The following is a 66,617-nucleotide window of genomic DNA, read 5'->3' on the forward strand; positions in this document are numbered from 1 at the left end:
TTATTTTCAACAAACTTTATAATTTTATTATACATTATCTTATTATTTAACCGCGAACATATTCCGCATAAAGAATATTTATTATTTCATTACGCAAGTTCGAAGCGAAGAAAAATTCCGCTACTATATAAAAAGCGATGATAAATTCCGCGACCATATAAAAAGCGATGATAAATTCCGCGACCATATTAAAAAAGCGATGACAAATTCCGCGACAAATAAATAATTCCGTGCACGATGACAAAATATATACAAAGCGAAGAAAAATTCCGCGAAATATAAATGAAAATATAAATGCGATGAAAATTCCGCAAATGAAACACATACGATGAATAACATTTTATTTTTCAGCAGACCTGAGTAAGGAGTAAAATCCAACCACATCCAACTGAAAATCTGACCGCCACTTCAACGCAGCCGTGCTAGAGATCCCTTAGTAGCCAAGGGCCCAGGGCAAAACGGAAAAAGACGCTAGCACTGGGACGACCAGTTCGGAACGATCAGCAATCTTCGAAATAGAGAAGGCCTCTTCCCCAAAAATGAAAGCCACTCTACCAGCATTATTGTTGTGAGTATGATAAAAAATCTCAGGAAATCTATATAGAAAAATAATAAAATATAACAAGTGAATAAATACAGAAAAATTAAAGTGAGTTTAAAATATCCAAAACAAAAATAAAACACAAGTGAGAAAAAAATAAATCAATTATTAACAAACATAAAAAGTGAGACAACTCAAACGTAATTTATTGCTGAGGCAAACAATTAAGATACCCCAGTAATATAATTAAATATAAAAAAAATAAAGAGTATATTGTGAACAAAAGTCGACCTTTACTACTCTTTAATCATTGAGGACTTAATATCAAATTTTCGTAACCTAAATTTAAGTCACGAAATGGCTGAACAACTTGCTCAGTATCAAAACCAAATTCAAGAGTTATTCAATCGGCTTCGCCGTATTGAAACTCAAAATATTACAGAAATAGAAGATCATACCGATCCACAATTAATAACAACAGATCAAAATGGACACCCAGTAGATTTTTCTGATGCAGAAAGTGTATCTGACCTTGTTAAAGGCTTACCAACATTTAATGGAGACCCGCAACAACTTTGCAACTGGATCGATGATGCAGATAAAATAGTACTTATGAACAAACCCAGACAAGGGAACAATTCAATCGAAGTTCAAAATAAATTTTATGTAATTTGCCGGCTTATTAGAAGAAAAATTCAAGGCGAAGCTAACGATGCATTGGTAGCATCTAATGTAAACCTAAATTGGACATTGATAAAAACAACTTTACTAACATATTATGGTGAAAAAAGAGATTTATCCACTCTTGATTATCAGCTTATGAATTGTCTTCAGAAAGGTAGATCATTAGAATCATTTTACGATAATATAAATAGACTACTATCACATATTGCAAATTTCATAAAAACCGACGTAAAATATTCTCATTACGAAGCACAAAAAGCTATGATTGATATTTATAATGAAAAAGCTTTAGATGCTTTCACCAGAGGTTTAGATGGAGATCTAGGTAAATTTTTGAGAAATTATAAAGCAAATTCTTTGGCTGATGCTTATGCTTATTGCATCAAAACCCAAAATATGGAATTCAGAGATAGACTAACTAGAGGAAGAATTCCAAACAGTATCAATACTCAACCAAGGAATAACATACCTACATTTTCTAGAAATCCTCCTCCATTACCACCGAAATACCCACCCAGACCCAACCCGAATTTCAATTATCGACCACAATTTCAACCAAACAATTTCAGACCACAATTTCAACAACAAAATCCTAACTACATTCCTAATCAATTCCAAAATAAAAATCAACAACAAATAAGACCACCTATTCCTCCTAGAAATAATTATAACGTTTTCAATCAACGACCGCAAAACTTTTCAAGACGTTTTGAACCAATGGACGTTGATAAATCTATTAGGTCAAAACAAGTAAACTATGCAAACAGACCTCAAAATAACAATCCTCAAAACAAACAAAGATTCTTCAATATAATGAGTAAACCTCAAACTAGAGATTCTAACGAATGGCAACCAACAGGAGAAATTGGCGAAATTAATTTTTTAGCATAGACCCAGCGTTACCTTACTTCGAATATTATGGAAGCGCTGGAAAAATTTTAAAAATTCTTATTGACACAGGATCAACAAAAAATTATAACAAATGGCATGAAACTAAACCATTTACAATACCTCCTACAGATAGGTGATATAAGCATAAACAGATTTTCAGAAGATAGAATGTTTATGCCTTTTTCAACAATTTTAGTAAGACTTTATCATTTGGAAGAACTTTCGACATTCGATGCTATAATAGGTAGTGACACTTTAAGAGAACTTAAAGCTATTATACATCTACCTCATGAAAAAATATTACTACCCGAAAATAACGAAATTCCAATACGATTTCTTACATTTGAAACTTTAAATTATTTTAATGTGCGAGATGAACATCTAGATTCAGAACAGAAAAATTATCTGAGAAATTGTTTAGATAAATTCCAACATCTATTCCAACCTCCAAATGAAAAATTACCCTTTACTACAAGAGTACAAGCCAATATTCGTACAACTGATAATGATCCAGTATACAGTAAAACTTATCCGTATCCCCAAGCCTTAAAAGACGAAATTGATAAACAAATAAATAAACTTCTAGACGATGGTATCATAAGACCATCCAGATCACCTTATAACTCTCCAGTATGGATAGTTCCAAAGAAGAAGACGCATCTGGCGAGAAAAAACATAGAATGGTGATTGATTATCGAAAATTAAATTTAAAAACAATTGATGACAAATACCCTATTCCTGACACCTCAGCTGTACTAGCAAATTTAGGAAAGAGTTCATTCTTCACAACTCTTGATCTTGCTTCAGGATTTCACCAAATACCAATGTCTCATAAAGATATTGAAAAAACTGCATTTTCAGTTAACAATGGAAAATATGAATTTCTAAGATTACCCTTTGGTTTAAAAAACGCTCCAGCCATTTTCCAAAGAGTTATGGATGATGTTCTGCGCGAACATATTGGAAAAATTTGTCATGTTTATATCGACGATATTATCATATTTAGTAAAACTTTTGAAGATCATATACAACACATTCAAGAAATATTCCATACATTAAATGAAGCAAATTTCAAAATTCAACCTGACAAATCAGAATTCTTTAAGACAGAAGTTGAATTCCTTGGATTTATTGTCTCGAAAAACGGACTTAAACCAAATCCTAAAAAAATTGAAGCTATTGCAAACTATCCGAAACCATGTAACATTAAAGATCTTAGAGCATTTTTAGGACTCTCTGGTTATTATAGACGATTCGTTCGTGATTATGCCAAACTCGCAAAACCCCTCACGAATCTTTTAAGAGGAGAGGATGGCCATAGCCGAATCACAAAATTTAATTCAAAAAATCACAAAATCGAACTTAACTCAGAAGCAAATGAATCATTTGAAATGTTAAAAAGTATTTTGACATCAGAAGATGTTCTAATATTCCCTGATTTTTCTAAACCTTTTATTATAACCACTGACGCATCAAACAAAGCGTTAGGAGCTGTACTGTCACAAAATACAGACAAAGGTGAACAACCTATTTCATTCATTTCAAAATCTCTTTCAAGCACTGAAGAAAACTATGCGACTAATGAAAAAGAAATGCTAGCCATTATTTGGGCTCTAAACACTTTTAGAAATTTTATATATGGTGCTAAGATTATTATATACACTGACCACCAACCTTTAACATATACCTTATCCCCTAGGAACACTAATGCTAAACTCAAAAGATGGAAAAACTACATCAATGAGCACGATTGCGAAATAAAATATAAAACTGGAAAAGCAAATATTGTCGCAGACGCATTGTCTCGAATACCCAATGAAGACAATGAAGAATTAACGAATATATCTCAATTATCAGTTAAAGCAAATCCCTCGATTTCACAGGAATTACTTATGTCTATGACACCTACAATACATTCATCTGACGAAGACGACTCTTCATACATTCTTAGTACGGAAGTACCAATCAACGTCTTCAGAAATCAGCTCATTTTCATTGAAGGAAAATCAAGCTATGAACTTAATATACCTTTCGAAAAATTTAAGAGACACATTTTCTCTGAACCACAATTCTCAAAACAATTTTTATCAAACACTCTGAAAAAATATTTGTCTAACGAAGTTATAAATGGAATCTTAACTACCGAACCAATTATGGGACAGATACAAGAAATTTATAAAACTATTTTCAACCCAAAGCAAACGAGAGTTAGATTCTCACAAAAAAGAGTACTAGATCTTGAAAATGAAGAAGATCAGTTAAAAGAAATTAAAAAGGTTCACGAATTTGCACATCGTTGTGCCCAAGAAAATGTTCAACAATTAATAAGACAATTTTACTTTCCAAAAATGAATTCTATTACACAGAATTATGTTAAAACATGCGATCTATGCAAAGAACAAAAATATCAGCGTAGACCACCAAAATATATACCTTTTCCAACTCCAATTCCAGAAAAACCAAAACAAATAGTGCACATCGATATTTTTGTCTACAATGCACATTTTCTTTTTATCTCATCAATAGATAAATTTTCAAAATATCTCAAATTTAAATATATCAAATCAAGAGCGGTTACCCATGTTAAACCCGCCTTAATTGAATTATTATATGAATGGAATTTACCGGAACAAATAGTTATCGATAACGAATGTGCTTTTGTCTCACACACAATCGAACAAAAATTAAAAGAATTAAATATAAAAGTTTTCAAAACACCCGTTCACAGATCAGAGACAAACGGACAGATTGAACGAGCTCATTCCACAATACGAGAAATAGCTCGTTGCCTCAATACATTACATCCAAATATCACCATACAAGAATTAATACAAATGTCTGCCCAACGGTATAACAATTGTATTCATTCGTTCACAAAACATACCCCTCATGAAATTTTAATTGGTAGTAACACAACCGAAAATTCGGAAAGACAAAGACAACAACTATTGGACAAAATTAAAAATTTATTTACAAATAAAAATAATAAAATATCATGTAAACAATATAAAGAATATGCTCCAAATACAAAAGCTTATGAAAAGAATAATGTAATTTCAAAGCGAGCAAATAGATACAAAGAAATAAATGTTAAAGAAAATCATAATACCTATGTCATTGATAAAAAAGGGAGAAAGATACATAAAACTAATATTCGAGGATAAAAATATTCTACTTTTTGCATTTTACAGATGCATCGCTACAATAGCAAGATGCTCTGAACTACACATACATGATTTAACAAACACCCCATTAGCGATTGTGCCTCTAGGCAAAGCGAAAATAAAAACTGGACATGTAAGGATTCTTCATCCAATAGATTTACATATTATGGGAAAAATGATAAAATATATGCATAATGAGATACAACAAATAAAAATAAACGGACCTTTGTACGAGTTAATTGAAATTAAAGCTAAAAAGTTAAATGAAACATTTTTGAAACTAAAGCCTAGAAAGGAAAATAGAGTAAAAAGATGGGATACCCTAGGACACGCATGGAAATGGATTGCAGGAAGCCCCGACGCAGACGATCTACGGACCATCAACAGCAGCATAAATTCGCTTATTGACAACAACAATCAGCAGGTTATGATTAACAACGCAGTCAACAAACGCCTTCGTGAAGTAACCGACCTTGCTAACCAAATATTATCATCAGAGAACCAACAGAGATACAACCGATCGATAGAATGGAGTCTTTTGATATTGATGTCTAATATCGACGCAATACAACAACAAGTTGAGAATTTAGAGGAAGCGATACTCATGGCTAAACACGGAATACCTAGTAGCAAAATATTGTCTCTACATGATTTCAAGAAAATTGCAAAATTTTTGGAAGATCAAAATATCATCGTAAATTCATTCGAGGAATTATTATCTCATTCAACAGCACAAGTATTGTTGAATAAAACCCATATAGCGTACATGATAAAAGTACCTAAATTATCCGACACAATTTACGAATACGATTTTATAGATTCACTTATAAAAAATCGTAAAAGAATTTTGATGAACCGTAACTTCATTTTGAGAAATGGAAGTAACATATTTGAAATCAACCAACCTTGTATAGAAGACAAACCCTTCTTCATTTGTGACGACCGACAGTTATCTACACCCAATATTTGCATACAGCATCTGGTTCAAGGAAAACATACAAATTGCACGTATGAAAAAGTTTATCTCCAAGGAACCGTCAAGAGAATAAACGACGTTTCAGTCTTGATTAACGATGCCATCGTAGATATTTCATCCAACTGCTCCGATACCAATAGAGTATTAAATGGATCTTATCTGATACAATTTGAAGATTGCGACTTAAAAATAGATGGAGAAGTCTATACCAATTCCCAGATTTCAATTCCAGGAAGACCAGAATTCCCAGCCATAGGACTCACTGTCAACCCGACGGAGTTAATCGACCAACCGCCCATGGAATACCTAAATAATCTAACACTCAAACATCGCGAACAATTGAAGTACTTGAATCTACAAACAGATTCACTAACATTCAAGTTACATCTGTTTGGCGCATTTGGATCTCTATCCATCATAATATCCATCGCATTAATATTATATATTCTAAAACCATTCGTATGTCTCCATAGAAGAAATACAGTCGAAGTTCTCTACACAGCGAAGAAATCTACAAGCGAACCAACCGTCGAAATAAAATCAACAATCAACAAATCTTCAAGCGAATTATCACTCGAGAGGAAACGCAGTATAGACGCCTACCTCAACTTGCCAACGCAGTACCGACCAAGGAACAAAGTCTAAGAAGGTCATCAACTAACATCAACGAGAGAAGCTGAAGACGATATCCATTTTCCATGAGCCCATCAGTGTCATCTTGGGACAAGATGAATTTAAGAGGAGAGGAGTTAGGAAACCAAAAGCTAAGAAACTAAAACACTATAAAAGTTAGTCGCTAGGTCATTAATTAAAAGAACATAAACTATCCCATCGTTCCTCCTAGTTAAACAGTGCCGATCCGTCGCACTATATTAGATAAGGAAAGTAGGAATGATTCATTGCCAAGTACACACGGTCCCATCCAGTGCCGTCGTGTCTTATCAGTTAGGAAAAACAATCCTTCATCCATCGGAGAGATGCTCCTTCGATAGCATCGAATCTTATAAACAATTTACTTTCACGGTAGGATGGCAATAACATGCCCCGATGAATTTACGACTTTCTCGCGTGACGATGTCACCCTGGCGCGTTTACGACTTTGTCGCGTGGCGATGTCCACCCTGGCGCGTGCCATCAAATCTTAATCAGGAATCAGATGACTTCGTCATCTTGATTTCCTGTATAAATACTCGTCCAAGAGATTAAGGATTGTCCAGTCTAATGTAAACAGTTCAGTCCGGTTCAGGTCCTCCTGATAGTTCAGTTCCATAGCTCAGTCCAATGTAGTCAGCTCAGTTCTATAACTCAGTTCAGTCCAGTTCCATAGTGCAGTACAGATGACATAGTTCAGTTCCGCAGTTCTACTCGATGTAAAACATAAATAAAAGAGCACACTAGGTGTTCAAATAAAGTGAAGTGTAAATGAAAAACTAGTGTTGTGATAAATAGAAGAAAAAGAAATCCCCATGGAAAATATTAACTCATGTTTTGGCCATGTTGATGTAAGAAGAAGAAGAAGAAGGAGGGTTTTATAGAGAATTTCAATAATGAAAAAAGTCGTAAAAATACAAAAATAATGCAAAAATACTTATTGTTGAGTCATCATAATGCTTCAGCAATTTCTAAGCGAACCTCAAATGGAACTGAAACAAACTTGTCCGATCGTAGCATTCCAAGACCCAAACACTATGAAACGCCCATTTAAAGGGTGTTTCACATCAAATCAAATTAAGGGAAGAATGCCACGGTGTGGTATATTCCTGGAAAAAAATCTAATTGCATCACAGTAAAACACTGCAAAAAATTACCTAGTTGACCAATTCTTTCTAAACTTTCACACTATCAACTTCAATACCGAAGGCAGCTTCTTTTATTCAGAAACCTACTTTTTGCTATTTCTTCCTCAAAATTAACCTCTTCGAGACGCTCACTGAATGCTTACTTCTAAACAGCACAGTATTTTTCAATTGGTCTTAATTCCGGTGCGTTGGAAGAATTTATGCTTTTAGATTCAAAAGTGGCTTTTTTGGCTTCATATCTCTTCAGGACATCCTTTGAATAGTGGAACGAATAAAAATAAATTGAAATGATGCTGAAGACCACCTTACAACTTATTTTTATGTTTCAACTGCCCAAAGAATTCAGCTGCAAAGATTTTTAGGAGTAAATTTTACCGGAAAATAAAGTTTTTGTTAAAAACAAACATAATTATCGATCCATTTCGAATTTTTCTTTAATAATAATAATTAATAATAAACGAAGCCTTCAAACATGATAACAACAAAGTAGCTATCAAGACGATTCCAATATGGTACTTCTAATGAAAGTCGGTTCTGTAATTTTGCAAATGGAACTAAATTTGAAAATCGTATTTTGGCTGAACGTGTTTGTTATCTAGAAGTTCGTAAAATCACTCTCTTATGCTAGTTGCAAGGCCGGATTAAAGGGGGGGCAAAAGGGGCTATTGCCCCGGGCCCCCCGAATTAGGGGGGCCCCCCGAGGGAAAAAATACATTAATCATACAACTCCAATTTATTCAAATCAAAACTAGAAAATTGGAATGAAAACTTGAAATATAACAACTAAAGAGGCCCCCGTGAAATAATATCTTGAAAAGTTTTTCCCTTCCTATGTTAAGGGGGCCCCCTAGAGTAAGCAGTGAAGGAGTTCTCCTGGGCAGAGAATATCAAAATCTTGGTATTAAATTTTCAAATTTTCAACCCAAAATCTGGACAAAAATAATATATAAACTGAATTCTAAAAAAATCGAGATATGAAAAAAACATCACAATTTTTTTTCTTTTTTCATCGAAACATGTCAGTCAGAATATTCTGTACAGACTTTTACCTGGACCTAGAAAAACACTTCCACATTTTCATTACATACAAACGTCTTGCACGATAAAACTATTTATTATTACGTTAACTTTTCAAGTAATGGTCACTGCACCTCAATAACTGACTAATTTTGCCAAAAACTGGCTCACAGTGCTTATTTGAGAATTTTATCACATCTTAAAAACGATCTCATGGTTTAGTTGCTAAAGTCATTGAGTTATTCTCTTAACTTGATTATTTCTATTTCTTTAATCTTATCTTTTTTCAGATTCAAGCCATTGAAATTTTCAAGTATTGTGTTTATTAAATATTCAGTTACTGAAGATCAGTTTCATGGTTTTTCTGAATATTGAGATTCCTTATCTGCCTTTTCAAATAAAAATGGATTAAGTGTTTGAAACATTTAATCCCTTTTCTGATTTTTTTTTTCAATTAATCATTTTCCTTTGGCTTTGAGGGCATCGAATAATACTTTTGTCTCATTGAGAATAACAATTTGATAACAATTTTTTTTCTGATGAAAATCATATTCTTAAACATCTCATGAAAATGTTTTTTTTTGTGTTCGAAAGATATAAATTGAAATACACATTTGGTGCAATTTCTGCTTTGGCTCTGGTTGTAGCTTTGAATCTCTCTTTTTTTAAATTAATTGATAGTTTTTTCTTAGAAGTTTATTTGAAATTATGATTGAAATTTAATAATTTTGTTTTTTTTTTAATTTTTATTCTATGTTTCTAATCTTCATGATATCATTCCATGATCTTCATGATGATTTCCAATTGTAATTTGGTAAATATTTCTCGATGAAGCACAAACCAGACGATCAATGATGAAATGAAAAACATTTAAAATATCTATCCGGTCATTTTTCTGAATCGCAAAATTTTAGCAGATTAGAAGGGTTTTCAAAAAATTGAGAAATTAATTTTAATTTCGCAGCTCAAATCAAGCTTTTATTTAAGGGTAATTTCTAAATTTTTCCGCAATGTTTGCACGTGATTTATTACCAATTTTTATTTGAAAATACCAGAAACTATTCTATACGCAGACAACATGGCTATTTTAAGACAGTAAACTGAACTCATCTCCAGTTCGTTTACACGTTTAAAATATTTTGTATTCTCTGGGATAGCATTTGAAAAAAAAGTGAATCAAAGGGGCCCCCCGAGAAAAGTTGCCCCGGGCCCCCCAATGGATTAATCCGGCCCTGGCTAGTTGTACATATTGAATACAGTAAAAATTATATTTATGTAAAATTATATCAATAATCTAAAGAAATATCACCGAAAATGCAAAAAAAAAAAAATGAAAAACAGCTTTGGTCAAAACTTTGTATGGAGCCGCTCTATAGTATCCTGAGCGAAGTATAGAGATTCTGCCTAAAACTATACACATTCGCTTATACGTTTTATCAGGTTGCCAGAAATTTTTCAGCATGTATCCAGACCGGACAAACTGGAAAATGTTATATAAAACCTGGCAAAATCCGGGCATTTGATTTCAAAAGTGATGATCATAAACTCGGGCAAATTTTCTAAAAATTAAGAAATTACTCAACAAAAATAAAAAAAAAATCTTTATCATTTAAATTTATCGATAGATTTTAAATTGCTTAAAAGGCTTTTTTAAGGCTTTCTTAAAACTTTTTCATGATAATTTTTGTAAAAGCTAGAAAAATTGCGTTTTGGAGGCGTTCGTTGATTTTTTTGTTTTGATTTGCCAAATAAAATGAATAAATCCGGGCCAAATCCGAGCATTTTTCAAAGAAATCCGGGCAAATCCCCAATTTTGTATCGCATATACGGGCAAACCCGGATAAAACCGAGCATCCTGGCAACCTTATTCTATCTACTGATAAAAAAAATCATTCGGACCCCTAATCTTTTCATGTTGATTCTCAGAACTGTGTAGTAACGTTTAATCACATAATTCACAGTTGCAGCACGACTAACTACAAGTTGTTTTCGAACGTAGCTTTTAAAGAATTGAGTATTCATCTGAAGATTTGTACAAACTAAATTGGCCAAATTGCTCTTCGATTGGCTTTTTTTTTATTAATTTTTAAAATACAGCACAAATTAAATATACTTTGTAAACACCACACTTTCAGCTTTCTTTGAGCACATTTTCAAGCAAAAAATACCCATTGAGTGATTTTGTACAGGGTATGCAAAGTTATGCAATTTGATGTGGATGTGGGACACCTTTTATTTTCCAAAAACTACAATCCAAACACCAATTTTAACCCTATGTTTCTTAATGAGTTAAATTCCTATAAAAAAGGATAAAAAATTTCGAGAAAGACTTGTTCTTTTTTGTACCATTCTCTTTTTAAAGATCAATAAATGCACTCTTCAATGAAAAAAACAACCATATGCAAACAAACAAGTTGAGGTGTTAGTGTTGTGATCGTTTAGGTTCTTCTGTGACAAGAATTAACGCTAGATTTGACCATTATGACAGCTATTCACATTATATCTATTTCTTGTTCTGATAGAGGAGATGAATTTTCAGTTTCTTCTAACAAATTGTAGAGCAGAGAGTTACCAAAATTGTTTTCAATTTTCCTAATTATTAAATATGGGAATTGAAAAAAAAAAACAGTTGAAAATACAAAACCCGACATCTTTTCTTGATAACCACTGTATTTTATATTTAAATCATCGCCACATCTATCACTCTCCTTCCGTTCAGGATGTTGTTAATTGACTGTATTTGATAGAGGAGAGTGGGGTAACGTGGGCCACTTTGAATATCTCAGATGTGTGATAAAAATCTCAATCCAACTGCTTCGTCGCTTTGCGTAAGCATATTTTTCTAAATGTTGTTGACGTAAATACACATCAATTTTTTTTTATTTATCAAGCTTTAAAAAATTAAAAAATTACTTGCATAATTAAACAAGCACCCGCTAATTGCATCGATGGGGAACCTAAAGTTTATAACAAAAATGAATGCTCATTTTCCCATCTGTAAAGTTTTCTTATGTCAAATAAAGAGTTGCGAAACATATTTTGTCTTTCTATACAAAGAATTTTGCCGAAATGTTCGCAAGCCAGGTTTTATAAATTATTCGATCTCTCTTTTTAATTTCCTCATCTGAAATTGCTATAAAATGACCAAATGTATTATAAAATTTCAGTTTTGGGTCAACTCCTAAACTTTGCACGTTATCTAGTCCATTTGGATCTAGTGGTCCACGATTCCCCACCGTTTTTCAGAATTAAAAAAAACTTATTTTTAAAACAGATGGAACTCGGTTACTCTACAAAATTTGACACGACCATTTCATCAGCTCAAAGATACAAAATTTGTAGAAATTGGTCCAGTGGTTTCTCGGATATTGAATGTCGAATTTTAACGTTCCCAACTTAGATTTCTTCGCCGTCCTTAATGTGTAAAGTATGATCCATTAAAAATAGGTTAACATTTAGATTTTATGATTACACAATCCGGTCAAAAAAGAAAATAAAGCCGGGGTTAACAAAATCGGGGGCAGACAAAATCGGTACGTGACAAAATTAGGGCTTCATTGCATATAATTTTGGCAAGAAATTGATGTTTTTACAAATTCATCATTATTAGCGAAAATTCAGAAATAAAAGGCAATGTTCTATTTCCCTACTAAAAGAAGTTTTGAAGAACTTCTTGGCTGCATTAAATTATGATTTAAAAAGGTAGTCAATTCAAATGAATTCACCCACAATATTTGAAAAACCCATAGCGTATCACTAGCTACTTGCTAGCACCCTCAGTGAGTTATCGATAACTCACTGGAAAGCTTTGACTACCTTTTGAAATCCTAATTCTCTTATTTAAAAGTTACTAGTCATTAGTTATACTTCCACTGCAAGAACTTATGTCTGATCCCGTAGAATAATAAAAGATAATAATTATTCTTCTAGTTTTTGCTCATGTTTTCCATTATGTTGACATCAAAACTTTAAAATTACAGAGAGCGTAAACCGGCCGGGCCCACTGTGGAGTAGAGAACGCAGACACGTTAGGAAAAGAAGAAGAAGCGTGAACCTCCAATACCATACGCTTCGAGGGACAATTCGAAACGTATGGTATCATAAACTAAAAAAGTGCTCAATCAGCGGTTGGAAATGAGTTATTTTGTATACAGAAATTCTGATGTAATGGTATTATTGATTTAACTGTAAATATGATAGATTGAACTACAATTGTATGATTGATTTTAGGCATTCAACTATAAATATATTTGATACAACTAAAAACTGCTGACTGACCTAGCAAAATCAACTCTGAATGTAAAAGAATCAACTGTAATGGTATAATTGATTCAATTGATAGTATGATAGATTCAACTACATTTGTATGATTTATTTTAGGCATTAAATTATTAATATAATTGTTTCTACTATACATTTTCTGATTGACCTCTCACATTTAACTATAAATATGGTAGATTCAATTGTAATGGTATAATTGATTCAACTGTAAATATGATAAATTCAACTACAATTGTATAATTGATTTTAGGCAAACAACTATAAATATAATAGATTCAACTTTACATTTCTGGTTAACCTCTAACAATTAATCATAAATATGATATATTCAACTGTAGTGACAAATTCAACTACAAATGTATGATTGATATTAGGTATATAACTATAAATGTGTTCGTCGGTGTTTATCAGTAAAAAAAATCGTAAATGTGAGACTAGTACGTGTTCGCTGCAGAGATTGTTGTGCTGTTTTATGGGCTCAGCCAGCAGTTTCTGACATCGGTGGCAAAGCGCAAGCGCGCTCCGACAATAGGGAAACATTTTCCTTCACCGGTTCCTGTAGTAGGCCGACAGTTCCTGGAATTGGGAAAGGAACACCTACTCTGGCTGCCCGCAAAATCGACGTGGGTCTCGTTCCTTTACGTGATCATGGCAGCATCCCACAGGAAACTAGTATTTGTAAGTCATTAAGGTCGATAAAGAAAATGATAGATTGATGTCATGACATATTGCTGAGCTACCATGCATGAAAATTAAAAATGAATCAAAACAGCAGAGGAACCAGGACGTGTCTATTGAGATTTCCGGTCAACTTTTATAGCAAACGAACTAGATGCAATATGCAGAAATAATGAATTAAAAGAAAATAAAACGTAGTCATTATATTATTCTGAAGAAAAAAAATTATTTAATATGATAACTTCCAATATAAAGGGAATATAAATTTACAATATTTATGGTTGACCTCATCGAATCAATCATAGAAATATAATTGAATCTATCATATTTATAATAAAATCAATCATATTTTTATAGTTGGATCTACTATATTTACAATTAAATCAATCATATTATTATAATTGAATCTATCCTATTGACAATCAAATCATTCATATTATTATAGTTGAATCTTCTGTAATTATTGTTGAATGTACACGATTAATCATACAATATATTAGAATCTTTTATATTTATAGTTGAATGCGCAAAAGCAATCATACAATTATAGTTGAGTTTATCATATGTATAGTTAAACGTGGACATGAATCAGATAATCTATTTTTTATATAGTTGAAAGTTTAATATTTATAGTTGGTCGAGAATTAATGAGAAATGTGAATGACAACAAGTGTACTATTATGGAAAATACCATACTTTTTTCTTCGTGATGTAAAGAATTTTTCAAAATACTTATTTTTATTGGATTGATAAGCAATAAAATTTAGAAAAAAAATGATATGATGCCTTTGAATACCATTAACTTTGTTTGGCTCTTCGAATTAGTCAAAATTTGGGTCGCGACATTGCACATTAGGGACTAGTAGTTAGGTTAAGCGTAACTTTACTCACTTCAGTGGAGGAAGCAATTCAGTAACTCTAGATTAAAAAAAAATCACTAAATTTGATTTTTTTCTCGTAGTCAATTTGTTGATCTGCAGCTGCCACTCAAACGTGCTGAACGAAATCGAAACTTCAAACGTTTTGCTGTATTACATGAACGCCGGCCGTTGTTAGCAGGAAAAAATTAGCACCGATAGAGGAAAATAAATCACATAGATCACAACAATTTGCTAATAAACACTCTGGTTATTAGGTACGTTGAATTCACTGAAACTATATTGTAAGAGAACTAGAAAGAGAGAGAGCGAAAAACACGATTGTGAGCCTTCTTTTCAATGTGGATCGGTTTGATGGTTGCATTAGGTCGTCAAGTTTCACTGCGCGAAGCCTAACATGTTATACTAATATGACATCACCGATGGAGTCGGATGCTGCACAGTAGAGCAGAGATCACTTCACTTCATTCATACAAATTTACGCGAGGATTTTGTTTGAGTTAACCTCCGCATGGAGTCACATCCCAATGAGCGCAGGGTACCCGCTGAGGGTCTAATCAGCTGTGTTAACGACCGACAGGTGACAGCAGTGACGTCAGGCGTTGATCGCAATGCGATTGCTATGATCACTAGTTACTGGTTTAAAGCATGTATGTTTTTATTCGCAGAGCGACGCACTGATGCAATTAATTAGGCGGACCCTGCTTGTTCTTCACAGTCGATTCGATGGAAGCAGTTTTTGAGTGTATAATTTTCCAAGATGAACCAGATGTTCGTTGAATCACTTGAGTAGGTCTCGGCTAGGGGGGACTCTAAAGGGGATCAGCTAAACCCGGGCCCGGAACCGATAGAGATCTTCTCGGCGCGCTTAATTGATGAAGATGGATGACCTCGTCGTCGGCCGTCGTTGCTTGTGTTTAGTTAACATTCCGACACAAACTGTCAAAACAGGGACCAGCTTAACTGTTTGGTTGGCAGTTTCTCCAGATGCTTAGCGCTTCTTCAAACCTTTTGCGCACCCATAATGATATTGAGATTTATTCAACCCGCGTTTCCAATCGTTTACCCTATTGAATAAGTATTATTTGATGAGAGCGATTTGGGGTTTGTGTGTTTCCACAAACATTCCAACCGGTTTGGGTTTAGTTTTCAGTCACAATCGTTGACACTCGAACACCAAGTTTTGCCTAATACCACACCGGCTCGTCAATAAAAAGTGTATCCGCGTGGAAGTTCCTAGTGGACTGCTCGGCTGATAAGAACACTCCGGCCGGAGAATGTTCTCCCCGCACAGGTCACAAAATTGATAAGACGTCGCCTTCTTCTCACGCACACACTTTACCTCACCAAAGACACGACGAAAGTCGTCACCCGTCTTAGCAGGCGGAGGGAGCAAATTTGGAAGTAAACAAAAGCCGAGAGCGATCGCGAGCGCGCACGTGTGAGCGACTTTCACGAATTTCCCTACTCACTTGGTTCGCGTCCGATAACTTACTTTGTGATAAGAGCTTTAAAAACGGTATAAAGGGACGCGGAGCATTCCGAAAAAAACCGGTCACGGACATCCAATCGTCACCGTCGCGTCGTTAGATAGTTCCGTTCCGAATTGTGATTGGGTCGAGAAGCTTAAAGCCTCAGTGTTTATCGTTCGAGCAGTAATGCGATACTACTGGTGCGCGACTGGTTTTGCCAGGCGGATTGCGCGCACAGTTTTTCCGTGACACTACTCACTGACTCGATTCCACCCTCGCTCTCTTCTTGTTCGATCTGGCTTGGAGCGCTGCTGCATATTCCATTGTAGGTACGTATGCAGCCCTTTTTTCCCAATACATAGTTCCGTTTGTGCGAGCAAACCGATTCTAGCTAATTCCGATGCCAGCAACAGCGGCAACTAACAAAAACGACGCCTCCCATAACCATGCTTATGGTACCAAACAAACAGTCAATTCGTTTAGCGAACCCAACGCGTGTTCCCCTTGCGATTGACTGTTTTTCCCCCGAATGTTACATTGAAAATGGTCCCGGGTCCAGTGTGGACGCGCATAATTTCAGGCAGACTCGAGAGAGAAGTTAGCTTAGCTTAAGCGAGTGAACAACAATAATAAGCCGGTTGTCGCGGAACACTATGCGCGCAGCGATGATGTTTGTTTTTGTTGTCTCGTCGCGTTTTTCAGCCTCTCTTAGATCTTTGCGCGCTGCAAACGATCATCGGTTGGTTGTTGAAAACACTTTGGTGTCGAATTGTTTAGGAAAACAGAAACAAATTTAGACTTAGGCTTATTTTTTCGATTTACCTTGTTTGATAAATCATCGTTTTATTCATCGATTTGCTTAATAGGTAAGATTTTTTTTGGTTTTTTGTGATGCAACTTAAATTTTTTGAATTTCTGAGTTTTCTTGATTTGCATGATAAACTAGATTTTATTTTAATATGTATATTTTTTTTAAATCCTTGATTTTCTAAGTAATTTTTATTTTCTAAATTTTCTTGATTTTTGTTTTCATTTCTTTTTTGATTTTCTTAACTTTTTTAATTTTTCAAATTTTATTCATTGACTTGATTTTCTGGATTTTTTTTTTAATTTCTTGATATCCTTGATATTCTTGATTTTCTTGATTTTCATGATTTGCTTGATTTCCTTAATACGCCTGAAAAAAAATTTATTTTTTTCGTTTACTTGATTTTGGATTTTCTTAATTTTCATGATTCTCTCGAATTTCTTGTTTTTTTATTTTCTTGATTTTCTCAATTTGCTTGATTTTCTTGATTCTCTTGATTCTCTTGATTTTCTTGACTTTTTTATTTTCTTGATTTTCTTAGTTTTCTTGTTTTGCTTGATTTTATTGATTTTCTTAATTTGGTTTATTTCTTAATTTTTTATTTTATTAATTTTCTTGATTATCTTGATTTACTTGTTTTTCTTGATTATCTTGATAATCTTGATAATCTTGATAATCTTGATTATCTCGATAATCTTGATTATCTTGATAGTCTTGATTATCTTGATTGTCTTGATTATCTTGATAATCTTGATAATCTTGATTATCTTGATAATCTTGATAATCTTGATTATCTTGATTATCTTAATTATCTTGATTATCTTGATTATCTTGATTATCTTGATTATCTTGATTATCTTGATTATCTTGATTATCTTGATTATCTTGATTTTCTTAGTTTTCTTGATTTTTTTTATTTTTTTTATCTTGATTTTCTGGATTTTCTTGATTTTCTTGATTGTCTTGATTTCTTTGATTTTCTTGATTTCTTTAATTTTCTTGATCCTCTTAATTCTATTGATTTTTTTGATTTGCTTGATTTTATTTGGATGTTCTTGATTTTCTTGATTTATTTTATTTTCTTGGTTTTCTTGATATTCTTGATTTTCTTGATTTTCTTGATTTTATTGGTTTTCTTGAATTTCTTGGTTTTCTAGATGATCTTCTATTTTTGATTCTCTTTTTTTTCTCGATTTTTTTAATTTTCTTGTTTTTTTTTATTTTTCTTATATTCTTGATTTTCTAACTTCTCTGAATTTTCTCGATTTTCTAAATTTCTTGATTCTCTTAATATTTTTAATTGTCTTGATATTTAATTTTTGATTTTTGATAGATTTTCTTTATTTATTTGATTCTCTTGATTTTTAAATATTCTTGATTTTCTTGGTTTCTTGATTTTCTTGATAATCTTAACTTTCTTGATTTTTTTGATTTTCGCGTGTTTTTATTGTCTTAATATTTTTAATTTTCTTGACTATCTTAATTTTCTTGATTTTCTTGATTTTTTTGGATTTCCTTCATTATCTTGATTTTCTTGACTATCTTAATTTTCATGATTTTCTTGATTTTCTTAATTTTTTGTTTTTCCTTATTTCTTTATTTTTTAAATTGTCTTGATTTTTATTTTTCTTGATTTTCTCAATTTCATTGATTTTCATGATTTTGTATGATTTTCTTGATTGTTTTGATTTTCTTAATTTTTTTAGTCTCCTTATTTTTTTAATGTTCCTGATTTTTTAGATTTTATTGATTTTCTTAATTTTTTTGATTTTTTTGATTTTCTTGATTTTCTTAATTTTCTTGATTTTCTTGATTTTTTGTTTGTTTTCTTGATTTTCTTGTTTTTTTTGTTTTCTTGATTTTCTTGATTTTGTTGATTTTCTTGTTTTTTTTTATTTTCTTGATTTTCTTGATTTTCTTGATTTTCTTGATTTTCTTGATTTTCTTAATTTTCTTGATTTTCTTGATTTTCTTGATTTTCTTGATTTTCTTGATTTTCTTGATTTTCTTGATTTTCTTGATTTTCTTGATTTTCTTGATTTTCTTGATTTTCTTGATTTTCTTGATTTTTTTGATTTTCTTGATTTTCTTGATTTTGTTGATTTTGTTGATCTTCTTGATTTTTTTGATTTTCTTGATTTTCTTGATTTTCTTGATTTTCTTGATTTTCTTGATTTTCTTGATTTTCTTGATTTTCTTGATTTTCTCGATTTTCTTGATTTTCTTGATTTTCTTGATTTTCTTGAATTTCTTGATTTTCTTGTTTTTTTTTGTTTTCTTGATTTTCTTGATTTTCTTGATTTTCTTGATTTTTTTGATTTTCTTGATTTTCTTGATTTTGTTGATTTTCTTGATTTTGTTGATTTTCTTGATTTTTTTTATTTTCTTGATTTTCTTGTTTTTTTCGATTTTCTTGATTTTCTTGATTTTCTTGATTTTCTTGATTTTCTGGATTTTCTTGATTTTCGTGACTTTCTTGATTTTCTTTATTTGTCTGATTACTATAATTTACTTGATTATCAGGATTTTTTTTTATTTATTGATTTTGGTGATTTCTGGTTTCTTTTTTAATTTAAAAAATATCTTGATTTTGTTTACTTTGTGTTAAATTTTTTCCTTTGGAATATTTTTCATTTTCTTGTGTCTCTGTAAATGTATCAAATTTTTCAACTATATGGAATTTATCACCGTGGTTGAATTAAAAGGAATCTTTCGATTGCTTTGATTCAGTTGATTCAGAATTTATCACATTTATTCAAATCAAATTTATTTTCGAGTTCGAATTAGCCTAAAAAAATCCTTCGTTTCTTGTGCTAATAATTTGTTCTTTTCTCTAATTAAATTTAGGTTTTCTTGAATATTGTATTGATTTTAAATCGAAACAATCAAGTGTTATTTTAAAAATTAGATAACGTTGCACCATACTTATGAAGACACACTGTAAATTCTGTCAATAAAAACTCGTCTCTTCCCGGTATTTATCTCGTGTGTTTGCGATGCTGACTTGTGACTTTCCGAAGCCGGAGATCATCGTTTGAATTGAAGACACTTTCATTAATAATAATTCAACAACAATGATGCTGAAGATGAGTTTCGACGCAAATTATGTTGCATGCGCTGAATTGATATAAATTTGTTTATTTGGGGATGTGTATTGTTGCAGGTCTAAACTGTGTAAATCTAGGTAGGTACAGCTCAATTGATTTACAACCATCTATAAAGTAGGGCTTAACTAAGTTGTGTTCGAAGGTCAAAAGCACATGGCTAGTCTAAGTCTGGACTTTATAGAGAAGGACTACTGATAATCTAATTTTATTGGGAAAGAGAGAAAAAGACAGTGAAAGAGCGAGATAAAAGAGTTAGTTGAAGATAAGCGGTGGTGTCTCTTGCTGGCAAATAACGAGAAAAAAAACTAACAAATTCGTCTCGCTAATGGAAGTATGATTTTTATGGTTTGTCGAGTGTACTAGTGAGATTTTTTTTGCCTTTAATGATGTACCAACTGGGTGTGTGATGTGGGTGGGCAGAAACAACAAACGTTTTAAAAGGGCGTGCACAAACGGGTGAAGTGAAACGCAATGACGATGGTCAATTGTTGTACATGATTGGACCTCTTCGAGTACGATCCCATACTTTAGGGAGGTTCATGAAATGACTATTATTATAGTTTAGAAAATTTTATAAGAACATAATGTTTTTTTTTAAATTGAACGAAATTTAATTTTTGAAGTGTTTTCAATATTTATATTGCTGTATTTAACTTATTGGTATGGTAATAAAAAAAAATATTACAGTGCTTTTAAAAGAACACTGACAAAAACTTAAAAGACTATTTTTCGGCTTTCGTTTCTAACATTAACGATATTTTATCAAGACTTATTTTTTCTGTCTTTCATTCCAAAGAAGGTTTTTTTTTAGTTTAGCGGCCTAAACTATGAAAGTGATGTCCTTTTCAGTCTACTGCTAAATAAAATTCTATTCGTTTATTTTCACCATCTTTCAATTCTTCTTTCTTTCGATCTGTCTTTTAATTAAAATGTCATAGTCTTAAAATGTTCTTGCTAAAAAGGACATCACTTTCACCGATCAAGCCGATAAATCAATCAACAGATAAATTTACGATGAATAAATTTTTCATTTATTAATAGGATGCCCATTAGGGTAGCTCAAAATTGCACTATGTTTGGGATTCTGGGGGCTCAATTTTCAAGCGGTATTTAACTGAAGGTGTAAGCAACAAACTTTTATATTGCGGAGGCTTCAAAAACGATATTTAGAATTGAGGGTATACAGTTATCCAAAACAGAAAAGAAATTATTGAAAATAAAAATTTGATCTTTTCACGCTGTATCTTCAAATGTTCTATCACATTTGGATAAAATTTTGTGAATTCTTTAAAAAAAATAACTCATCTTCAGCCACTTTGAAGAATGAATGGAACAACTCCCACTATCGACAAGGAGCATCAAGTGTTTTTAGTCATTTTAAGGGTTTTTATGTAATCATAATTAATTTTATAACCCACCTTTATTATTCAGACTAAAATTTTGGCTGTGGAAGAACGATGGTCCTTGTCGTGATTTGAGCCTTTGTGCTGATTCGCTTTCCATTGCACTCAAGTTTAGCGCTCATTATTCAGAGAACCGGGGGAATACCTTCTTCGGAGAAACTTCTTCGGGAAAACCTTCTTCAGCAAAACCTTCTTCAGGAAAACCTTCGGGAGAACCTTCGGGAAAATCTTTTTCGAGAAACTTTCCTCGGGGAACCTTCTTCGGGAAAACCTTCTCCGGGATCCTTCTCCGGCAAAAACACTCTTCGGGGAAAACCTTCTTCGTTAAAACCTTCTTCGGGGAAACCTTCTTCAGAGAAACCTTCTTAAAAAAAACCTTCTTCGGAGAAAAGTTCCGTTCGGGAAAACCTTCTTCGGGGAATTCTTTTTCGGGAAAACCTTCTCCGGGGAACCTTCTTCGGGGAAACCTTTTTCGAAGAAACCTCCGGGAAAACCTTCTTCAAAAAACCTTGTTCGAGAAACCTTCTTCGAGGAAACCTTCTTCAGGGATCCTTCTACGGGGAAAACATTCTTCGGGGAAAACCTTCGGGGAAACCTTCTTCGAGAAAATTTTCTAGGAGAACCTTCTTCGAGGAAACCTTCTTCGGGAAAACCTTCTTCAGGGAAACCTTCTTTTGGGGAAACCATCTTCGGGAAAACCTTCTTCGGGAAAACTTCTTTTGGGGAAACCATCTTCGGGGAAACCTTCTTCGGGAAAACTTTCTTCGGGGAATCATCTCCGGGATCGTTCGTCGGCGAAAACCCTCTTTGGGGAAAACCTTCTTAGGGGAAACCCTCTTCGAGGAAATTTTCTTCGGGAAAACCATTTTCGGGGAAACTTTTTTCGGGAAAACCTTCTTCGAAGAACCTTTTTCGGGGAAACCTTCTTCGGGGAAACCTTCGGTAAAACCTTCTTCGGGGAGTCTTCATCGGGAAAACCTTCTTCGGGGAACCTTCTTCGGAGAAAACCTTCGGAGAAATCTTCTCCGGGGAAATATTTTTCGAGGAACCTTCTTCGGGAAAACCTTCTTCGGGGAATCTTCTCCGGGAACTTTCATCAGCTAAAACCCTCTTCGGGGAAAACTTTCTTAGGGAAAACCTTCTTCGAGGAAATCTTCTTCGGGAAAACGTTTTTCGGGGAAACTGTTTTCGGGTAAAACCTTCTTCGGGGAACCATCTTCGGGGAACCATCTTCGGGGAAAACCTTCGGGGAAATCTGCTCCGGCGAAACCTTTTTTCAGGGAGCCTTCTTCGGGAAAACCTTCTCCGGAAACCTTCTTCGGTGAAAACCTTCTTCGGGGAAACTTTCTTTGGGAAAACTTTTTCGGGGAAACCTTCTCCTTTTCCTTTTCCTTTTCCTTCTTCGGGGAACCTTTTTTGGGGAAACCTTCGGGAAAACCTTCTTCGGGGAATCTTCTCTTGGAACTTTTATCAGTGAAAACCCTCTTCGGGGAAAACTTTCTTAGGGAAAACCTTCTTCGAAGAAATCTTCTTCGGGAAAAAGTTTTTCGGGGAAACTTTTTTCGGGTAAAACCGTCTTCGGGGAACCATCTTCGGGGAAACCTTCTTCGGGGAACCTGCTTCGGGGAAAACCTTCTTCGAGGAAACCTTTTTCGGGAAAACCTTTTTCGGGAAAACCTTTTTCGGGAAACCTTCTTTGGGGAAACCTTTCTTCAAAAGTGATACGAGCTCATACGAGCTCCTTCTAATGACTAAAAACCAGTTTAGCTCTTATTTTGGTTTAAAATAAATAATCAGAAGCAGGTAGTGATCTATTTACTTTTTTTTATTTGGTAGATTGTCAAAAACCTTTTTGTGTCATAATAGTGAATGAAAAATTTTAAAACATTAAAAAAACTATCATAAATCAAATGAACTATGGACTACTCAAATGTTGAAAAAGTAGAACATGTTGAATCCAAATTAGGAGGGTTGGACAAAGGGTAGAAAAGTAGGACCAGTGCTATCTGAAACTAACATTTGGCTTCGAAGTAGAATTTCAAGTTTCAAACAATTAGAATATTCCACTTTCTTCAAGGAGATCAAAGCAATCCGTGCCTCAGAGTTGACGTCAAAATTTTTGTGCTCCTCGTTTTCGCAAGTTTTTAAGAATTTTTTCCAAAAGTGCTTCAAATAGGCGAAAATTTTAGTTAAGTTCACATACATTAGTATAACAAGTTGTGTAATTTAAGTGAAAATCAAATGTGCCTAATGAGTTTCATGTTGAAAGTTTTGTTGTAATTGTCGCTCGCGTTTGGCGTGTTAAACAGATCGAATAAGAGTTAAGTTCCTCGTCAGTCTGATTTTGATTCTGATAAAGTTTTGAAAACGTGCATAAATCAATGATATACTTGAAGCTCAAAGTTTTTCAAGAAAGTCGGAATTGACAGGTACAAACGAGTGAAGAAGAAAGCAATTTATGCGTATTTTAAGCGCCCGAGAGCGATTAGAATGAGTTTTGTTCTTTGATGGCTGCCGGAACGTATTTTATTCTGGTGTTCTGGTTGAGCTCATAATAATTGCTCTCCAGTAATCGGAGTACGATTGGCGTTTTGTATGCGTTGTGGTGTAATTTGAATAAGAGAATGACTTCGGAAAATTATTTTTTTCGATTGCAACATGTGATTCCTTATGCATGTTTTGTGGCCTGCTGTGACTATTTGAAGTTTTCCATATTTTAATTGCGATCTCTAGAAGCCTAATGTCTTTGAAATGGAGCTACGCAAAGATAAATATTGTCGGTGACTTATTATTTACAGTGCACGATCCAATTTGACCTAAGAAATTTATTCGAATCTTAGTTGATTTAATTAATGGTTTCTACAAAATCCTAATTTGATCAGATTTATAGAATTCTTAAAAAAAAAAAATTAAAATATCATCAATTTTCTTGAAGTACTGCAATGTCTTTTTTCTTCAGAATCGATTTTCTTATGTCAAAAATAATAGTAAGTCTATTTAAAAAGTTATATAAGCTGGGGATTTCTTTGTTAATTTATTAATGTTTGTTTTTTTTTCCTGTAAACATACAAGGAATTGATTGAGTCAGATGGGTTTGCATCTGAAGCAAAAATAACCTTTGGAGCTCTCGACAGACCTCGAAATGTTATGTGTGTCACCAATTGTTTTTGTTGATCTGTTTAAATGAGTTTCAGTGGTGAAATAGAGTTATATTTATTGAGGTTAGTTCGTTAAGTCCTTAAACAACTACCCATTGCATTAGCGATAGCTTTTTGTCACTTCTTTTTTTCTTATATTCCCTACTTTGATACTCTTACCAAGAATAAAAGGCAACACTGTTGTGTCACCACGGACCCAATTTTAGAATTCTCGCTTAACCGTGTATGTGAACATTTGTACCACGTTTATCATCTTCACATGTCATCTGCAATCATTGATCCATTGTTCTCGATTGCGAATTGGACATAGCAAGAGGAACAAAAACAAACAATGTTTCGGTTCTGCTCGTGGCAGCAGAAGTCTGATTCTGTTACCATATGCCAGAGGAACCGAAAGGAAATTGTAAATTTCAACATGTTCTTATTTTTTTCAAGAGTAATGTCGATGACCAGGACCAGTACCAGTCTACTTTTTTTTCTTTGATTCTGACGTTTCTGCGTTCTCTGTTTCACAGTGGGCCTGGCTGGTTTATGTTTTCTATTATTTAGATGTTTTCACCTAATGGAAACTTGGACAAAAACAAAATGAATAATAACAATCTTTTATTATTCTCCGGAATCAGACTAAAGTTCAGGCTGTGGAAGTATGATTAGTGATTAGTGATTAGAATCTTCCACTTTTTCCAAGTCATAATTGATTTGTTTGAATCGATTCTTTTCATTTTGTACTAAAAAATAAATTCAGGCTTTAAAAGAGGGAGAAGTAGGCGTTGGTTGAACATGACAGACGTGATTTTTCGGAGTCGGGAATACAAATAGTAATAAAGTGCTAGACAGTTTTATCTGTTGAACGCCATTTTGTCGAACTGTCTGTTGTTGTGAAAAATTTCATCATTAATCGGAGTTGAAAATTCAAATTAATTTTAGAAATTGTGGCTGCTGGAAGAATAATTTGGGGGAAATCTGAATTATTAGCTAAGCTGGGACTGGGAATTGTTAACCAAGTTGTCGACTAAATAAATTGAAGCTTTTAAAGACTTTTATTTTTTTTTAATATTCTTTTCAACTGAAAATTCAAGTCTACCAGAATAATATGAACCCACCTAAATGCAGTACCCAATCGATAGGATAAGTTCCTATACAATGGATCCCGTGTTTTATATTGACTTTAGGCAGATGAAGCTGGTGATCACAAAGTCAACTGGGGGAGGAGGGCTGCTGATTGAGTGACAAGTGAATATCTCTTCAGCCTCTAGCCAAACAGTTCAAAAATATGTCCGCTGCTGAGGGGTTTCGATGATAACCCTCTCAGTTTTTGGTAATCGTTTTATGGCGTTGGTTGATGAATAATTTGCATATGAATACCTAAGTCTCGTATGTTTATTGCTGACTTTGGCGGATAGGTTGATGATGTTTTACTACTTGAAGCAATCTAAGTATTTTATTGATCATTTTTATTTGGTGGATGGAAGGTGGAATTTCATTGGTGGAAATGCGTTTTACCTTATAATTATTTAGTGATTTTTGAAAAAGCTTATTCCGCAGTTTGTTTGTAAATTTTCACCCGATCCTACCTGGAATGTAAAACAACACAGTAAAAAATATAGCTTTGAGTATATTTATCCGAGATCTAATTGAAAAATAAACCGATCCACTCGAATGCACTCAATGAAACGCAACACAAAAAAAAACATAAACAGAACAAAAAGGTCACAACTATAGCCTCAAATCTCATTTAGTACTTCAGAGTGTAACAAGAGTTGACTACACTTCAGAACTGAGTAGGAATCCCCCTCGCATTTCTCTTCCATGGCATCGCATTCACCTCAATCGATTTGTTTCAATTGGGGAGCTCGTCGTCGTCATATCACTAAACGCCCAATTCTACTCTGGGCCAGCATTTCACTTTTGTTCGAAGGGTCATTCTATCCGTGGGCCTACCTACCTAGTTGAGTCTGTTCGCTTCTCCCCTTTCATTTTTATTGAGCTTTTACATTTCGATTTGTATTGATGCGTTTTTTATTCAACGCTGCTCTTCTCTTTTTTTTTTTTTGAACACCATTCAGGCAGCTCCCCATTTGTTTGTTTTATCGATTGGTTTCAACTTGTCTGGTTTTTTGTCAGTTTTTTTTTCAACGAACCGTAATTCAATTCTCGTTTAGTTACAGAAGAATTCATTGGAATTGGATTGGGGGGTTTAGTTCTTACGTTCACAGAATTTATGGAAATCGGATTATTTTTCTAGTGATTCGTTAAAAAAGAAAAAAAAAAAGAGTACAAAATCTCCTAGAAATAAGCAGGTTCATTGCTTTCAGATTCAATACGATCTGCAACTCATATATGAAACAGGAATTCTATTCAGCATTTTGTGAATGCATATAGGTAACAGGCAATAAAACTCGACTAAACGTGATCAATCGAAGATCACCGACTTCTATCTAAAGAACAGTAAAATTTCGTTAATTTGAATGTTTCAAATTGAACTTCCAGGCAGCTTCAAACCCGTCTTTCTCCGTTATCCTTTCAACCCTTTTTTCACAGAAGTAGAATATTATTATCCTTCAATATTCAATTTATACACCGGTAATCATAAATAATAGAAACTTGTGAATGATCTAATCGTCTTACTCCAAATCAAGAGCTTTGGGGCAGTGAGTCTGAATAACAACCCCTTCTAATGAGGTAGTGGGTGTTAAAACTGACCTGTTTTCTTTGATCGTCGTACGCATCGGGACAGATAGGAAAGCAGAAAAATGAACTCACTTGAATAATATACGATTATCCGTAAACAGATCGTTAAGCCTTGAATGGATCAGTAACTGGGCTGTACTTAATGGCAGTTTGTAATTATAGGTCTTTAATCGAGAAGCGCTCATTTCATGTATCAAACCAAATCCTTGCAATTAAGAAACGGAACAATGGCAGGGAAGTGTTGATAGAAAAAATATTTTTTATTAAATTAATTTCCCGTTTATGTTATCCTCTTTTCGAATGAAAAAGCTATTTGATGATATTCAACGGACCTCCTGTCCCGAGTTCAGACCAAAAAACTCACCGAAAAGTTTCTTCTCCAAGCTGAAAAAGCTTAATAGGAACAGTAATCATCAGCATAGATAAACCATCTATAATCTCTAGTCCAACAGGAAAAAAAAACAGAGTGAAAAGAGAAATGGCAAAAAGATGCTGCAAACCCCAGAAGTAGAACAGAAATGTTCCGCAAACCTTCAGATGGCATCTTCAGATGGTTGACCACTATCAGTCCGTCGCAGCATCCAAGTCGATACAGAGCAAACTTTAAAGAATTTGAGTTTTAGTTAAAAAAAAGTGATAATTAACTTTTAATAACAGTGTAAAATTAGTTCCTTTTTAAAACAGTGATTAACAATAAGCAATGGTTTGTTTCCGAAGAGTTCGGTACTTCAGGCACTTAGCTTACCTAAAGGTAAGTTAAATGAAAAATTATCTTGAAATGCTGATCAATAACGATAAGACACACAAACAGAAGAAATAACAGCAACATTTGAGTTTTGAATAACCTCCAGAAATCCACCTAAATAAATTTTTAGAAGCTTGAAAATCTTATTTCCTGGGAAGAAAAATGACAACATCAAAAGTCACCCCAATAAACATCACGGATACCGGCTCCAAAGTTCACAACAGAAAAAGTAAGATATCTTCTTCCGAGATGTTGCCCCGCTGCTGACTAAATCCAATCCTAATTTGCATACCGTGACCGTTAGTCGGACAAATTTTTTTTCGGTTGCCGATTTTTTTGACCGTTTTCTAAACTAGTGGATCGTACCTTCCTCCTTCTGAACTACAAACCAATGACGAAAAATGCAAGATGGTTAAATTGTAGCATCAAATTTAAGCTGAATTATTATGATCCTTTGGATGTCATTTAAATGATAGGATCGACAGTAAAAATTCTTTCAAAATAAGATTCATGCATACGGTAGCTTTTACTTTGATTTCCTATAACTTTTTACTTTTATGATGTTTTTGTGCATTTTTTCTCTTACCGAAAGTTCATTTATCACAATGTTGTCTTGTGCAATCTGAAGTTTCAAAGTATTTGTTACCGGAGACCAGGCCTTTTTTGAATTTTACATTTCAAACTGCAGTATCAGATTATCGAAATTTTGAAGAAAGATTTTTGAAATATAAACATACCTTTGTGAAGTTAAGCGAAGTTCTATTAATTTAACTTGAAGATTTGTAAGGCACAATGTTTCAGGATTGAAACTAAAAATACGAGTCTCATAGAATTTTTGACGAACGATTGCATCGGATAATCATATTTCCTGTCCAAGAACCTACAAATCAAATTCAATCGGAAATTGTGAAAAGTACGATGAGATCATTAATAAATCATTGATTCCATTTTCCCTTTTTGTTCGAACCTGTTGCCAGAAGTTTGTTGATTGTTAAGTGAATGGAGGAAATTTTGCTTAAACCGATGAAATTTTTTCTAAAAACTTCACATTGAAAATAGAATATTGCTGAATCACAATTTAACAGATCACTTAAGAAAAATATTACAGTATCATAGTTTAAACAATAATATTTATCAATAAAATTTTAATAAAAACTTATCCGCAGTCCGTTTCCGAACAGCTCATGTTTTGAAGATGCAATCGTTTATGTTAAAAATTAGACTTAAAGGGAGTAGGCCATGAACTTTAAAGATCGGAAGCAATTTCATGCTCCGCGAAATATTTTCGAGATAATAGTTTAAATAGCAAAAAAATCGTGAAATTGTACACAGACATTATCAATGAATTACAGTGCAAATTATTGAAGTGACATTTGCAAATAAAGGTGTGGTTTCAAACTGAAGTTGTTTTTTTTTAAATTTATTTTTTTTTTAAATTACTACCTGTGGGATATGAGAAAAGGAATCGTGTCAAATGTTGAATTAAGTCGAACAATGCAACTGGCATCACTATTTTCCAGCATTGTTAGATCTGTCACGAATGATGTCTTTCTCACACCAATCCTCTCTTTCCCTCTAACGGGCTCAGACACAGGCCCGACCAGTTCGTCAGTCAGTTCGTCTGTCGTGTGCCAGACAGGTTGTGCGTTGCTGCCGCGCTGAGATCAGACGAAGGGTATCCGGATTGTCGTGTGGGTTTTCCGGTAGACCCTCGAGTGGCCCCACACTATCTACTTATTTAATAAGTATTATTTTTACTTTTAAGCGTCAACAATCTTTTCGATCTATGAGAACAGAGAACCTTGATCAATATTTTTCGATTTATAGCTGTCAGAATTATATTTCAGGATGTCATTTTTGTCATGTTACTAGATTACTTACCATTGAAAACAGATTTTCTATGAATTAAAAAAAATATAAATATTATAATTTTTTGTGAAAAGCAGTTTTGAAATCTAGACAATATATCCGCAGAAAATTAGATTTCATTTTGCTCATGAGAACACAAGTACTATTTTTTTTTTCATGGATAACAATAATCATAAACGCCACAAGCTCAAATATAGTAATGGCTTCACATAATTTTTTCCGATTATTTTTTTTTTGCATTGATTCATCTTAACACAAGAATATTAAAATTGTAAAATTTTTGAAAATAAATAAAATGAAGAAAAAATCCGTATTACTTTGCAACATATTGCAATTAATGATATTTTTTTTATAATTTCGGTTAATCAACATTTATTTTTGAATTTTACGTTAGAAGGACTTTGAGATGTTTTTGTTGTTGTTGAAAAATTATTACTGAGATACATTGCCAAAATAAAAATAATAGAGAAAATCCCTTCTGAATATAGAAAATTCAAAGGCTTCTAAAATGTGAGGCAAATGAGTGCAAAGAATCTAAGAATTTTCAAATGGAAGGATAATAGGAAGAAAATTTGGAAAAAATTGTATCTTATCTATTAATATACATAAAAATGAATTTCTGTCTGTCTGTCTGTTCCCTATAGACACGAAATCTACTGAACCGATTTGCATGAAACTTGGCATTAGAGGATATTGGAGACCGGGGAAGGTTCCTATAATAGTTTGAGACCCTTCCTCTACCTGGAACGGGAGAGGAGGTCTCTCATATAAAAGTAATAGGTCTTCATAACTCGAGAACTGGTCAAGCAAATCAAAATAAACTTGACATGGGTGGGTACTTGGGTACGAGGAATGTTTCAAAAAATATTTGGTCCCCCTCTCTCCTTCCAGTGAGGAGATAGGGAAGAGGGAGGGTCTTATACCTTACAATTTTTTACATAACGGGAAAACTAATCAAGCTAATGGAACATAATTTGACATGTGAGGGTAGTGGAATACGAGAAATGCTTCTATGATTATTTTAGACCCTTCCCTCCTTGCAGTGGAGATACAGGAAGGGAGGAGGGGAGCTTTCATACCTTTTTTATTGCATAACTTGAAAGCTTTTCGAGCAAATGGAACCAAATTTGGCTTGGAAGGGTATTTGGGTACGATAAATAGTTCTATGAATATTTGGTACTCCTCTCTCCTTCCAGTGAGGATATAGAAAGTGGGCTTCTTTACAATTTTCAGCATAACTGGAAAACTAATCAAGCAAATGGCACCAAATTTGGCGTGGGAAGGTTTTTTTTTTTTATAATGCTTTATTTGAAACGGCTCATACGATTAGGTTTTAAGGAGCCAAACTCGTTTTCTTTGTTTTTACAATCGTTTTCTTAGCTTAGCACTTTTTTTTAAAGAAAAAAGAAGATAGAAAGGGAAATATGAAAATAAAATAGAATTATAGACGAAGATCAATAGCTTTTAGAAAATGGTAGATTTCAAACATGTAGTCCAAATCCAGCACAGCTAGCACATCCCTCACTGGAACGTTAGGTGGTTTTCCTCGGGCCCGAAGGGAATCTATTAAATTCGTTCTGGCGACAAGATGGACCTCACACGACCAGACAATATGCTCGATGTCATGGTAACCTTGGCCACAACTACACAAATTGCTGCCAGCAATGTCAAAACGATAGAGTACCGCGTCTAAGGAATAATGATTGGACATGAGACGGGAAAATATACGAATAAAATCCCGACTCAGGTCCAACCTATTAAACCAGGGTTTAAGGCTTACCTTTGGGATAATCGAGTGGAGCCACCGACCCAACTCATCCTCGTCCCATTTGCGCTGCCAGTTGACAAGAGAGTTTCTTCGAACCAAGAAGTAAAATTCGTTGTAGACGATTTCACGGCGATACGTGTCGCCTTCTATCGCCCCCACCTTTGCCAAAGAGTCTGCCCTCTCATTGCCGATTATCGAGCTATGTGAGGGGACCCAAACAAAGGTGATAACAAAGCAACGTCTTGATAAAGCACTCAATGTGACTCGTATCTTCTCTAAGAAGTATGGAGAGTGCTTTCCCGGTCTTATTGAGCGGATTGCTTCAACAGAGCTGAGACTATCTGTGACGATATAGTAGTGTCCTGCAGGCCGTGAAGCGACGCTGTCCAAAGCCCAACAAATTGCTGCTAACTCTGCAATATATACAGAGCATGGTGACTGAAGATTATAAGATGCGCTGAAGATATCATTGAATACTCCAAATCCTGTTGATTCCTCTATGAGAGACCCATCAGTAAAGTACATTTTATCAGCATCGACGTGTCTATGTTTAGCATCGAAAATTCTAGGAATTAAAAGTGAACGAAGCGAATCCGGGATCCCACGAATTTCTTGCTGCATAGACAAATCAAACTGGACAGAAGAGTTGTCGTAGTCTGGGATGTAAACACGAGTTGGAGAATACGAAGAAGGATTTACCTGCATGGACATGAAGACATGGTATATAGACATAAATCTGGTTTGAAAATTTTGCTCAAGTAGCCTTTCAAAATTTACGATCACCAATGGGTTCATGATCTCACACCTGATGAGGAATCTGAGTGATAATAAATTGAATCGATCTTTTAGTGGAAGTATACCTGCCAAAACTTCAAGACTCATGGTATGTGTTGAGGGCATACAGCCCAAAGCGATACGGAGACAACGGTATTGGATACGTTTGAGTTTGATGAGGTGAGTTTTAGCAGCTGTCTGGAAACAGAAACTACCGTATTCCATCACTGAGAGAACAGTTGTTCGATACAATTTTAAAAGATCTTCTGGGTGAGCTCCCCACCAGGTGCCAGTGATTGATCGGAGAAAATTGATTCTTTGTTGGCATTTTCCTTTCAGATACTCAATATGGGTTCTCCAGGTACACTTGGTGTCAAACCAAACCCCAAGATACTTAAAACACCTCGATTGAGTGACCGTTCTACCTAGGAGTTGAAGCTTAGGTTGAGCAGGTCTACGTTTCTTAGAGAAAACAACCATCTCCGTTTTCTGTGGAGAAAACTCAATCCCAAGTCCCAAAGCCCAAGTTGACAATCTGTCTAAAGTATCTTGTAAAGGCCCGTGCAAATGAGACTCTGTAGCTCCTGTTACAGATACTACACCATCATCTGCAAGTTGTCTTAAAGTGCAGCCTTCAGAGAGACAACTGTCGATATCGCTTACGTAGAAGTTATACAAAAGTGGACTTAAACATGAACCTTGCGGGAGGCCCATGTAAGAGTTCCTTCTAATTGCAAGATCTCCGTGAGCAAAGTTCAAATGTTTCTCACAAAGCAAGCTGTATAAGAAGTTGTTCAATAGAGGAGGCAGACCCTGGGAGTGCAACTTGTCTGACAACACCTCTATTGAGACTGCATCAAAAGCTCCCTTTATGTCTAGAAACACTGAAGCCATTTGCTCACGTTTTGCGTACGCCAATTGTATCTCTGAAGACAGTAAAGCAAGACAATCGTTTGTCCCTTTGCCCCTTCGAAACCCAAATTGAGTATCTGAAAGGAGACCATTTGTTTCCACCCATTTATCCAATCGGAACAAAATCATTTTCTCTATCAATTTACGAATGCAAGACAACATCGCTATCGGACGGTACGAATTAAAATCAGACGCAGGTTTTCCAGGCTTTTGGATAGCAATAACTCTCACTTGTCTCCAATCTTCGGGAACAATGTTATGCTCCAAGAACTGATTAAATAAATTCAACAAGCGAAATTTGGCTGCATCAGGAAGGTTTTTCAACAAGTTGAATTTTATTTTATCAACTCCTGGAGATGAATTGTTACAAGAAAGCAGAGCAAGTGAGAATTCTACCATCGAAAAACCGGAATCAAGATCGCATCTATTCGGAGGCAAACTTCGGATGATTTTTTGCACCGGTGTGGAATCTGGACAGATTTTCCGCGCGAAATTGAAAATCCATTTATGCGAATGTTCTTCACTTTCGTTCGTGGAAGAACGATTACGCATGCTCCGAGCCACATTCCACAAAGTGCTTAAGGATGTTTCCCGCGATAAACCTCCCACAAAATTACGCCAATGCGCACGTTTTTTCCCCTTGATCAGGTTTTTGAATTGCTGTTCAAGAGAAAAATACGTGTTGAAGTTATCCAGGGTTCCATGTTTCCTAAAAACTTTAAAAGCGTTCGATTTGTCGACGTAAAGTTTGGTGCATTGACTGTCCCACCATGGATTGGGAGGCCTTCGACGAACAGATGAACCTGGGATGGGTTTCGTTTGAGCACCAACTGCACAATCAAAAATCAAACGAGAAAGAAAGTTATATTCCTCCAACGGAGGTAAAACCTCCATGGAGGTGATAGCTGAAATAATTGCGTCCGAATACTTTTTCCAGTCGATGTGTCTTGTGAGATCATATGCCATATTTGTTGAATTTGAAATGACCCCATTGGTGATTGTAATTTTGATAGGTAAGTGGTCACTACCATTGGGATCAGGGATTACCTTCCACTGGCAATCCAATGATAATGAATTTGAGCAGAGTGAGAGGTCAATTGCACTTGGTCTTGCAGGAGGTTTAGGTACCCGTGTTTTTTCACCCGTGTTCAAAATAGTTAAATTGAAACTGTCACAAATGCCATAAATAAGATTAGAACGTCTATCGTCAATTTGTTCTCCCCAGACAGTTCCATGCGAATTGAAATCACCCAGGATCAACCTTGGCTCAGGGAGCACTGAGCACAGGTCCTCTAGGTGACTTCGATCCACTGTAACTCTCTGAGGCCAGTACAAACTTACAATGCATAAGTCCTTACCTCTTATAGTTGTATGACATGCAACAGCTTCAATTCCTCCTGACAACGGGAGGTGGATTCTATAAAAGGAGTAGCGCTTGTTGATCCCTAAAAGCACCCCTCCATATGAATCGTTGCGATCTAAACGAATAATGTTAAAATCGTGGAATGGAATATCTGATTGAGAAGAAAGCCATGTTTCAGAAAGGGCAAAAATATCGCAACTAGTTTCATGAAGAAGATATTTGAACGGATCCAGTTTAGGGATTAGACTGCGACAATTCCACTGTAACACAGTGATATCTCCGACCTCTCGGCTTAAATTAGCCATCGAGAGAGATAAACACTGAAAGAAGGGGCCAAGTTTGCATCAATTGCTTCAAAAGTGTCTTTAATATAGGGAGCATTGTAGTAATTATGCCCCTTACGGATTCAGATACGTTTAAGAACGAGAAAATTCCATTAAGAATATCAGAAAACTTGAAAAGTCCAGGCTGGGACACTGATTCTGACAAAACCGCGTTAGCAGTTGGAGAGCTCGCTGCGGCTGAAGTCCCCGATGATGATGTATAGTTTGGTGGTGAAAAAGTCGTTCGGAATCCAGGAGGAACAAGTTTTTCTTTTCTTGGAGCTACCGATGTTTTAGTGGCGCTGATTGGAGAACTAATAGTAGGGATTTTATTTGGAACTTTGGAGGACTTTGAAGCTGTTTTGGCACGTTTCCGGGAGTTCGCTACAAATACGAATGGGTTCTCTTCATCAGTAGTGTCCTCGTTGTCAACTGGTAGCACTGAGAAAATGTTAGTTAACTGGCCTAGTTAGTTAATCTAGGCCTTTAAACTTACCAACACCGTTGGATTTAACGTACTCTGCCTTAAGGCTCATTTCCGTTATCACGCCCTCGATCTCAACGTTTCGAGACGGAACAAAAACATGGTACTCTAGGTTAATGAACTTGCTGGCAACAATTTCATTTGCACCTTTCCGGTCAGCCACTACAACGCGCAACTTGTCTGGTCGCACCTTTGAAATGCTGGTCACGGAGGGCCACCTCGCCAGATCTTTGGTTATCTGTACCACGTTAAGACGTTTTCCATTAGGTTTGGGCCGGATAAAAACCACCCAAGGCCCAGTGAAAATTGAACCATCTGGGTAAGTTCGGAGACGGGTTGCTCTACTCTCAACCGTGGATGATGCGAAATTATCTTCTATCCGAGAAAAATTCATACCTGAAGGACCAGCATCATCCGAATCCTCTAGGTGCTCCTCATCCTCTCTGATGCCATTCTCATCATCCACAGTTGGCGGGTTTAACCCCCCGCCTTCCCTCATATTTATCAACGGAAGCGCGAATGCCTTCCGTTTGAAAAATATGAGCGAAGCAGTCAATATTTGAAAAATAAATAAAGAGAAAAAATAGAACAAGAAACAGTGAAAAAAGGATAAATTAAGGATTACTTGCAAGCACTTCTTTACGAGTTAATCAGCTTTGGTGTCCGGCACCGGCTCCACCACTTAGTCGTCCTTCGTTGATTGAAGATAGCGATAGCAATATCAAAATGTTGGGTCCTCCTTGTAAATCCCGATCACGGCAATCAGAACCAGAATCCTCGGAACGCCCTCCTCGGTACGCAAGCCCGTATGTTCAGAGCGAACAAAGAGCACCCTTTCGAAAACAATGGCCTTGGTGGTGTTGAAGAAAACGGCAACCAATCCGCTGCTGCTGACAAATTGATAACAGCACACTCGCGCCGGTAGTTGGCTGGTGGGGAACGGCAATTAACAATCGTTCCAGCAGGAAAAACCACAATCTGCGGCAAAACTGCACTTTTAACTTTGATAAGACTGCCAAACTTTTGTTTTTCGAAAAAAAAAATTCGCTTTAAAACGGTAGTGAAAAAATGACATCCGCACTAGCCGAGCTACTTGGATGGAATGGCGTGGGAAGGTACATATTTAATTACGAGAAATGTTTCTATGATTCAATCGAAAAAGTTCACTGAAGAAGGTAGTAAGTTGCTATCGAAATACCGGTATATAAACTTTTCATTTACCGTGGTTGAATTAAAAGGAATCTTTCGATTGCTTTGATTCAGTTGAATCATTCAACCAAGTAGGCTCACAACACAACAGAGTTTCTATGATATTTTGAGGAAAATCTTTTACATCACTCGGGAACCTAACCAGCAAATGGAACGAAATTTGGCTTGGGAGGGTATTTGAGCTCCATGAATGTTTCTGTGAATATTTGCCCAACTGCCTCCTTCCAGTGGTGTGCTAGAAAGAAGAGAAGGGAGCTTTTTACAATTTTTCGCATAACTAGAGAACTAATCGAGTAAATGAAAACAACTTTGGAATGGGATATTTGGATATTTGGATACGTGAAATGGTTATTTCCTTATTTGAGACTTCTTTTTCCTTCATTTGGGGATACAGTTAGGGAAGACGGGGGCTCACATACGATTGTTTTACATAAACCAAGAACTTATCTAACAAATGGAACCAAATATGACATGGAACAATCATACAATCGGGCAATTGGAACAGAATTTAGCACGGGAGTGTATTTGAATACACGGAACGAAATTTGGCATGAAAGGGTATTCGTGCTCAAGAAATGTTTTTTCAATGGTTTAGCACTCCTTTCTCCACTCAGTGGAACAATAAAAAGTGGGAAGAGGGTCACTCATTAATTTTTTTAATATTTCGATAACTAATCAAGAAAATGAAACCAAATGTGCGTGGGAGCATATTTGTGTACGGGCAATGTTTCTTCGATGGTTTGATACCACCTTCTCTTGCCAGAGAAGAGATGTAAAGTGGGGAGAGGGTGACAATTTTTTTGAATAACTCGAGAACTTATCGAGAGACCCCCCTTCCTTTCATTCCTCTCAAAATTTGAAGAAATAATTCGAGAACGAATAGGTGGAATAAGTGTCCCGTGACGTTATTTTGTTACAAAAAAATGTTTATATGATAGTTTGAAACTCTCTCCACATTAAAATGGGACAGCGAAGATTCCACATATAAAAAATTATTTTGGCATTGGTGTCAATTGAGTTTATTGTTTTCAAATACCAGAGATATACCCCTGTTAAACAGCTAATATTTTTTTTTGTCTTATGTGATACGAAGTTACAGTCTTGGACAAAGCGGAAAATTTCCTCTGGAGAATTTGGAGAAAAAATTTGCAGGCTTGATTCCACAGAAGAAACAAAAATATTATTGATTTTTCAGTGCAAAATATTCAATTTTCCCATACACGACCTAATAGTTCAAATTTACTTACGTAAATGTTACTCGAAAATTCTGCAAAAAATCATGGATGACTTTCGAGCCAAAACAAAGCTTTTTAGACCCAGGGTTATATAAAAATGCCCACAAATCGACTCAGTCTACTGCATATATATTAACAAACAAACAAGATCAAGTATTAAATTCATTTTAAAGCCTTTAAACTGACGCATCTGAAAAAAGCTATGTGTTTTCATTTGCCCAATATACGGGACAAATGTAACGGTTCACGATCAAGCTCCGCCTCGGTGATTTCGGGAGTTCCACAAGGATCAATTTTAGGACTTATTCTATTTTCCATGTTCACCAATGATTTGTCTATGTGTAACGGATGTGTCTTGCCCACAATGTCAGTAACTTTTGTATAAGGGCGCCACTTCCGGAAGGGAAGGTTACTGACACGATTTTAGTTGCCGGCCAAGACCCTAGCTCAAGGTGGGTGTGGATAAAATGGCTCGACCAAACATTACCTGGCTCAATAGGCCCAAATATCTCCTTACTTTACTTGAACGCAGGAAGGTACAAAAGAAACCAATCTTGTATGAAATAATTGAATTCTAAACTTTAATTCAAGTTCCAAATTATGGGGCTTAGACGAAACCTGGAGCAAACTTGCAAGCAACTTGTAGCCTACCTTCCGGGGGTATCTCAAGATAGATAATGCTGTGGAATTTTTTTATGGTATGAATTCTTATGCAATGATTGTAGCTCCTAGCTTGGTCCCTAAGCCTTAATATTAATTTACAAATTGTTTACCTTACTATTAATTATCCTTCTGGAACTGCAGGGCAGGTAACCGTGGCCAGTCAAGACGCTGAACGGTCGAAACCTGTTCAGCGAAGTCACCCCTAGGCCGGGTGATTTGGCGAGTGCTGTGTCTGAGCGCTGACGGTACGGCAGATGGTGGGTGATGGTGACGTATTACTTCCAAGAAATACCCACTCCTCAAACAGTGGTGTAGCGTTGTTAGGACTTTTCAACGCAGGTGACTCACCGTAACCCGGGGGTTCTCACTCCTCAACCGGATATTTAGCGTTGTCTTTGCGTAACGCTGGTGGCTCACCATAACCCGGGGGTCCTCACTCCACAACCGGATATGACTTAGCGCTTGGCCACAGCTGGCGTGATATCGTAACCGGGGGTCCTCACTCCACAACCAGAAAGGTAATCATGCTCTGAATCTTCCGAGCTTGAGTTCAAGGCGTGTTTTCGTAGCCCGAACTTACATCCACGTTGACGCGGGTTACCTGTCAACGTATATGGTTAGCCAAATCGTTTCGGAATGCAAAGACGAGTTTTTTTTACCTGTATTACGCAAGATTGCCAAGTTCACATGCGTATCACCTAACCAAACTTCTGCAGTGACAAATTACCCTGTTCTCTGGTAGATAATTTTAGTTAATTCCACGTGATCACTATCAATATCTAGTAAACTAAACCTTACATTTTACCGTTGGTAATTTTCGAAACTTTTCCAAATGAGTTTACTACAAACCGAACTATCAAAGTAACTCTGATCATATGGTGAAATGACCAACTAGCTTATCCCATTAGGTCCTAAATCCAATCGTGCATATTCCACTACGCAATAGCACATTTGCCTAATAGCACTTTACAGTTTGGTTGTTCGCAATCTAGTGTCTGTGCAAGTCGGCCCAAGCTCAACGTTGGAGTTTTTTTTTCTTAAAACAAAAGGAACAGATTGTTCTTTATCTCCGTTTCAACCTACATATACGGTGGCCGAACATCTAGGGAACAATTCCCGGTATTTTATTTCGTGAGCCAAAATTGAGCATGTGGAACCAGCTCAAGCGTTTGCTGTGTCTAGAATAACAATTGTGTCTATAACTGACGGCTAGATGGCGCATTGTTATGCATCGTATCGTTTCTACTAGAATGATCCGTTACATATGTCTTGTAGGAGAAGCAACATTTATTTGTTCGCTGACGATGTTCAAATGAATCTTTCGAATCCAAGTTATCAGCCCAGACTTTTAAAAGATGCCATGAATTCGGACTTGAAAATGTTCAAAGATGGTCTCAAAGGAACCAATTGCTTATCAATTGTGAGAAAACCAATGCTTTGTTTTTTCCCTCATCCTATAACATCCTATAAAAAATCAACCAAAAGAAGAAAGGACATTTGTCCCGGCCTTATTGAGTTTTTTATACATTCACTTCAAATTTGTTCAAAAATTAATTTCTCAAATAATTGTAAACGAATAGGGAACGGGAGAGTGGAGTAACGTGGGCCACTCTAAACATCTCAACTGTGTGTTGAGATAAAAATCTCTATCCAACTGTCATCGTCGTCGCTTTGTGTAAGCCATTTTTTCTATATGTTTTTAACTTATTTACGTATCATATGCTTCTTTTATTGAACTCATCTAGAAAAATGTACTTACATTGTTAAACAAGCACCTGCAAATTGCATCCGTGGGAGACCTAACGTACATACATAACAAAAATATGCTCATACGCTTATGATCTTAGTTTTGTCATGTTCTTTCACAGAGAAAGGGAATTTTTGAAAAAAAAAAACATCAATAAGTCACACAAACACAACTAATTTGCAAATCATAGCTTTTGGGGAATCGTGGGCCACATTTTGTGGGGTATCCTGGGCTACCTATATTTTGGTGTTTTTATACACATTCAGAACTTAAAAAAAGTTTTTACTATCTACAAAGTTTTCTAATGCCAAATAAAAATTTGTGAAAAATATTTTGTCCATTTTTTTCCAATGCGATAGAGATGATCATAAATCCTATATAAGGAATTTTTCCGAAACGTTCGCGAGCCAGCTATAAGGAACTATTCGATCAAACACAACTCTCTTTTTTATTTCCTCATCTGAAATCGCTTTATAATAACTAAATGAATTATGAAATTTCTGTTTTGAGCTTGAGCTTGAGCTTGTTATCAACTACGGTCCACCTACGGCCCCACGGTCAATGGCATAATGGTTGCACTCCGTGATTGGTTCGAGATAATCAACATTGCACAATGAACCAAATGAAAGTTTGCTGGGAACAAGCAACACAATCTCACTGTACAGTTTTGAGAATCTCCTACTTTAAATGAACCAATAACGACGCCGGCCAAGTCCGTGTAGTCGATAAGAGGAATGGAAGAGCAGCACATGTGATGATTTGTTTTACGGAGACCGGCTGTACGCCATCCCTCCACAAATCTCACGAATGTATGGAGCAAGGGAATGTGGTATAGAAATCACCTTGGTAAGTGATGTGACCACTTGAAACCTATTCTCCTACTATCTTGAAATGCCTAATTTTCATATTGAAACTCCTAAATAATTCTAAAGGCCTTAGAAAATTAAAAGTATCCAATTGTAAACTGAAAAGAATGTTTTAACAAACTGTTTCACATTTGCTAAATTTGATATTCCATTCTTTGGTTCCATCATTTCATATCTTTACCTGTTTTAATCTCCTTAAATTTCTGTTTCCTACTGAACTTCGTGTTAATAATTAATAAATAGAATTTGTCTTAAATCCGTGAATTCAAGTCCATACTCTGACTAAAGGCCTCATGTAAATTGTTCATTAAATATTTCGATTTGAATTTGATTTTGATTGTCTGTTTGAAAACCATCATGAAATTTCATTATTCGATAGTACAAATCTGGGAAGAGAGTTGTGATCAATCGATGCGATGCTAAATTATACTTTAAGTTAATAAATTTTACCAATTCATGCAGATAACATTATCATACATATTTTTAAACACAAATTATGTACTGACCAAAACTGAATAGAAAATGTTATTATAAAACACAAACCCATGAAAAATAAAAAGAAAAAGATAAAAAATGTCCAGTAAAGCACGTTTACTTTGTTTACGTTTGTTTCAGGTCAAGTTCTGCGTTTTACTCAAAAACTGAAATGATAGTAAGAAATAACAATCATAATGAAACTGCCAGTTCAAAATGAACTTAACTGTGATTGTATAACATTGACCAAAACCACTTATTAGATCTTATTACATGCATGAAAAATTTATACTGCATTTGGGAGATACTGTAATTAATACGACAGACAGCTTTCAATTTTCATGGACAAGTAACAACTTAAACATTTGAAATGAATGTTTATCAAAGAAGTATATTTATAATCCCGTTAAATAATTATTAGAGAAACAAATTTTAAGATCATTACTTTACATTTTGGCTGTCAGCACTTGTTTTTTAATCGATCGAAGCAACCGAAGCCTGTGACAATGAAATTAACTACTAGAAAAAAACATGGAAAAATCCATTTTTGAAATTTTAGGCTGTCCTCTCTTGTCTACCAAACTTCTGCTAATCAATATTACGGCATCGCTGCCTCAAATAATGCACGATTCAATAAAGTCCTTCTCTTTCTATATAACTTGGATTTTCATCGATATTCTGTTTAGAATGATATTTGTGTATGAGAAAAAATTGGGAAAACCCACGTTCACAATAGCTAACCGAGAGAATGCTGCTCCACACAGTGTGGACCTATTCTAAGCAATTTGAAAAAAATGCACAGCAGCCAATTCGATAGGAAAGTGAAAGTGTTTAAGTTATAAAGGTTAATCAGAAAGATCTCACCGGTTTTTCCTGTCCTTGTTGTTTATGCCGACTACCGCTCTCCGCAATATGACAGCTGTTTTTGTTCGCATTCCCAGTTTCCAGTCACTCGAGTTCTTTTAAATTCAACTTTAAACGCCAGCTCTTCTTGACAGGGTTAAACGTTAAACTATACTTCAATTTCTTGTAAATTTCACTTTGAATAATTTCTCAAATCTCTTGTATTTCAACGATAAAGAAAAAAAAACCAAAAAATTCAGCGCAACCGCAACGAGAATACATAAAAACGCGTCTTCACCCGAGCAAGGCCTACTTGGAACTCAATAATGAAATGAAATTTCTGTTTTGGGTCAACTCATAAACTTTGCACGTTATCTAGTCAATTTAGATTTGGTGGCCAACGTTTCCCCACAGTTTTTCAAAATCCAAATAAAAACACTTTTTTGAAACAGTCCTTACTCGGGAAATTGATGTATTTAAAAAATAAAAATAAATGCCTTCTGATACCTTAAAAATGTACAAAACCTTTCAATTTATTTTTTTCTTTTTATCTGTTATAATAAAGAAGTTATAAAGCATAGAAAAAAAGTGGTCCATGATACCCCACTCTCCCCTACTTTAAATGATGAGATTCCTGGCTGTTTTTGAGACGCTAATCTTAACATCTTGATTTTAAAGCCTCGAACAAGTGTTGTAATTTCCGGAATCCAGATTTGCATAAAAAAATTAGTATCAGAAATTTCACTCATATAAAAAACTGTTCTGGGCTTGTGGAGTGTAAGAAGAGAAATAAGGCTTTAGAATAATGTTAAGAGATAAATTGTGATAGAATAGTTATACCTAATTTTCTTTTGTCTGTATAGAATTGTAGGTTATATCCGTTCTCAAATACACGCATTCTTCATTTTAGTTCCATAGGGCAACCATCTGCGAGCTGGCATTCAAAACCGCGCTTACCATCTTCTGCCTGACAATCGGTTTCATGTTCCTTACGCACAAAAACGACGAAATGACCAATTTGAAAAACTCCATCTACTACCGGTACACGGGCCGAATGGAGCCTTTCTTCAACGGGGTGCCACGAAATGTCGACGGAGCCAAGATCGATTGGCACGACTATGCGTACCAGGAGCGGGAGTCTCAGATTGGCAGTGGTCCTGGTCAAAAGGGGACTGGCGTTAGACTCGAAGACGATGCCGATATCAAGGAGAATGAAAAGCTGTTCACCGAGAATGGGTATTATGCGGTGGTGAGCGACAAAATCGCTCTCAATCGATCCGTTGCCGAGCTAAGACATCCGGAGTGTGTAAAATTTTGAGATTTAGTTGTGAGTGTGGTTATTTAATTTTTATTCTTTACTAGGTGTCTCAAGAAGAAATATTTGAGGGAACTGCCGATGGCCAGCGTAGTGGTTATCTTTTACAACGAACACTTCAGCACACTTTTGAGAACCATCCATAGCATCCTGAACAGGTCGCCTCCGCATCTGTTGAAGGAGATAATCATGATCAACGATCACAGTACGAAAGAGTTTCTGTGGGATCCATTGGATAAATATGTGAAGGAAAATCTGCAACCCAAAGTAAGACTTGTCCATCTGCCTGAAAGATCTGGACTGATGCGTGCTAGGCTAGCCGGAGCTCGACTGGCCACCGGAGATGTTCTTATAGTTTTGGATTCTCACACCGAAGTCGGTAATAACTGGCTTCCACCGTTATTGGGTAAAAACGAAACATTTATTAGCGTGCTTTGAAATTACATGATCCTTCTTTTTTCAGAACCAATCGCGATGGACTATCGAACGTGCGTTTGTCCCATGATTGATGTTATCGACTATCAAACCTTCGAAATAACTAAACATGACGACGGAAGACGAGGAGTGTTCAATTGGAGATTTATTTATCGACGGATAGGCCTACGTCCAGAAGATCAGATCTCATCGACAGAACCATTCGAGAGTCCCGTCATGGCTGGAGGATTGTTTGCTATTAGTTTAAAATTTTTCTGGGAACTTGGCGGCTACGATGAAGGCCTAGACATCTGGGGAGCTGAGCAGTATGAGCTCAGTTTCAAAATATGGCAATGTGGAGGTCGCCTGGTCGATGCTCCCTGTTCGAGGGTTGGCCACATTTACCGGGGCTATGCACCTTTCCCGAATCCTAGGGGGAAAGATTTCGTAACCAGAAACCATAAAAGGGTTGCCGAAGTCTGGATGGATGAATATAAACATTTCATCTATCAACGTAACCCTCAATACGATAAAACGGATCCGGGCGATTTGGCCCAGCAGCTAGCTCTTCGAGAAAGATTAAAATGTAAGCCATTCAAGTGGTTTCTGGAGAATGTGGCTCCTGACCTCTTAATAAGATTCCCACCCGTTGAGCCACCGGATTTTGCTTCCGGAGCCGTTCAAAACCTCAACGACACCAAGTTTTGCTTGGACACCTTAAGCCACCGCAATAAGGAACCGATCGGGATCTACCCTTGCCGGGCCAATAAAACCCATCCGGGAGGAAATCAAATGTTTGCTCTAACTCACTACCGGGACATCCGGCATCCGAGTGCCGATCTGTGTTTGGATGCTGCTGAGGTCGGAGGTGAGGTCATCCTGTTCAGGTGCCATGAACTCCAGGGGAACCAAATGTTTCGGTACGATTTGGTAGGTTTTGATTCCTTTTAATTGAAAATCGTGACATCTTATATTCAATTTTTAAACAAATTTAGGATACCAAATTCATCAGGCATTCCAAGTCGGAATATAATCGATGCTTGGATATTGTCGATAAACGGGTTGTGATAGCGAGGTGCGATAGCCGAAGAAAATCACAACAGTGGACTTGGGGTTTTCTGAACGTGACGAGTTTAAGAAACTGGGAAACGGTTGGAGCAAAACTGAGAGATTAAAGTTTAAATAAAAACTGATATAGCAGGAAATTTAAAACCTTATGATTTTGTTGCGTAGTATTTTAAATTATATTCTAAGGGCAACTGTATCTGTGGTCCAAACAGTCGATATAGATCAAAATTCCCTACAAAGCAATCGGTTGGTCCAAAACTGATGAGATTTTGACCACATTTGAAGCAGTTTGGCAGTTGATGGAACACGAGTGAGTTGATAGTATTTTTACTGGATTGGATCTATTTTTTAGGTCCAGTTCTTGTATAAATTAGACCCAAGGGAAGCCAAGGATACATTTGCTCCTATACAATTTGATGGATTCGATAGTTGGGTATCGATGATTTGTTCTTGGCAAGGTACATCAATTATGAATTGATTAGAAAAGCAGTAAATATTAGTTTATAGTAGGTTGAACACCAATTTATTTTAGTAAGATGGTTACTGTAAGTATTATAAATATTAATACAATAATTTGAAAAAAAACATGATTCATTTTTCTCTTGTTTATTATTTATTGATTTCTGTCTTCAACAACTAAATATCAAACAGACTGATGACTTCATTTTAATCTAAAACTATCCATACTACTTACATTCTAAATCAAAGTATTCTTTCTCTTGGTTAAGCAACTTACAAGATACAAACTGATTCTAAAATTAATTATTTTCATAGTTGACGAATTTTAGAGGCTGGAAACCCCCCGTAAATAACTGTCGTGATTTTACGATTCTGATGAATATCAACTAAGAGGTTCACTCAGACACCTCTATCATTCACAAAAATGGGTCGATTCACGATGACGTAATTCTATTTTAAGGTGACAATTCACAGGTAATGTTTGCAAAATTTTACGAACGAGAAATGGGATGCGGCGAAATTTTTCGTGTAGCTGCACGGTCAAGAAATTTAATTCAGAACTCATTTTAAGGTAAACAAAAAAAATCTAGTCCCAGCCAGTTTTTGGTTACTTTACGGTGTAATCTCCCAGGAATGAACAGAAAGTTGAAAATTCTTAAAAAAGTTCAAGAAGAAGGTTTGTTGATTGAAATAAATCATCATGATTTTTAAACCCTTTTCCAACTCATTTCTTCTGGACCAACCCATTTTGTATTGAATATTCTGGGACAGCGCATCTACTTGAAATAAAAAAAATGTTTCATATCTAAATGTGGAAGCTGCGTGCCGAACCGAATTTCCGGAAGCTTCTTGTGTATTTTTGCCCGGAAGCTGTAAACAAATGCACATATTTGTACGACGACACTATTCATGGACAGAAGATTCCAATATAGGAAAAAATCTCAGTTAAACGTACTGAAAGAAAAGGATGAACTATTCTAAATTTTTACGATATGCTAATTCTGAGTAATGAAAATAACGACGGATAGTTTGAATCCATTAATTCTTATATTTCTGTTTCGAGCAAGATGAATAAAAAAAATGATTGATTTTTCATTATTTGGTACTAAAAACACCTATATTTTTGACAATTACTTTCCTTTCCAAAGCTTTTTAATCTAAAATTTGAGCTGAGAACTATTGCTAAACATGTGTGAGTGAGTTTGCTTTATTTCCCCAGCGTGTAGAATTGGAGAATAAGGAATCAAAACAGGAACTGTAAAGTGTCAAAAACACTGAGGTAAGCCAGTGCGTGAATCATCAGTCATAGATCAATGATTGACTTTGTTTAGTTTGTTATGCCTAGTGATGCCAAAATGACAAACGTTGCCAAAGAAATTTATTTGATTTTATTTACATATCTTCAGTGTTGCCATTGTTTTTTTATAAATTTAATTGATTTTATGCATTTCCTTCATCTCATCTCTACATTCCTATTCTCAATTGAAACTTTTTACGTATCGACTTTTTCTTTCTCTAGAACAAAATTTTATTAACCAAATATCCTTTATTTTTATTCCATATCCCACACCTTTATTCTCCATCCAATAAATTTTATTTCTTGCTCACCTCTATTCTCAATAGAATCTTTTATTTACTGACTTTTGTTTTCCTCTATAACAAAATTTTGTTTTTCAAATATCATTCATCTGAATTCTACATTCCATTCTCAGTAAAAGCTTTGCAAATCTTAAAATTTTATTTATTTTCTTTACACTCCCCATCCAATCCGAAAATATTTTTAGTAACAGCCTTCCAAAACTGAGCTTTTCTTGTTGCTCTGTCTCTGTTCACCAGAGCCGGAATAATTCGAAAGTATTCATAGCAAAAGTCTTCAAAATCCGCGCTTCTTAAGCCAATTTCGTTTTTTTGCAGGCTAATCCAAAACAAATATCCCGGTAAACATGAAATTGTATCAAAAATGATAACTTAGTTCGTTTACAATGGCGTTGCAAATCGCAATTCCAACTGCATAGTGAGGAGATGGTATAAAATGTTGTCTGAAGTCAGTTTAAAGCGGATATGATAGAAAGTCTGCCATGTTTGGAAATTTCGAAATGATTTTGCTCTCGCGCGAGCTTCAAGTGAGAAAATCATCGTTATGTTCTCTCTGGAACCAGCAGTACATCCAGATAGCTAAAAATCAGATGCAATTTGGAAATATTGACAATCTGCTCTTTTCCATCATCTTCGTCTTATTCACCGGAGGAACGAACAATCAAAGCAGCAGTCTTGACAATCTGCGCTTTTCTATCCTCCTCGCCTTATTTACCGGAACCATTTCTAAACAATCTGAAATTCAACCTTATCTATCTTGATATCTGATGCTGCTGAAGAAGACGAACGCAGGTCACAACATGAACAAACGAAATGACCGTGCATGAAGAGTATTAGACTGATTCGATTCGGGGTTTTTTTAAGTTCTTCGGGATTTTAAAACTTCGTTTTGGCTCAAAACTCATCCATGATTTTTGGCAGAATTTTTAAGTAACATTTACATGAGTAAACTTAAATTTTTAGGTTTGTTTGGAAAAATTGAAAACATTTTCTGAAAAATCTACATAATTTTTGCTTCTTCTGTGGTCACGAGCCTGCTAATGGTTTTTTTTTTGCCAATTTATAAATTTTCTGAAGGAGGAAATTTTCCGCTGAACAAAGATTGTAACTTTTAATTTTTTTAGATTAATAAGTTATAAGGATGGATAAGGATAAGAATGGGGGCATGTTTTTTGACATTGGAAGACAATTAATTCAATTGACATCACTGCTGGGTGCCTAGCGGGGTATGACTATTTTTCATTGAATATTTCGCGAGGCATCAGCAGTGATGTCAATTGAATTTATTGTTTACCAATGCCAAAAGACATACCCCTGTTAAACAGCTAATAACTTTTTTGCCTTATAGTACGAAGTTACGGACTTGGACAAAGTTGTTTTTGTGCTAAAAATTTCTTTTAAGGAATTTATAAATTGTCACAAAACCATTGGAAGGTTCGGTTCCACAGAAGAAATAATAATCATGTTGATGTTTCAGTACTAAAAAGTCAATTTTTCCCATAGTAACCTTTAAGATCAAATTTTTTGATGTAGACCGTATTGAAAAATTTGGCAAAAAAAAAACTGGATGATTTTTTACTAAACGGAGCACTTTAGAATGCAGGGATTAAGAAATTCCAAAATGACTACAAATCGACTCGAACACACATATATAGGATCTCAGTGAAACTTCATGTTTCTTTGAAAAGATATCAATTCTACTTAACACTAATACGTACAACTTTCAAGGATAGTTGAGATCAATCGAGTGATATATCAATGTACATTAGACTAGTTCACTTTTCGGCTTTTTTCGCTGATCACAACGCCACTTACAGGGTTTGATCCTCATTCATTTTCAAGTACAGTAGTTTCTCGATTTTATCACTATTCGATTTTATCAATACTCGCCAAATTCACGCTCGATTTTATCACGGTTATTGTTTCGATTTTATCACGATTTTTAAGAAATCATTCAGAAACCATTTCCAGGTCCTAAATTTTCATTCAAAAGCATTAGGATATATTGACAGTTCTACACGAACACCACCTTAGCAGGAGGCCTCAGCCCTAACCTCAAACCATGGGAGAATAGAATCGATTTTTGAGAAGGGCGCACGATAAACGCGATTTTCCGGTACTAATATCGACAAATGCGTCCTGTCGAAAAGCGATACACAGATGTTCGTGTTTTGGTGTTTTGGGTGTTCAGGGCTGCCAAGTGCATTGATATTTGGAAAATGATTACATTTTTTTTAATTGCATTGTTATTGAAAAACATTTTCATCAGTACTGAGAATTTGCAACTTTCCCGTCGATTTCTATTCGAATATGAAATTAAACGCATCATTTATCTACATGAAATAACAACTTACTGTATCGCACACTTAAACGATGTAGCGAATTATGTTGATATGTTTAAAATAATCAAAGCATGTAGGCGATTATTTCCAAAGTCAACATAGTCGGGGCTTTAATTAATTTACTTGTTTGTAACAGTGAATGACTTTGTATTCGTTTAGAAGTTAGAAACAACTCTTTTAGTACATAAAAATATACTTCAGATGTTTTGAAAATTCATTAGCAAAAGATGGCTTATCTTGATTCATTCAGGAGCGCCCCGTTATTAATTCAAATGTTAAGCTGTTGATAGTTATATAAATTTAATCAATTCAGAAATATTATAATCAGTTTAAAACAAGCAAATACCAATTTTAGTAACGAACCTAGCATCACTGGTGAGGCAGCCAGAAAATCAAAATTTGAGGTTATGGCTGAGGCCAATTTTTCGCCAATACTATCGTCCGTATATACCCTTATAGAGCGTCTTTGTTTAAGATATTTTTTATGGTTTATGTTATAGTATATAGGAATCCAATAATATGAAAATGCCATTGAACTGCTTATTTTATCTGTATAGTGTTTAAAATCTGGATTTTGAAAACGCTTGTAATTATCGACACGAATATTTTAACGTCACGCTGATGCTAGTGTTGTTACTTGTGTTGGTTAGTCGCTTTAAAAATTTTAACTTTTTTGGTTATGCGGATCATATCATATAAAAATGTGGGTGAATTTAAGCGTTTTTGAAAAGTGTCTCTAATTTCTTTGTTGAACTTGTTTATTTTGAAGGGTGGCGTGCGTAATCCTTATTAGATAGCTATTAGTATTGTCTGAATGGATAATTTTGGAAGACCAAAATGAAATTCTGCTAGCTTTGTCTGAAAATATGGCTAAGATTTCTGTTTTTCTACATATAAAGACAAAAGATTATCTGCCCATAAAGCAAATTTCGAGAAACACACTGTAAAAGTCTAAGTTGAGCAAATTTTAAAATATTTTTCGAATAAATATACTTTTTAGTTCATCAAAGGTGTTAAGATTAAAATATTGAAATTTGAAATAAGCAGAAACAAATTTTTTGATGCTAATTTCTTTGAACTTTTTTTCAAAATCGAAATAAGAGATAACGACTGTTAAATTTCCATCAAAACAAAATAATTCACTTGAATTAGATGTAGATTATCAAATGGATATACAACATGGTTTTATTTAAAGAAAAAGCCTAAAAATTTGCTTTAGAGAAGAATAATTCTAACTGAAAACCATCCTTTTTGTTTAGTAATCTTTGATAACTACGCCTTATGATCAAAGTTTATTGATACAAAACGTTTCCACTACTGAAAACATTGTAAATTATTGATTAATGACAGTTAAAATACTTTTTCTACTTCAATTTTTAGTTTCACCAAATTCACGGTTTCGCCATATTCACGGTGAAATTTTTTTTTACCGTGATAAAATCGAAAAATTACTGTACTCTGGCCAAATTTGAACTTATTTGAGTAAGTTTCCAGCGTGCGCTAGGAGTTTTATTGAAAAAAGTCAATTTTGCTGGAAAATTTTCTTAGATGTGTTCTAGCAAGCTGTTGTTAATATAAAATGATAATTTTATAGTGCTCGGTGATTGGTATGACAAGCATTCGTATTGACCTGTTTTAGATAATTGACTAAATCAAACTGAAAAAATTTAAAAATTCATAAACTACTAACTTTTACAGAAAATTTACTTACAAGTTGAGAGCTTAAAATCAGTAGTAAATAGAAAAAAAAATATTTTTGATATAAACTTTTCATAAAAAGATAGCCTTATTTATAACCTTTAATTTGATGTATAACACTTAATGATCGCAAGAGTGCTAGCAAAGTTATTCAAATATCTATGCAACAAATTTGATTTGATAAAATATTTTTCATTCAAGTTTGCTCCACACCAACTTGTGCACAAGAAAGGATATTTTATTCAATCAAGTACCCCATGACGTGGCCAGGAGTTAAAAAAAGCGCGCGCTTTGATCAAGTTGTAAGCAAGTCCTCTTGATGCCACGTTTTGCAGGTTGCATGATGCTAAAACTTGAATGGAGACAACATTATGATTCAAAGAATGTGATGTGAATGTTTTAATATCTTTGCTTGTACTGTTGCGATAATTAAGTGTTATACATCAAATTAAAGGTTATAAATAAGGCATTCTTTTTATGATAAGTTTATATCAAAAATATTTTTTTTTCTATTTACTACTGATTTTAAGCTCTTAACTTGTAAGTAAATTTTCTGTAAAAGTTGGTAGTTTATGAATTTTAATTTTTTTTTCGGTTTGATTTAGTCAATTATCTAAAACAGGTCCATACGAATGCTTGTCATACCAATCACCGAGCACTATAAAATTATCATTTTATATTAACAACAGCTTGCTAGAACACATCTAAGAAAATTTTCCAGAAAAATTGACTTTTTTCAATAAAACTTCTAGCGCACGCTGGAAACTTACTCAAATGAGCTCAAATTCGGCCAGAGTTCTTGAAAATGAATGAGGATCAAACCCTGTAAGTGGCGTTGTGATCAGCGAAAAAAGCCGAAAAGTGAACTAGTCTAATGTACATTCTTGCGATCAAATTCTTTTTGGGAAGGACAAGTTTGCTTTCAACATCATTCAGCCTTTAGCTCATAAGGCATTGGCGCTGGTTCATCAGATCATCTGAAGAGCCTGCATCGCCACCAGAGTTGAACTCGTCTTCTTCAGTACCTGCTAGGAAAATGGGATCACGTGGACATAGAGCAATTTACTTTGGACTCATTTAACCCTTCATTGCAAACGAGCCCAAAAATGGTCTCGAAGTTCTATTTTTCTATAATTGACAACTTTAGACCAAAATAAAAGATCTTATTTCGTACACTATTTAAACAATTAAAAACTTTAGATTTTTTTTTGTTTTTCTGCATATTTTTTTTAGTTTTAGGTTAATAAAGTTACTTCAATCTACCCATTTTTCATGCAGTAGGATGTTAAATGAAACATACACCATTTCCGGAATTCATGGTCGTTTAAAAAAATGGAACTGTTTCTTCCCGCAAACTTTTCACCGAGTGAATGTAGGGGAACTGGGTATAAAATGCGCAGTCGGGACAAGATGCGCCACCATCAGTATTTCACTAAACAAACATTGTTCAACATTTCTGAAAATGCCAGTTTGTTCTATTTGCCCTTTTATGCGTTTATAAACATTTGTGGATCTTCTAAGTTTTCTATTTTGCGTAAATTTGACGAAAAACGAAAACAAAAATTTTTTGAAGCTTTTCTTGCAATTTTTCAACTTTTTTCGTAAGGATTTGCAGCATCTATCAGCAAAACATTTACCTGGCATCTGTTCTAATGATGAACATTGGTCTTGACAATCATCACACAACGAAAAATTTCCTTATTGAATTATTTTTTCTGTTATTTTAAACGGTTTTTAATAAACATGTCTAGGCAGGGCAAAACGCGCCATGTCCGTTTATCTTTAAGCATGTCTCATATTTGTTAAAATTTAAATTTAATTTTCATCACAAAAATTTTAAGGATATTTATATGTTGAATTGGAAAACATAACTTGAATACAAACGAATATATTGAAAATTCCTAAATTTAATATAGATTTAAATAACTATTCACAAGAACGTCAGTATATCTGGCAGCACTGCGCGTAGCAATACATTTTTCCTTCTGTGAAGTAAAAAAGAAGTGTTTTTACCTGGCAAGCACTTTCGGAGGCCCTTGAATTAATAAACACTTATTAATCGTTAGAAGGCGCGTTTGGGTACACACATGTGCGCACTTTGCCCCAAACGAAATGGAAATCATACTTTAGAAAGCCTTTTAAAATTTAACGATTAAGGCGTATATAATTGGTATAAGTGTTCCGGTTTGTATATTTCTGGTGAAGAACAGTCCCCTTTTCAAAACTATTGTCGAATTTACTGGATTGCATTCTTCATTAACGAGCAATGAAAGATTTTTCTTAACGTGGGCGTCTCACCCCCAGTTCCCCTGCCTTTCTACAATCCATTGTGGGAAAATATCTACAATTATGAATTCGAAATAAATAAGTATTACGTATACCAACTTCAGAATTCGGTAAACGTTACATATTGTGGCATATGGATGATCTTACGTTGGGGCTCTGCTTGCATATACTCATTCATATGCTTCATTTATCTAGATTGGTCAAAGCAAAGATCGCGGCCGCGTGTTGACATGATTGATGACTATCAATTAGATTACGGTGCAGTTTCTTCCGAATCGAGTGGCAGCTCGGGTCAAGTGGTTCCGCAAAACGCCACGCCGCGCACGAGGTCACTTATTATAAGAGACAATATTGCGGAACAAGGCTGTGTGATCTTTGCTGCTTGATGCTAGTTAGAATTTGTGATGACTTCACTCCGGATTCATCGCTCGGAAATCGCTCACATATTATCGATCGAAGTTATTCGGCACTAAATCAAGAGGAAAGGGCTTGGCCTACTGGATGACTCTTTTTTAGTTAAAACTGCCCTAATGTGCGGACCCAGTGAACCGTGACGATTCGCTCAAGTCACTCTGCTCGGGAGATGCATATGGATGGCGTAGCTACGTAAAAAAGCGTAATGAGTACATACCTATAGGGTATTGCTCTGCAAGTAGCAAAGCGTGTTTGCAATCGCAGATTGTCATGACGGGGCGCGTTTTGTATACTAATTTGACAAAAGACCTCCGTAAAGATATTGTTTGGCAATCTGATCACTCGGAATGGGAAGTATCTCTAGAGAGTAGGTAACCGGAATGGGGAGAACAAATTTGCCCAACCCAAGCTGTTTTTATAGTTTTTCCATGATGATGAGATTTTCGAATGGTCTACCTGTGTTTATCTATGCAGTTTTGATTATTCATGTAAAATCAATAAACAAATTTAAAGGCTGTCACATATAAATCGGCTGAGTTTTCAATGTTTTGATTTTAAATGCAACCCGTTGGAGCAAGGTCAAATAAATTTTTCAATATTCACACTGATTTGAATCTCATCTGAAAATCATAAGTTAAGGAGGCATCCATAAATTACGTAACGCTCCTAGGGGGGGGGGGATTTAGTAAGCTCCAGAGTTACGAATTGTGACATAGGGGAGGGGGGGAGGTATGCTCATCGTTACGTAACGATTTTTCCTAAAAATTTCAATTTACTAATCGCAGCTATTTTGATGTCATGCAATTTTTGCAGCATTATGAGCAAACCAAAATCAGCTTAAAATTTGTAAGCTTCAACATGATTAAAGCTTGTTTATAATATTTCCTCTTTGAAGTTTCTGAGATAGACTCCTTAAAAATGTGTATTGAATATCCGAAATAAATGTTAGAAAACCGAATATTAGGAACATTTACACCCAAGACTCAAATCAACCTCAAGACGGAAATTTGACTTTTTTCCCAATTCATTTAAAAAATGCCATTTTTACTATACCGACAAATATAACTTAGTGGGGTGTATTTTACATAACAAGTTATGCTCCATGAACACAATAAAGTAAAGAAGAATCAGTGAAGAAGCACAGAGCAACTCGTAATAATAAATTCAAGTTATTTTATCAGAGAGTTATCACTGAGTTATCATCAATGAGCGCAAAGAAGCGATTTGGATAGATATTAATTTCGTTTTGAAAAACGATAAAAAAAATTATGTTGAAATCTATTTTTGATTTTCGAAAATCATTATTTAAAAACATGAGAAGATGGGGGGGGGGGGTGGTTATTATCAGCGTTACGTAATTTTCATAGGGGGGTACGTTGAAGCGTTACGATTTGTGACATACGGGGGGGAGGGGGTCAAAAAAGTGCAGTTTTTGCGTTACGTAATTTATGGATGCCGCCTGAGGTAAATTAAACAATATTTTGAAAAGTCTTTTTCATATGTCAGTTCAAGTAATAAAGTTAACTTAAAATGTTCAGTAGTGTCTTCATTCCTCAAGTCCGTATTAATTTTTTTTAGGTTTGTAATTGTTATTTGTTTGAAAGCAACACCCAAAATTTCCAATGATACCATGCCTAGAAATTTTTCATTAGTTTTATCTACTGAAATAAAGTTTTTGCATACGCAAGGCGCGTATATGACTCTTAGAAATCTTTAAAGTTGCAATCAATTGTGTAGGAAATGTTGATAGTTGAAAATTGAATTAAAATATTCGAGAAATAAAAAGCGAGCATATATTCACTTTTGTCATGACAACTCTGGCAACTCTGATGAAACCAAATCCAAATCAAGTTTCGAGGTTATGGCTGAGGCCAACCAGCCATCAATACTATCGACCGTATATACCCTTATAAGATTTAGACAAAAGGTATCTTAAGCAAAGATGCTCATCAAATAATGCGCTTTAATAATACTAGGACGTGTAATTTTTTCCATGATTTCGACACACAAACTTTTTTAATTAAAAAGATACAGTAAAATTGTCTTCTACAAAGTTGCAGCCTATACCTTTAAAAGCAACTTTGTCCAAGTCATAAAATTCATATGACGATTAGTTAGCGCGCTATAATTTCTTCAATTTTGAAATGTTGGAGCGTGTCTTAAAAATCAGCTTTTCTGCTCTCTATTGAATGAATTTATATGTAAGCGATGTTTTCCAAGCACTTTAGTTAAAACAAAACGCGCACTTTTTTATCTCAGACGGAAAATGTCTGTCGTGAAGCATTCGTTAGTTCAAGACTTTTTCTATGAAAATGATGTATTTTACAAACTGTGTCATCTCAGATTGGGGCTTACAAAATAAATTAACAAAGACAGTGTTGCGTAGTTCGAATATCAATCTATTTGTTTCTGGGATTATTCCAGAAACTTTTTTTTAACTCGACAAAAAAATCCAAAGTTTGTTTAATACCAATACAAAATTATACATTTGACTGACCCTTCAATGAAGAGTCCTCACATTTTTTGCGGAAAATTCGCATTTTCATAGTATAACTAATAGTTAAATGCATTAAAACCGCAAAATAGGGATTTAAACCCATTTGTTACCATTTTTGACGAATTTATGAAAGTATTGTATAGTTAAATTTTAAAAAAAGTAATTTTCCTTGGAAATACATTTCAACCATATTTAAAACAGTGTAAACTTAAAGTGATGGTTCAAATTAGATTTAAATTGCCAGCGGCTATAAAATAGTGGATAGAACTCAAGTCTTTTATGAAAATGGATATGAGATCGAATCTCTGTCATAAAATAGAATCTTTCTGTGGTTTGGTTGTTCGCACGCTAGTTTTTTTAGACACGCTCTAACATTTCAACGTCGAAAAAAATTATTGCACGATCCCTAATCGTCATATGTATTTGATAACTTCGACAAAGTTTCTTTAAAAGGTATTGGCTGCAACTTTATTGAAGACAATTTTACTGAATCTTTTTAATTAAAAAAGTTTGTGTGTTAAAATCATGGAAAAGATGAGATCTAATATCTGACACTGTATTATTTAAGCCCATTATTTGATGAGCATCTTTGATAAAGACACCTTTTGTCTAAATCTTATAGTTTACGCCTTATTAATTTTGTCTCGATAAATTACCGTTGTGGACCACTGTGCAATGTTGTCGAAAATAAATTTTTAAATTGTATAATAAAAAAAGGCTAAGGCGTCAACATTGTGGATAATAGAGGTCAAATTTGTGAGACTATAAAAAAATGACCTAATTTTTCCATAGCTTAAATTTCATTATATTTATCAGTATAATTTTTTTTCACTGTAAAAATCACATAAGCTTCTTTTCAAGATTGAGAAGATCTCAAAATTGTAAAAATCAAATAACCCACTCTCCATAAACCATTTATGTGCGAAAGTAATCTACCATTAGCATTACCCAAATGAGATCTTTTCTAAAATATCTTTTCTAAATACTGAAAAGCTATAAGTTAAGCAATGCAGCAAATGGTTATTAATGCAACAAGTTGAAAAAGCGGATAATTTCAGCACGAGCCGTAAATTTCTCCAACGATAGTTGCCGAATCAGATGACTACGTTGAGTTTAAAAAAAAATTGAGTTTTGAGACGAGTTGCTTACACAATTTCATGCAAATTCGAAAAGTTCCCATGAAAATTAATTTATCAACCAACAAGAAGCAAAAAACAACATGTGGTCGACCATACCAACGACAGAAAATTAATCATAAAGTAGGTACTTTTCGACTCTGAATTCAGTACTGAAATGTAACACTTTTTGATTCTGTTTTCAGTGTCCAAATGTTACCTTTACAACATCGAATTGCATAAACGTTATTTTTACTAAAAAAACTCGGAGTTACATCTGATTTCCACCAGTTTCAAAAATAGATAAATAGTATAAGTCCTATGGGGTATCACAATGTGACACTGTCAGATACTAAAAAGGAGCTATACGAAGAAAAAATGGATAACAAAAGACATATTTTTAAATAAAAACCAGTTTTGCTCACCAATTTAAATGCAATGTCTTGTTTTAAGATTGAAATCTGACTTTATTAGAAATTGCATGAAATAAAAAAACATTTCCGAAGAAATAAGGGATTACAGAAAAAGCGAGCATCTTATTTGTGTGATGTGCAGTTTAGAGAAAGCATTTATATTAGCTAAAAAAGCGGGACATTTCGAGTAAAAAGCGGGAAGGCGGGATATTTTTCAAAAAAGCTGTACATGTCCATTTATCTCAATTAACATTATTCGACTGTACATATTTTTACATATTTATCATTAAATTTTGTTTCACAAAAATACTTTTTGCTTAAATATTCAACTGTTGGCAGAAAAATGTTGGCTCATTCAAATTCAAAATCCCAGATTATCTAAGTACTTTTTTTTTAATTGAGCTGGTTTTTAACATGTTGCTGCATTTTTTTTTTAAATTTTGGAATAAAGTTTAGCCTATTAATCGTTTGATAATTTTCGACTCTCTATAGAATATTTCTGCCAAATTTATAATACAAGGCAACCAAATTCAACTTTCTCGAAGATCGCGAGTAGTTTTAACTTTTGAGCGAAAAAAAACTTGAAGAGTATTCGTTTTTTCCTATTTTTATTTTTATTTTCCCTTTTTTATTCATCCTGTTTTTTGGAGGAATTTTCTACGCATAAAAAACTGCAAAGTGCTAAAGTTTATCCATTATTCAATAATATCAAGGAAATATCAGAGCCCTTGATAGAACGATGGATGAGAGATTATTCAGAAATTAATGAATGTAAAAACAAGTCTGTTAATTTATCAGTTAACTTATAAAGAAAATCCAACAAAGGATACAAATACAGGACGCCAAAATATTTAGAAACAGATTTTCAAACATACATAGGTTACAAAAAAGCTTTTCGTCTGTGAGATATTTACACGGCAATTGAAAGACATTCAGCTGAAAACACCTGAGTTGTAAAGATTTAAGTTCATAGAAAAAAAACCTTTAATTCAAGCAATGCAATGGGTTTATTCCCAACAAAGTTGTAGATTTTCAAACCACCACCGATACCAGTAAGTGTCAATGTGCCTGATAATTTGGGTTTACACCAGCTGAGCAGATAGGAGGATGTTCAGGAAATATGGCATACGGAATCGACGTCCCGATGACCGTAAAGCACAATCACTGCTCCAACAACTAGACAAATGCACTTGGTGGTCGAAGCATAAAACCCGGACCAGAATTTAGCTTTCCCATACCTGGCTGGGCCGAGGTTGAAACCGGAAAAGCTCATAAAAACCCATCTATATCCGCAGCAGAAACGCGCTCGATGGTCACGCCTGATCGCCATGTGGTCGGCGACGCTCATATAGGTCGGCCCTAAATGGTTTGGGGGGTCATAAAATCTCAACAAAAAGCCGCACTGCACCGTTTGATCAGAGGCAGGTTTCTCACTGGACCTGTGTGTGAGCCTAACCGGGCACAGATTTCGGTTCCCGCTCATTGATGATGGCCTTTCCGGCCAAACCACGGTGACATTTTTAAGGCTATATCCGTGCCACAAAGCGTCCACCGCAAGCGGGGGCGTAAATGATTGTTTATTTTTTTATGGCTATCAGTTGCGCGGTGTCATTCATTTATTTGATTACATCACAGCTCGCGAGCTGTGAGCTGTCTCTTTCGTTTTTGTCTTTACTCTACATGCGGGACCTGACTTTACAAGCACATCCTATATCAACCGGACAGATCTTGAACGTCGCCGTCATGTGTCAGCTAATATGAGTGATTTGTTTAAACCATCATCCCCCCTTTCTCACCTTCCTTCGGCTAAAAGTTTTGCTATCCAGAAACAGAAACAGGTGCGGGTGCGGGCCCAATGAACAAACTGTCAAATCTCTGTCGGCACCGGAATAATTGATCGGAATTGGACCCGTTCATGCGAGAATAACGATTTCACCGATGAACGGTCCAGAATAAAGCCGCCGGACGCAACGCTTCTGTGCCTGCCATCCGTTTGTTAGCGATACGATACAGTCCGGAAATACCGGAAGACATTGTGCATACGCGGAGTATTCATACATATGTGGAACCCAACCAAAGTCCGGACCGGAAGACGCCCTTTTCTCGGCTGACTGGAGCGACCAGTAGCTGTGGTTTAATTTGGGTATCATTGAACTGACTTTATGTAAATTGTTGAATTTATACAAAAAATCTGTGGATCAAAATCTGGAGGTAATGTACTAACCAGATTGATACCTGATATCAAGAAACATTTGCGAGCATATGATTTGTATTAAGTTGATGGACGAATTTTTCATTTCAGTTTAAAAATGTTAGAAGGTTAGAACTATAAACAATGTGCATCGTAAAGGTGTTATAAAAAAAGGGGGTTCCGAAATTCTGAAGTCTTTTGGACTGAAATAGATTTTAAGTAGGGAAAGTTACAAGTGTAGTTACAAGACGCACCAGTTGGGCATAATCGCCATTTACAGCAATACAAATCATCTAAGAACCAAATTGAAAGATAACGTCGATTCAGTGATCAGATTTCCGTCTTATCAAAAAAAAATAATATTTATGATAAAAACACAATTTTGATGAAGTTGTTGTAGAAAAACTAAAACAGCAAGAACACAAAACGCAGGGTAGGAAGCCAAAACAAGCGTCACTTTTGTCATTTTTGTCATTTTTGTCATTTTTGTCATTTTTGTCATTTTTGTCATTTTTGTCATTTTTGTCATTTTTGTCATTTTTGTCATTTTTGTCATTTTTGTCATTTTTGTCATTTTTGTCATTTTTGTCATTTTTGTCATTTTTGTCATTTTTGTCATTTTTGTCATTTTTGTCATTTTTGTCATTTTTGTCATTTTTGTCATTTTTGTCATTTTTGTCATTTTTGTCATTTTTGTCATTTTTGTCATTTTTGTCATTTTTTGTCATTTTTGTCATTTTTGTCATTTTTGTCATTTTTGTCATTTTTGTCATTATTGTCATTTTTGTCATTTTTGTCATTTTTGTCATTTTTGTCATTTTTGTCATTTTTGTCATTTTTGTCATTTTTGTCATTTTTGTCATTTTTGTCATTTTTGTCATTTTTGTCATTTTTGTCATTTTTGTCATTTTTGTCATTTTTGTCATTTTTGTCATTTTTGTCATTTTTGTCATTTTTGTCATTTTTGTCATTTTTGTCATTTTTGTCATTTTTGTCATTTTTGTCATTTTTGTCATTTTTGTCATTTTTGTCATTTTTGTCATTTTTGTCATTTTTGTCATTTTTGTCATTTTTGTCATTTTTGTCATTTTTGTCATTTTTGTCATTTTTGTCATTTTTGTCATTTTTGTCATTTTTGTCATTTTTGTCATTTTTGTCATTTTTGTCATTTTTGTCATTTTTGTCATTTTTGTCATTTTTGTCATTTTTGTCATTTTTGTCATTTTTGTCATTTTTGTCATTTTTGTCATTTTTGTCATTTTTGTCATTTTTGTCATTTTTGTCATTTTTGTCATTTTTGTCATTTTTGTCATTTTTGTCATTTTTGTCATTTTTGTCATTTTTGTCATTTTTGTCATTTTTGTCATTTTTGTCATTTTTGTCATTTTTGTCATTTTTGTCATTTTTGTCATTTTTGTCATTTTTGTCATTTTTGTCATTTTTGTCATTTTTGTCATTTTTGTCATTTTTGTCATTTTTGTCATTTTTGTCATTTTTGTCATTTTTGTCATTTTTGTCATTTTTGTCATTTTTGTCATTTTTGTCATTTTTGTCATTTTTGTCATTTTTGTCATTTTTGTCATTTTTGTCATTTTTGTCATTTTTGTCATTTTTGTCATTTTTGTCATTTTTGTCATTTTTGTCATTTTTGTCATTTTTGTCATTTTTGTCATTTTTGTCATTTTTGTCATTTTTGTCATTTTTGTCATTTTTGTCATTTTTGTCATTTTTGTCATTTTTGTCATTTTTGTCATTTTTGTCATTTTTGTCATTTTTGTCATTTTTGTCATTTTTGTCATTTTTGTCATTTTTGTCATTTTTGTCATTTTTGTCATTTTTGTCATTTTTGTCATTTTTGTCATTTTTGTCATTTTTGTCATTTTTGTCATTTTTGTCATTTTTGTCATTTTTGTCATTTTTGTCATTTTTGTCATTTTTGTCATTTTTGTCATTTTTGTCATTTTTGTCATTTTTGTCATTTTTGTCATTTTTGTCATTTTTGTCATTTTTGTCATTTTTGTCATTTTTGTCATTTTTGTCATTTTTGTCATTTTTGTCATTTTTGTCATTTTTGTCATTTTTGTCATTTTTGTCATTTTTGTCATTTTTGTCATTTTTGTCATTTTTGTCATTTTTGTCATTTTTGTCATTTTTGTCATTTTTGTCATTTTTGTCATTTTTGTCATTTTTGTCATTTTTGTCATTTTTGTCATTTTTGTCATTTTTGTCATTTTTGTCATTTTGTCATTTTTGTCATTTTTGTCATTTTTGTCATTTTTGTCATTTTTGTCATTTTTGTCATTTTTGTCATTTTTGTCATTTTTGTCATTTTTTTCATTTTTGTCATTTTTGTCATTTTTGTCATTTTTGTCATTTTTGTCATTTTTGTCATTTTTGTCATTTTTGTCATTTTTGTCATTTTTGTCATTTTTGTCATTTTTGTCATTTTTGTCATTTTTGTCATTTTTGTCATTTTTGTCATTTTTGTCATTTTTGTCATTTTTGTCATTTTTGTCATTTTTGTCATTTTTGTCATTTTTGTCATTTTTGTCATTTTTGTCATTTTTGTCATTTTTGTCATTTTTGTCATTTTTGTCATTTTTGTCATTTTTGTCATTTTTGTCATTTTTGTCATTTTTGTCATTTTTGTCATTTTTGTCATTTTTGTCATTTTTGTCATTTTTGTCATTTTTGTCATTTTTGTCATTTTTGTCATTTTTGTCATTTTTGTAATTTTTGTCATTTTTGTCATATTTGTCATTTTTGTCATTTGTGTCATTTTTGCCATTTTTGTCATTTTTGTCATTTTTGTCATTCTTGTCATTTTTGTCATTTTTGTCATTTTTGTCATTTTTGTCATTTTTGTCATTTTTGTCATTTTTGTCATTTTTGTCATTTTTGTCATTTTTGTCATTTTTGTCATTTTTGTCATTTTTGTCATTTTATTCAATTTTGTCAATTTGGTAAGTTTTTTCTACTTTGTAAATTGTGTTAATTTTGTAAATTGTGTAAATTCTGTAAATTGTGTAGATGTTGTGAATTTTGTAAATTTTATAAATTTAGTAAATATTGAAAAATTTGTAAATTTTGTAAACTTGATTAATTTTGTAAATTTTGTGAATTTTGTAAACTTTGTAAATTTTGTAAATTATGTAAATTTTGTAAATTTTGTTAATTTTTGAAATTTTGTAAATTTTGTAAATTTTGTAAATTTTGTAAATTTTGTAAATTTTGTAAACTTTGTAAATTTTGTAAATTTTGTAAATTTTGTAAATTTTGTAAACTTTGTAAATTTTGTAAATTTTGTAAATTTTGTAAATTTTGTAAATTTTGTAAATTTTGTAAATTTTGTAAATTTTGTAAATTTTGTAAATTTTGTAAATTTTGTAAATTTTGTAAATTTTGTAAATTTTGTAAATTTTGTAAATTTTGTAAATTTTGTAAATTTTGTAAATTTTGTAAATTTTGTAAATTTTGTAAATTTTGTAAATTTTGTAAATTTTGTAAATTTTGTAAATTTTGTAAACTTTGTAAATTTTGTAATTTTTGTAAATTTTGTAAATTTTGTAAATTTTGTAAATTTTGTAAATTTTGTAAATTTTGTAAATTTTGTAAATTTTGTAAATTTTGTAAATTTTGTAAATTTTGTAAATTTTGTAAATTTTGTAAATTTTGTAAATTTTGTAAATTTTGTAAATTTTGTAAATTTTGTAAATTTTGTAAATTTTGTAAATTTTGTAAATTTTGTAAATTTTGTAAATTTTGTAAATTTTGTAAATTTTGTAAATTTTGTAAATTTTGTAAATTTTGTAAATTTTGTAAATTTGGTAAATTTTGTAAATTTTGTAAATTTTGTAAATTTTGTAAATTTTGTAAATTTTGTAAATTTTGTAAATTTTGTAAATTTTGTAAATTTTGTAAATTTTGTAAATTTTGTAAATTTTGTAAATTTTGTAAATTTTGTAAATTTTGTAAATTTTGTAAATTTTGTAAATTTTGTAAATTTTGTAAATTTTGTAAATTTTGTAAATTTTGTAAATTTTGTAAATTTTGTAAATTTTGTAAATTTTGTAAATTTTGTAAATTTTGTAAATTTTGTAAATTTTGTAAATTTTGTAAATTTTGTAAATTTTGTAAATTTTGTAAATTTTGTAAATTTTGTAAATTTTGTAAATTTTGTAATTTTGTAAATTTTGTAAATTTTGTTAATTTTGTAAATTTTGTAAATTTTGTAAGTTTTGTAAATTTTGTAAGTTTTGTAAAGTTTGTAAGTTTTGTAAATTTTGTAAGTTTAGTAAATTTAGTAAATTTTGTAAATTTTGTAAATTTTGTAAATTTTGTAAATTTTGGAAATTTTAAAAATTTTGTAAACTTTGTAAGTTTTGTAAATTTTGTAAATTTTGTAAATTTTGTAAATTTTGTAAGTTTTGAAATTTTATAAGTTTTGTAAATTTTGTAAATTTTCAAAATTTTGTAAATTTTCAAAATTATGTAAATTTTGTAAATTTTGTAAATTTTGTAAATTTTGTAAATTTTGTAAATTTTGTAAATTTTGTAAATTTTGTAAATTTTGTAAATTTTGTAAATTTTGTAAATTTTGTAAATTTTGTAAATTTTGTAAATTTTGTAAATTTTGTAAATTTTGTAAATTTTGTAAATTTTGTAAATTTTGTAAATTTTGTAAATTTTGTAAATTTTGAAAATTTTTTGAATTTTGTAAATTTGTAAATTTTGTAAATTTTGTAAATTTTGTAAATTTTGTAAATTTTGTAAATTTTGTAAATTTTGTAAATTTTGTAAATTTTGTAAATTTTGTAAATTTTGTAAATTTTGTAAATTTTGTAAATTTTGTAAATTTTGTAAATTTTGTAAATTTTGTAAATTTTGTAAATTTTGTAAATTTTGTAAATTTTGTAAATTTTGTAAATTTTGTAAATTTTGTAAATTTTGTAAATTTTGTAAATTTTGTAAATTTTGTAAATTTTGTAAATTTTGTAAATTTTGTAAATTTTTGTAAATTTTGTAAATTTTGTAAATTTTGTAAATTTTGTAAATTTTGTAAATTTTGTAAATTTTGTAAATTTTGTAAATTTTGTAAATTTTGTAAATTTTGTAAATTTTGTAAATTTTGTAAATTTTGTAAATTTTGTAAATTTTGTAAATTTTGTAAATTTTGTAAATTTTGTAATTTTGTAAATTTTGTAATTTTGTAATTTTGTAAATTTTGTAATTTTGTAATTTTGTAAATTTTGTAAATTTTGTAAATTTTGTAAATTTTGTAATTTTGTAAATTTTGTAAATTTTGTAAATTTTGTAAATTTTGTAAATTTTGTAAATTTTGTAAATTTTGTAAATTTTGTAAATTTTGTAAATTTTGTAAATTTTGTAAATTTTGTAATTTTTTAAATGTTGTTAATTTTTTAAATTTTTACTTTTTGTAAATTTTGTAAATTTTGTAAATTTTGTAAATTTTGTAAATTTTGTAAATTTTGTAAATTTTGTAAGTTTTGTAAATTTTATAAATTTTGTAAATTTTGTAAATTTTGTAAATTTTGTAAATTTTGTAAATTTTGTAAATTTTGTAAATTTTGTAAATTTTGTAAATTTTGTAAATTTTGTAAATTTTTTAAATTTTGTAAATTTTGTAAATTTTGTAAATTTTGTAAATTTTGTAAATTTTGTAAATTTTGTAAATTTTGTAAGTTTTGTAATTTTGTAAGTTTTGTAAAGTTTGTAAGTTTGTAAATTTTGTAAGTTTAGTAAATTTTGTAAATTTTGTAAATTTTGTAAATTTTGTAAATTTTGTAAATTTTGTAAATTTTGTAAATTTTGTAAATTTTGTAAATTTTAAAATTTTGTAAACTTTGTAAATTTTGTAAATTTTGTAAATTTTGTAAATTTTGTAAATTTTGTAAATTTTGTAAATTTTGTAAGTTTTGAAATTTTATAAGTTTTGTAAATTTTGTAAATTTTCAAAATTTTGTTA

The 66,617-nt window shown here is 33.5% G+C and overlaps 1 protein-coding gene across 1 annotated transcript; it reads left to right on the forward strand.

The window, feature by feature from the left end:
• The first annotated feature begins 28,207 nt into the window (after window positions 1–28,207).
• LOC129750961 (N-acetylgalactosaminyltransferase 6-like) lies at window positions 28,208–46,102 on the forward strand. The gene is made up of 5 exons (XM_055746182.1): window positions 28,208–28,299; window positions 43,734–44,125; window positions 44,186–44,544; window positions 44,602–45,482; window positions 45,548–46,102. Exons 1-5 carry the CDS (start codon window positions 28,249–28,251, stop codon window positions 45,725–45,727), a joined length of 1,863 nt encoding a protein of 620 aa, XP_055602157.1. The 5' UTR covers window positions 28,208–28,248; the 3' UTR covers window positions 45,728–46,102.
• The last annotated feature ends 20,515 nt before the right edge of the window (window positions 46,103–66,617 follow it).

This window comes from Uranotaenia lowii, chromosome 3 (assembly GCF_029784155.1).
Source record: "Uranotaenia lowii strain MFRU-FL chromosome 3, ASM2978415v1, whole genome shotgun sequence".
In the NCBI taxonomy this organism is placed as follows: Eukaryota; Metazoa; Arthropoda; class Insecta; order Diptera; family Culicidae; genus Uranotaenia; species Uranotaenia lowii.

Coding starts and splice junctions, on each gene's coding strand:
- LOC129750961 (XM_055746182.1), top strand. CDS start 28,249: ATGGTTTGTTTCCGAAGAGTTCGGTACTTCAGGCACTTAGCTTACCTA. Junction 28,300..43,733: donor GGCACTTAGCTTACCTAAAG/GTAAGTTAAATG, acceptor TCTTCATTTTAG/TTCCATAGGGCAACCATCTG. Junction 44,545..44,601: donor CTGGCTTCCACCGTTATTGG/GTAAAAACGAAA, acceptor TTCTTTTTTCAG/AACCAATCGCGATGGACTAT.